This window comes from Cornus florida, unplaced genomic scaffold (genome assembly GCF_030987335.1).
Source record: "Cornus florida cultivar Cherokee Brave unplaced genomic scaffold, ASM3098733v1 CherokeeBrave_3.0.0_Hap2_Chr02, whole genome shotgun sequence".
Taxonomy (NCBI): domain Eukaryota; kingdom Viridiplantae; phylum Streptophyta; class Magnoliopsida; order Cornales; family Cornaceae; genus Cornus; species Cornus florida.
Window position 1 is genome coordinate 20,264,486 of NW_026775572.1, and position 72,089 is coordinate 20,336,574.

At 33.7% G+C, this 72,089-nt stretch overlaps 6 protein-coding genes across 10 annotated transcripts; 1 reads left to right on the forward strand and 5 right to left on the reverse strand.

Annotated features, from left to right (window-relative positions):
* Positions 1–1,418: 1,418 nt before the first annotated feature.
* Positions 1,419–8,662, reverse strand: LOC132294128 (TIP41-like protein). Its single transcript, XM_059791871.1, has 8 exons — positions 8,447–8,662; positions 7,284–7,469; positions 5,903–5,990; positions 3,045–3,158; positions 2,882–2,941; positions 2,736–2,777; positions 2,362–2,490; positions 1,419–1,771 (listed from the first exon to the last, which is right to left on the reverse strand). The coding sequence occupies exons 1-8, from the start codon at positions 8,584–8,586 to the stop codon at positions 1,664–1,666; spliced, it is 867 nt and encodes a 288-aa protein (XP_059647854.1). The 5' UTR covers positions 8,587–8,662; the 3' UTR covers positions 1,419–1,663.
* Positions 8,663–9,901: 1,239 nt separating this feature from the next.
* Positions 9,902–14,675, reverse strand: LOC132285997 (G2/mitotic-specific cyclin C13-1-like). Its single transcript, XM_059788252.1, has 8 exons — positions 14,203–14,675; positions 12,891–13,123; positions 12,705–12,780; positions 12,532–12,608; positions 12,322–12,355; positions 11,872–12,021; positions 10,861–10,995; positions 9,902–10,360 (listed from the first exon to the last, which is right to left on the reverse strand). The coding sequence occupies exons 1-8, from the start codon at positions 14,530–14,532 to the stop codon at positions 10,286–10,288; spliced, it is 1,110 nt and encodes a 369-aa protein (XP_059644235.1). The 5' UTR covers positions 14,533–14,675; the 3' UTR covers positions 9,902–10,285.
* Positions 14,676–15,794: 1,119 nt separating this feature from the next.
* On the reverse strand, positions 15,795–25,844 carry LOC132294129 (homeobox protein HAT3.1). Of its 5 annotated transcripts, none has more exons than XM_059791875.1 (11): positions 25,555–25,844; positions 25,389–25,464; positions 23,020–23,056; positions 21,769–22,890; positions 20,512–20,677; positions 20,252–20,375; positions 20,050–20,162; positions 19,428–19,961; positions 17,844–18,167; positions 17,093–17,182; positions 15,795–17,005 (listed from the first exon to the last, which is right to left on the reverse strand). In XM_059791875.1, the coding sequence occupies exons 4-11, from the start codon at positions 22,887–22,889 to the stop codon at positions 16,496–16,498; spliced, it is 2,982 nt and encodes a 993-aa protein (XP_059647858.1). In that variant the 5' UTR covers position 22,890; positions 23,020–23,056; positions 25,389–25,464; positions 25,555–25,844; the 3' UTR covers positions 15,795–16,495. The 5 variants fall into 5 exon arrangements, 4 of the variants coding, with proteins under 4 accessions (XP_059647858.1, XP_059647857.1, XP_059647856.1 ...); XM_059791874.1 differs by having other exon boundaries at positions 21,769–22,896; XR_009477985.1 differs by lacking the exon at positions 25,389–25,464 and having other exon boundaries at positions 15,795–16,116; positions 16,396–17,005; positions 21,769–23,056.
* A 1,897-nt stretch (positions 25,845–27,741) lies between these two features.
* LOC132294131 (thioredoxin domain-containing protein 9 homolog) lies at positions 27,742–31,595 on the reverse strand. Its single transcript, XM_059791876.1, has 4 exons — positions 31,461–31,595; positions 31,085–31,360; positions 28,338–28,496; positions 27,742–28,230 (listed from the first exon to the last, which is right to left on the reverse strand). The coding sequence occupies exons 1-4, from the start codon at positions 31,482–31,484 to the stop codon at positions 28,051–28,053; spliced, it is 639 nt and encodes a 212-aa protein (XP_059647859.1). The 5' UTR covers positions 31,485–31,595; the 3' UTR covers positions 27,742–28,050.
* A 2,277-nt stretch (positions 31,596–33,872) lies between these two features.
* LOC132286008 (snakin-1) lies at positions 33,873–34,691 on the reverse strand. Its single transcript, XM_059788264.1, has 2 exons — positions 34,545–34,691; positions 33,873–34,347 (listed from the first exon to the last, which is right to left on the reverse strand). The coding sequence occupies exons 1-2, from the start codon at positions 34,627–34,629 to the stop codon at positions 34,163–34,165; spliced, it is 270 nt and encodes an 89-aa protein (XP_059644247.1). The 5' UTR covers positions 34,630–34,691; the 3' UTR covers positions 33,873–34,162.
* An 8,319-nt stretch (positions 34,692–43,010) lies between these two features.
* On the forward strand, positions 43,011–46,515 carry LOC132294132 (uncharacterized). The gene is made up of 4 exons (XM_059791877.1): positions 43,011–43,800; positions 44,632–44,979; positions 45,075–45,677; positions 45,915–46,515. Exons 1-4 carry the CDS (start codon positions 43,354–43,356, stop codon positions 46,002–46,004), a joined length of 1,488 nt encoding a protein of 495 aa, XP_059647860.1. The 5' UTR covers positions 43,011–43,353; the 3' UTR covers positions 46,005–46,515.
* The last annotated feature ends 25,574 nt before the right edge of the window (positions 46,516–72,089 follow it).

Genomic DNA, 72,089 nt, shown 5'->3' on the forward strand with positions numbered 1-72,089 from the left:
AGGAGTGCCCTCGTAATAGTTTCCTGTGACTTTGTATTGATTTGAAGTATTGATGAGTTCCTGTGACTATATGGGAGTAATAGTTGATATGATCTTTTTAAAACCATATTAATGGAAGCCGATTGATTAAATAAAACCGAATGGAAACATATAAATCTCAGAAAGCCACACATAGAAATTTAGTCGAATAGACGCACAAGAAAGTTTTAACTATACTGGCATATATATTCGGCATCCGTTAACAAATGTTTTGGTTATGAGGTATATATATATATCTTTCATGGCAAGAATGTTAGATTAGAAGATAATGGGTGCGAAGGTTCGAAGCCGGGCTCCTAGGACAATGAGGAGCAATTTACAAAGGCTTCTTTGGACAATGGGGAGCAACCTACGAAGGCGTTCACTGGTTATGAGGTACCTCAATCTTTGTACGGTGGCTTTTTAGGGCCTGTTTAGCAACTGTTTTTGTTTGCGTTTCTGTCTTCATCTGATGAACAATGTTTTGGTTATGGGATGTGTTCAATAGTGTTTTGGTTATGGGTTGCGTTATCGGTCCAAAAACATTAGGAAACACCCAACACAGTACTATTCAAATTGCAACAAAAGTTACTAAACGTATTTCTGTGTTTTGCTTAGCTTCGCAACAGTACACTACTCACAACAAAAAAATACGAAATAGAAACAAAAACGATTGCCAAACAGACCCTTACCCTTTTGGTAATACGTACACCTACTCAATTTAGGCTCAACGCCTCCATCCCTCCGCTTTAGTTCCTCATATTGCCCCTTATCTTAACAATTGCCCATTTGTTATTTTAGCAATTAGGTTAATTAATCTAAAGCTTCGAAGAAGAGTCAAGATCCTTGATGGTAGTTCTCCCTAATAAAGTCACAAGCATAACCAACTCTTTATGCATGTCGTAGGACCCAAAAACCTGCAATGCAGCCCACATTTTAGTTGATTTCAGTTCCTTAATGGCTGATATAAATCTTGGTGCCCGATTAACCAAGTGTATAGAAGGTTCCATACCTTTAATACCGAGTTCTACAAGAGTTAAAATAACGAGGGGACACACTCTCCAAAATGGAAATTTTTTTAATACCCCGAATACCTACACAGGCTACACCGTAGTACCCCAACCCGATTGAAACGGAGAGTTTTAATTTGGTTGGGGTGGTATTTTCCCGGTACCCTCGGGGTACCCAATACCTGTTTCTCCAAATGCAGAAGTAAAATATATGCCAATCTTTTGATCTTTTTTTTTTTACCTGTTAGAAATTCATCATTATAAACGATGCCAATGCGCTAGCTCAATTTGCTTATTTTGCGCCCTAGTTGAATCACAACCGCTGTTTATGCTACCCACACTCCACACTTTATTCTTGTAACAATTATACAAATATGAACACGAGACAAATACACTAAAAAATGTGTCTTTTATGCTGCACCACCATTGTTCTGCAGTTCTCTCGAGCTAATTCAACATAATGAGTCACTCAAACGCAAACGAAGAAGAAACATGAGAGGTATGTGTGGATAGTCTACCAGAAAGGAGATTGTGACCACAATTTAGGATGATTTTTGCCTTTTGCAAGAAGAATTGAGTACAGTTTCTTCCATAATACAATGCTGTCGAGTTTTAAATTACAGCGTTAAAGGTTACTAGGCACTTGAAACTTGAAGCTTGTGAGTCTTACGCATGATGATGGGTAGCCTCTGGCTGATGATGCTTGGATCACTATATGCAGCAGAATCAGAAGGATATCCTTTCTGCACCATTTAATTAGGCCGATCAATTCATTTAAACACAAAGAACTTTCAAATTAGCACAATAAGAAAAGAAAAAAAATGCTAAATTTTCCATGGACAAACTTCGTGAAGTGTAAACAATTGGTTGAATGACACTTTTATACCAGTATCCAATTGAAATGTCATTAAACCAAACAAGTAGAAACTAATATGCCATACAAAGTATTTGGTAATTTTGATACAATATGCTGACATAGGTATGAGAAAATTCGTCAATGATTCATTGAGATTACTGTAATGCTACCCTAAAAGGATTTGCTAGAGAAGCTGCTCATAAAATGCTACTTTACAAAGAACAGATATTACTGTTCCTCCCCCACAAGATATAAATTAAGAAAGATTCTCTCTTTAAACTTTTTGACTATTCCAAAAATTGAAGGCCTGATAAACACCCCTTAACAAGCAGAAAGTGACACAAACACTCTTCAGCAAAGCATGAGAAGCATAAAATGTAAAACGATGACGGTAACTAGGGAATACTTAACTATCATGTAAAGACACACCGAACAAACAACTTCCACACATGCCCACACACACAGATTTGAACTTACAGCAGACAATGCTTGAAATGTGGCTTCTCTCCAACAGCTTTCTCGAAGGATAATGGGATTTGTACCATTCCCAAAAATGCAGTGCATACGCGTGTCCCTTAATCTCATAAGTACTCCATCAACTCTAAGCTATAAGAAGAAATGAATCAGTTGCACGGGTTATAAAGTTGCTAACGGAAGGTAAACTCAGAGAAGTGAGACGATGAATTTCAGTCTTTTTCCTGTTAATGTTCAGGTATATACTGATATTGGATAGCATCTTGAGCACAACAATCAGGTACTTAAACTTCCCAAAACTTGAAAAAGGAAAATTTATAAATGGTGTAGCCTATAAAGCTTATGTTAACAGTTGATAATAAAAAGGGATTACTCACCCAGAAACGCAAGAGAAGAAACCAACTACTGGGCATTACTCTCTACAAAGTCACAAGTTAATGCAATCAGTCCTCTTTAATCATAATATTGTCAAGGAAACTAATCATACCTATTCTATCTATAAACAGCCTGATTCAAGATTTACCACTTTTACAGTCAAAAGGGATACTCCATTATCAGCCAATTCATCTTCATACAAGATTATCTGTTGACATAGAATAACAACTTTTGATCACATTGCCAGACAGAGAAAACAGAAGATGAATATTGTAGATTATTTGCTCTAAGTTATTATCTGAGCTGCTAACCTCATCATAGAAGAGAATAGGCTCTTTTGATGCCAGCGCAACCACATCAATCTGCTCTTCACAGTCCTCCCAATGAAGACTACAACTGCCCTCCTCAGATGTCTCTCTTCCGCGCTGATCATTAAATAGCAGCAATAAAAGTATTATTGATATAATATAAGTAACAATTAGACCAATTCAAAAATCCTCTGCATTCAGAAGCGTAATTAGCATCAATTCAATTTTTCAATGAAGTTTCAGTTTATGATCTCTTTAAAGCCCTGTTTAGTCTATGGAAACAAAGGAAGAACGGAGATGTTCAGGGATTTATTTTCCTTGTTTCGTTGCAATGGAAAGTTGATGACAAAATAAACATAACAAAAATATCAAGGAATTTTACTTTCCTTGTTTACTTTATTATGCAGCTGCTAAGGTTTTTCATGTTGGGTTTGGTGTAACAAACAATTCTCGAATATATTTTATTATCTCTTCATCTTTCTCCTCTAAACAAAACAAAAGAAATTGCCTTCTCTAGTATATTTTGTTTTCCTTCATCTTTCTCTGAGAAACAAACAAAAGAAAAGGAAGGATATTATTGTCTCTCCCTTCACTTTCTTTTTGTTTCCTTTATCTTTCCATCTTCCGGACATAGGAATTCGAGACTGCTTGAAGGTACGGGGTTTTAGTCTCACATAGCTACTGGTCTCCAAAAAAAAAAAAAATTGCAAATAATAGTACCAAGGCAGAGAGGAAAAAGAAAAAGAAAAAAATTTAAACGGAAGATGTGATCTTAAGTGTCACTCTGAAATCTTGTTAAAAGGAAAACCACAAATTTCGTCCCAAAAGCCATGTTTGTGTGGGCTATAAAGAGACCAAAAAAATGACAGCAGGTAAAAATTTTAACATTATTGAGGAAAAAGAAAATTTTTGCACATTAAGAGTATGGGGTAGGAAATACTTTTGCATGAAAAATGCTATCCTGCTAATAGTGCATTTTTTATATATCATATTACGGGTAGGTTATAGATTTTTATTTCATCATCTAATTAGAAGCGGGTGTGAGAGGAACAAAGGTTATTCTCCAATTCTTACATTGAGTGAACTCGATTCAATCTAAGATTTGAGATTTGGTGAGTTGCAATTCCCCGTCCTATCTACCCCATTGAGACAGCATTGCAAACTTGCAAATTCTCGTCTCTCCCCTTCAACATATTGATACTTATAGTTTAAGTGATAGTGAAAAAGTGCGTAATAAATTCAAGTCTGTTAGTAAGATACTGGCTGCTAGAACAATAAAGTGAAGCAACGGAGCACAAACATGGTAACAGACACGAACATTCTCAGGCAACAATCATCAGACCTACAGTGGACAAAAATGACTTGTTTTCTTCTTTTCAAATCAAGAGGACAAATTCAAAAGCTACATAAGCAGCTCAGTAACTCCATTCTGACATGAATTATTCTGAACTTCTTCATTTTCTGAAAGAGATGAGAAAAATTATTTTCTGCACTACCTGAGCTAGGAACAAAGGTCTATTAAGGTCACGATTTCCCTAATGCATAAGGCTTCTTTAAGCTATCCAAGATAAGATTTGGATCCTATCTAATTGCTGAGAATATTTATTACCCCTAGCAAAATTCAAGCATAGATTGATAAAAACGGAACGGTGTTTCACCTTTTCAAATGAAATTATGCAAAGGACGCCTTAAATTTGAATGATCATTGCATTGCTTATTTTCAATACTTCTACTAGCTCAAATCAATTGAGACAGTGAAAAAATAAAGACAGCAATGAACAGAATTGTTAGCATAAAATGTTGGACAAAAAAAATAAATATCACTCATGCTTAAGAGGTCATTAGTCATTACCATCTGTGAACACATATAATTGAGTGTAATGGGAGGACACAGGACAGATGCAGTATGGACATAACCTTTGATGTTATCTACACAAAAACTTTTAGTATGCATTTGTGGACAAAAATAGATTGCCGTGAAACATACACATATAACTGAGTTTGTTTATTTAGGCTAAATTATGAGAGACAAATCCAATAACACATATACACACATACATATATATTGGTCCAAATTGAAAACTTATTTTATTAAAAAAAAAAATCTAAAATTCTAGGTTTGTTTATTAGGCAAAACCATGAGAAAAAAATTGAATAACATAATAGTGTCAAAAAATGTGATTCAGAGTAAATAGGGTTGATTTAAACAAAAGATTTATGTACAGCACTATCAATCTCGCCATGCTCGAACTAAAGCAATCAAGAGCTGGTTTTGTGCCCTGAAATTTGATTTATGCAGCTGTGTTACTTTACTGCTTGACAATACTTGAGCCAACCAGCTCGGCCAGCTGCAATAGATACACACATAAGTGTGTGTGTGTGTGTGTACTTCCATATGTTTAACTGAAAACAAAATGAAAAGAATTGATTTTGCAGAGAAATGTAACACTCAAGTTAGAAAAAAGAGACCCACCAAAAGATCATCCAAGAAGTGAAGGTATGCAAATCGTACCATTGAGGAAAACTGATTTTGCACAACGACAAAAAAGCACTCGATATCATCTACCCACTCGTGGTCAATGCATTTTCTTTCTAAGGTTTCAGATTTATAGGGTTTCTGTTTTCGGTTCTTGTGGTAGCTAAAAAAGATGAACGTTTATGAGAAATGTAAGACAACTAATATGAAATTGCACAAGCGAAAGTTACTCTTAATATGAAATTGCACAAAGAAAAGGGACTCTCATATGGTAATGTATATATGCAGCGACTCATAGTCATCATATTGCCATATTTATTATGAAATCCCAAACAATAACCCAGCCAACAAAGCGTCAAAACCTTAAACCAGAGCAAGCACACACCTGTGTATTTATCTCAACAGTTTCACTCCCACAATAAGGTGTTGTGAAGGTATAGTCATAATCTAGAATCACCTGCTGGAAGGGTTTGCTGCAAATATACAAATAGAATGTGAGTCAACATAATATGTCCTCCCTCTGTAGACCTTTAGCGGGGAGAAAATAACAGATTTTCCCTTGGCTGGTACAAATTGCCACATCAATTTGTTGATGATGGAAAATATATAATCTAAAGCTCATACCAAATACTCAAAGTACATGCATGTATATTGTCAAGATGGAATAGACAGATCAATACAATTCAAGTCAGAGATGTGGATTAATACAACACACTGAAGGTATCCAGGACGATAGGCACCCCTGTGTCCACCTAAGGTGATCTATTGAGTGGCATTTCAACACCAGCAAGCTACAAAGAAGACCATATATACACACACACACACACACACACATATATATATATATATAGAGAGAGAGAGAGATGGGGAAATGGAGGAGACGGAAGATTTCCTTGATGTTATAAAGGTGAGAGAGGGAAGGGTGAAGATCTCCTTGATTGAGTAATTTCTACTAGATATGGTTCAAAAGTGAAGTCATGAAGGTACTAAGGGCCCTTGGAACAATGGATAATTGGTTGGGGCCTATTTGAAAGAATTTTTTTTTTTTTTTTTTGGATCGAGTTAGAAAAATTAAAAGGGTTTCACTACTCCAGGTTGGCAGGGATACGCAGTGTATTCTGTAAGATTGAAACAATTTCATTCCATCCTTGCACTATAAGTTGGGCAGGTCTCAGTGACATGAGAATGAACACTGTGGATATCTTCAAGGGCAATTTGGAGAGTAAGACAACTGTATTAAATGAAGGTAAAATTCTCCTAATCTAAAGGCGAGGGAAGTTTGGAATGTTGATGTATGTTGCAAGTAATTCCTCTTCATTGTGCAAACCTTTTGCCTCAGATGCTTGGAGCTTCATCAGCCCCTAAAGGGGTAATCGATGCTTGTCCTATAGACTAATTATTTTCCAATGCCTTCTTACCTTTTGACATGCTTTAAATTAACTTATAGTAATTCAGTTACATTCCACATGCAAGTTCTAAAGTATCTGCATGAATAGAAGGAGCTTTAATTGTCGGGAAGCTAAATGCGGGCCCATGATGTACCTGTTTGAGAAATTTTGTCAAAGCATACATGTGCATAACAGTATCTCAGCAAGAATGTATGTTTACTGCCTTGGGAATTGGATAGAGTATCATTCAACCCCTCTCTTAATACTATAGCATTGCATGTCACTAACTTGAATGAGTTCAATGCTATACACCCATGCATGATATAGATAAATCCATATGTTAACTATAAAGAAGAAATATGCAATTGTCCAGCTTACCTTCTGAATTTCCATTTTGCAGCTGCAGGAACTTCAACTGGTGGCAATGCTTCCTTCTTCCAACCAGTTAGAGCATCAAATGCATTAAAATGAACTTTAGTGCCACTATTGATGTGCTTAAGAACCAAACAGCTGTTTCCGAAAACCATCTCTGGCAAGTGGGACGTCTGAAGCTTTTGTTCCCACCTGTAAACATATCTTTAACAGTCAAAGAGCCGAAGGGTATATGCACTTCACTTCCAGCACTGTGGACAGCATATGGGGTTTAAAGGATCAATATAGGAGTTCTGGATTAATATAGAATATAATATTAAAAATTACTCTGTAGAATTTAAGAAACAATATCAAGGACATAACCCAGGGACTCTAAATGCTTGGTCAAGAACAATATGGGTCATGTTGCTTGAAGAAATGGTCAGCCAAATGTTTTAAGGTAATTAAGGACATAATGATCAACGAATAAACTACACAGATTTTAAAATTATCACATTAATATTATTAGAAATTACAACTCATACCATAATTACAAGAAGCACATATCATAGTTTGCCTTAGTGATTATGGAAGCTACTAACAGGACATTGTCTAGCCTCTCCTTAGCAATATACACAACAAGAAGTTAAAAGTTCGACTTTTGATATAGAAAGATTCCAAAGATGTGTGACCTTTTACTGCATTGATCTGCAAAAAAATTGGAGAGAGTTGAGTACACTTAAATCTTTTCAAACCTATTCTCCACATCCATTTGCACCCAATTCAGTAACGTCGAAAATTATGGAAATTTCAAGTAACGTAGACAAGTTATTCTCATATTCTGATTTATAAGTTTAATTCAAAATAACCCACTACAAATAATCACAGAAATCCCCAAAATATAGCTGGAATGGCTACTTTTTCCCCAATATTTCATCAAACTAGTGAAACCAGAAATTTATCTCGCACACTTTAATTATCCTTGAACTACTCAAAAGAGAATTGTACCGAATAGTATTCCAAATTCCAAATGAAATACAAAATCAGTAGGTAATTCAGTGAAGATTTAACAATGAAATTGAGTGAGAAAGGCAATGCATGAAAAGAAAGAAGCTTATGTAATTACATAATTTGTATAAAATACATAAACCTATTTATTATTTATATATAGAGAGAGAAAGAGAGAATACTGTTGGACATCAAGTGAGTTGAGAATGGGGCGCTTCAAAGTTTCGATCTCCCAACCAAGTATGCGCAATCCACGCCGACCCTCCGGCAGAAGCTCAGCTCCAACAGATTTCAGCTCCTTCTCGTTCACCTCCACCTCCATCGATCACCGGACAAAAATATTCTGATTTGGTTGTTTTCTCACAACTTAGGGGAAAACCTAAACAGGGTTTAAAGACTTTTAATTGTGTTTCTATTTCAATTGGAAGTCAAATGTATTGACGGGCCTGGGCCTCATTTAGGGCTTTGCTCGACCGGCTCGAGCCCGCCATGCATGACGTCCGAAGGAGAGTCATACTAGACATATCAAGTACTTGTAACTTTGGGCCTTCCCTTGGCAACCTTTTTGTTTTGTTTTTTTTGTTTTTTTTTTCTTTTTCTTCTAAGAGTGCAATTAAACGTACACTATTAACAGAGCTCGACCTCTCAACTTCTTTTATGACAATAAGAGGTTTTCTTACAAGGCAATTTAGGGTTAGTGGTTAAAGGGGAGGGGCGGGGCGAGGGCGTAAGGTTAAAATATGGACTTCTAGACACAATGAATAACTTATTAGAGATTATTCCAAACACGAGGAGGAATTTAACTATTTGAGTAACACAGTACTTATTACTACAATAAGAGTTCATATCATTTCAATTAATTACCGGTATTGACAACTTTGAGTAGCGAAAACTTTTTTGACATTGTAATGCCAAAAATATAAAAAACACCTTTTTATTTTTATTTTCTATGTTTCCTCTTTTCTTCACCAAAATGAAAAAATAATTTTTATTATAGAAAAGCAAATATATATTATTAAACATGATTTCTGCTTTTGTTGTCTTTTAAGAGTTGACAATAGAAAAAGGGAACTTTCCATTATTTTTGATTTACTGATTTGTATTGGGAGTACATAAACCAACCGATAAAAGGAGAATATATACGAAGTGCTCGGTGCACCGAGCACATCATAACCATCCATGCTCACACATGCTTAACACGAACGGCTATGATGTGCCCGGTGCCGCACACCATACCTTCTCCGATCGAAGGGACCAATATCTCCATGAAGATATGAAATGCTTATATGAGATCAGTCCCTTTTAGTTGTTAGCCCATTATGAGTTGTTACTTTTGGGCTTTGATTATAAATTAATATTTCAAGGGCACCAACCCAAAATGGTCTTTAACAAACCTTGCAGTTAGACTGAGGTTAGCTCACTAATCTTCAATGAACTAACAAGCCCGATATGAAAAGTTAATCCAAGTGAATAGCAGCTGCACAATTCATCAATTTAAAAACTCCATACTAACAAATACATTCTTCAGCTGCATGACCTATAAAATAATATTGAAGGCATCTATGATATAAGGTGTAACAAGAATCAGGCTGGAAAGATAAAATCAATTGAAGTGGAAGAACACCAAATCTTGCAAAGTTAAAAATGCTTGATTTTCAATTAAGGAGATGTACAAGTATTTATGTCATGCATGTTCATTTGTTCTGTGGAACAAGAAGCACAATCTAATCAAGATGATCTACAGTCTTTGCCAGAATTATTGATAATTTGTTCCAGGAACAAGAGGCTAACATGTCAGATTATAAGTCATCAATGGCTGCTTACTAGAGGTGCTCCCCTGAAGTTCTTCGACGATCAACATAAATCCCAAATTCAAGCAAGCTGCTTCAACCATCAACTTGATTCACAACTCCCTCCAATTAAGCCAAGAATGAAACATTAAATGGGAAGAGATCTGTTGCAAGAACACTATTCAATAACATGACATCAAAAAGAAATTAAAACTGTTGAGGATCCCATCATCATTCATTCCTTAATGGATCGAAGTAACTCCAAGGAATCTCTTTGGGAGAAGGCAATGCTGCAACGCACTTAAACTGTTCCAGGGAAAAAAGAAAAACAGTCAGATCAGAACTGTTTAAAGACCTGTGACTCTCTTAGTGTTGCAAGTTAAGCCAAAAAACAGTCATATCAGAACTGTTTAAAGACCTGAGACTCTCGTTAGTGTTGCAAGTTAAGCCAATAGCGACTGTTCAACAAAGGATTGCAGCTAATTGCAACATCAACTGTTATTCAAAGTATAGTGTGAGATGTGCCTAGACGGGCATAGTGCAGGTGGTCACCAGGTTTACAGATGGCTGCACACATGCGCATCTGAGCATGTCAAAATATTCTTTATGAAAAATAGAGAAATGTCTGAAAATATAAAATGGGGTAATCAATTAAAAGGATATTGACTACAGTTTGGCACTCGTATATTAATTGTCCTGGAGATCACATGAGTGACAAGTTAGGTCAATCGCATGGAATCGCCTTAGTATTTTGACAATTTTGATCAGTACACTATGAAAAAATATTTTCTAAGACAATGAGATACCTTATGCTGCATGTATTTTTCTTTAACCGCACGCAAAGATACTCCTCTTATACCCTTTTGCAAATCATAAATGGTAAGGACACAATCCTTCAAATCAGATGGTTCGTAACCTGAATATTGTTGCAACGCCAAGTTCTGCAAAATGTGAAAAAGAATACACGGGTAAATTTTCCAGATCTACCAAAATCAGTTATAGGTAGCTCAATTCTATCATCTATGGACCAATAGTTCAAGAACCTGCACAAAGACCATTCCAAACCATTGGTGTTCTATAAATATACTAGTCTACTTCCCCTCTTTGTTCTCCTTGCAGGCATTTTGCTACTAAGTCATTACCCAGTGTAGTCTTTGTTAATAAGAGTGTAATGGAATATTAGATTTGATATAGACATCAACTTTGGCATTACTGCACAAAGTGACTGCTCTTTAGGATTCAAACCCGCGTTCTTACACTTTATAGCCATTTTAACAGTGCACCAAGCAATGATTCCTTAGGAAGCATTGCTACTGTCAAACTTAAATCTGCTTCTGAAATTGTTTCCCAAGCTAAATCGGCAATGGCCTTCAGTCCAGATGGTCCATTGCCCAGCCAGCAATGGTTCCTTTGCAAGCAGTGCTACTACCAAACTTGAAAAGTGTTTCTGAAATTATTTCCCAAACAAAATTTAATTAGTTATCATGGATTCCTAATCTCAACTTCCCAAGTGATCCTAAGCCCTCAACTCATACATTACATTGATTACCCTCCCCCCACCCCAAAAAAATATAAATAAAATCGTACATCACATTTTAAAGAGTGCAATTCATTCCAGCCTAAAATATCACATTTTCAGTATAAGAGCATATTATGTTTCATTTTCCTCCCCCTTCACCATTTAAAAGTACTTTCTCCCATAATCTCTGAAATCTCAAATTATTTTCAGCCCTGATTGTTCCCAAATTCCAGATTTAATTCTATGCTTGCCAACTCATATTTAGAACTGTCAAGGCTACTTGAAAACTATTTCTTACCCAAGGATGCATGTCTGGTTGGATTATAAATCTTGAAATAAACACGACTGAAGCAGCAACCACCGATGGCAAGAAGCACAAACAGTCGTAATCTAACAAACTGATCTCCGCAAGATAGCAACTCAAAAACTCAAATTGCAAATCAGAAACCTGGAGGATAGAAATTACTACATCAGTGACAAGGTGAGGATAAAGAAAACTGGAAGCATACAACAAGAATAAGAGCAGTTTTCTTGTCATATTGGAAAAATCATAAATAAGTGGAGAAAGCATGTTTGGTAACAGTTTTGCATACTACCACGTCTGATTCAGGAAAAGCTCCAAATTCAGAAGGTAGAAAAAACTGTTTTCATTTGTATTTGCTACTGTAGCTAAACAACTATAAAGTCAATTTAACGTAAATAACATTTTTTTTTTTTTTTTTTGGAAACAGGCCCTAAGGGGTCCTACCTTGCCATTATCTTGAGCAGCCCTGGTAAAAATCCTGCAAATCCACCAAGAAATTTGCTTCAGTCCTATGAACATTTAGACTGCAACTGTATATGTAACAGTAACACTAATACAATTGATTCTACAACTACTACAAAAAGGAAAGAAGAAAAAGAAAAAGATAACAATGATGAAAGATGGATAACCAATAACTCTTGACAATATTCTTGCCTGAGAAAAGACTTTGTTGTTGGAGTACCCATCTCGAAGTTCAAAAATTTTAGTACATTCCTCTCCATGTTCACCACCTGTATATTCACCACAGTAAGTGTTCACAAGCTTTAATAAATTAATAAATGCAAAATAAACAAACTAAAACCAAATTTAAAGACACGAGAACTTACTTCTTCCTTGGTGTAAGTATTATCTGTTATGTAGCAAAAATCTTCAACATGGGGAGGAGTGATCTCTTCGTATTTTCTGTGTCAATAACCATGATAGAATAACCATCAGGAGGGTTATCCAACAGAATGACAATAAAACAAAAACAAAAAAGAAGAAAAAAACAACAAAAGGGTTCACGAGCTTACGAGGCAACAAGCATGCAAGAAACACCAAGGAGCTGAAGCTTGTTCCTGCTTAAAGGATGCTCAGTGAGGAATCTGTCTATGTAGGATACAGTGAGATAAAGGGTCTCTGAGACAAGTTTGTATTCGTCGGCAACCTCCACCAACCAATCCAATAGAATTTCTCTCATAGACACTGTAACATCAGTCTGAACAGTTTCCATGTAATTGGGAAATGGCCTCCTTTCGTCCTGCACCTGAATTACAGATCAGCCTTAGCAATTAGATCAGTAACATCCCACATTCCCAACTTATCCTAAACCAAATAATGCTTTCTCTGGTAGCCAGTGGAATGTACAAGTATAAAATACCAGCAATTAAAAAACAAAATCTTACAAAATGACAGATACCAGTATTGGGCTAACTCAATGGGAGCTGTATCCAATTAAGCATACCATTCATGTTCTATTTCTATCATTCTCACCAAGTTTCTCATCAGAAACATGATTGGTGAGTTAAATATTGGCAAGAATTAAACTGAGCTTAAAATATAAAGTCGGGTGATACAGGTCAAAGATCCCATCATAGAAGGCTCTAATATAATACTAGAAACACAATCAAAAGTAAAATCAAAGTCTCAAACCAAATTCATAAATGAAATATCAAATCACACAGATATTATAATCCTACATTTCAAATTAAATCCATATCAAAACCAAAAGGCCATAGCAATAAAAACCCATTTGATATATCAATAAACGCCATGGACGATTAAGAGAATCTTTACTAAATTTCAGAGAACAAGTAGAAAATCATAATGAGCCCTACAAAATTGCCAAATACCCCAACAGGGCAGCACCAAGAACAAGTAGAAAATCAAACCCTACAAAATTAAGAACCATTATGAGATTATATACCATTTCTATATAGGAAAGGAATACGCACACATGTATGCATAATTTGCACAAATCCCCATACAAGTTTCTCGTTCAAGGAAACAGACAAACTATACTTAACCCAAGGATGGGCTAAGTTGTTCGTTTTTAAGGGAAAAAAATGATAGAAAACATAATTCAAAAATTTCCCATGATTTTCATTAATTTTCACACCAACCAAAAAAGGAACAATCAAATCAACAACCAAAAAACAATGCAAAATATCGTGTAGTTGCAAGTTGTATTGATACAATCCCTCTAAAGTGAATAGAAATGATAGAAAGCAAACCCTAAAATATTCTTCTACTGTATTTTCTTTAATTTTGTTTCATTTTATCAGAAAACAAACAGATCCTACCAATAAACCCATAAAAATAAAAATAAAACAAGCTTCTCCATACCTCCAAGGAGTGAAGATGCTGATATATAAGACGCGCATAACCACATTTCTGCGGAACATCAGAAACCCCAACGATATCTGACTTCACTGACTCGTCAATTTTCTCTTTCTTCTTCTTCGTTTTTCTCAATTTAGGTTCGGTTTGTTTGGCATCACCAAAACCCGAAGTCCGAATCGACCCAGCATTGAGCGAATTGGTGAGCTCGCCCAGAACGACTCGCTTCTTCGTTGGGGGAAGTTGTTGCAGAGACTGATTGGGCGTGGTTACGGAAGCAAAGGCTCGCTTCTTGGATGCGCCGGTGGTGCGCACGGAGTTCTCTTGCTTACCCATTTGAGGTCTTGAATGGTGAAATGTTTAGGGTTTATGAATTGAATTAGGGCACAGAAAGAGTACAGTATTTTGGGACGAAGATGGGCGGTGTGCGAGTGAAGGTTAGAGAGAGAAAGTGTCTCCTCTTTGTAGAGAGAGAAAGTTAAGAGATGCCGCCACTTCTACGATTTCAAAAGTTGCATTTACCGCGTTCTCAGTGACAGTTCTGATTCGTATATTTCCTATTTTCGGCCTCTGTCCCGCCTAAAGAGAGGATGAGTGACGTGACTAATATGGGCTTTTAGCCTCTTGTATTGGGCGCTGTTTGGGCTGAATAGGCCCAAAAATTTTGGACCAACAAGTATGGCTGATAAATAGAGTACTAGGCCCATTTTCTGTCAATAGTACAGGAATTTTGCATTTTTATTTAAAATTGAAGGAAAGTAAATTTTTAAAAATTGCGTTAATTCAGTATCATACTTCAATACTTCATATGTGAATCCTAAATTAGTTGACTTTTGCGTCTGGTCTTCAATATTGACAAACCATTTGGTGGAATTTTTATGCTATAATAATTGGTTGGCAAAAAATATTTAAATTTTATAAATTATTTTTTATGCTAGGGAAAAATAAGTTGTACCAATTAATTTGTCTCTGTATATTAGAGAGATTTTTTTACCAAACCTTGCCTACTTCTCTTTAGCCCATTAGAGAGTTAGCAGAGTACTCATTCAGAATTCTGTTGACCTTTTTTCACAGATGACTTATGCAGTCACTCACTTATTATGTTCCTATAATGATTTGAATCCTTTCGACTAGACTAATAATCTATTAGTGGTCACAATTAACAATTCAATTGACTCCACCGATTCAAATTATTGATAATAATCATTGGTAATTTAATTGGCTTGGAGCACTTAATTTTTACCGTTAAGGATGATCATAGGAGAGAGAGAGAGTGAGCTTACCATGGTCTCGGAGGCTCAAAAAGAAGAACGAACTTTCATTCACTAAAACATCATTCTCATTTATTTCAGAAAAAAAAAAAAATAAATAAATAAAGAAATCACTTGTAATCATCTTCTAAACGGGTCTTGACTTTTTCACGGGAAGAAGATATTTTTAGCCTCATACTTGATTGGGATGTACATACTACTACTACAACACACACACACACACACACATTCATGACACCCCGCATGCATCTGCTGAAGCTTGAACCTCCTACTTCGAAAGGTGAGGAGTTACCAATAGGCTGCAACCGTTAGTCTACATATACATAATTTAAACCATAAGAATTCATTCATTTATTTGAAAATGGAAAATGAGGGTCTAATACTTGATTTCTCATAGGATTTGAAAGCCTACTGCGTCTTTAGACAATTAGATTTTTTCTTACAACAGATTAGGTCATGATAAAAGTACAATTTCAACAAATTATCTCATCCTTTTTGCATCTTGACAACTTTAATGATCGTCCACCCAGTCGAGCAAACCGAAATAAAGCACTACAAAATTGGTTGGGGTGGAGGGCCAAGTTCTGCATTCTTTCGGCTTCTGGAGAACATTTCTCAAGCAAATGCATTGCCCACATAAGTAGGTTGCCTGCAGGTTCACAACAGAATGATGACAACAGTATCCAGGTTCATATAATGACAATGTCAATATATAGCGGCACACAACCATGCTGGTTGAAACCAAAAATCTTTGAGCCTGAGCAGTAAGTTCTTAGAAAGCATGGCAGGCTAGCTCGTGTGAACTGTGAACTACAAATATGAAGAATCGATACGAGGCACAGAGAAAGGAGACCAAAAGTAGTGAACCTGAAAGAAGAAAATAATTGCTAATTCATAGAACCGGAGTTGCAGGAGTTGTCAGGATTACCTATGATAGATGGAAAAACCTTTGCAAACAACTTGAATTGCTATTCCAAGTGGCAAATGGTCAAATTTGTTCCCGACCATGATTGTCCAAATTCGTATGGTCAAGAAACGGATTTCCTCTTCCTACCCTTAGTTCGGTTACTTTGCCCCACTCCCTGAGCTTTTGATGAACCTACTGGTACACTCTGCCCTGGTGTCTCCTCAATACTGGCCTGATCAATTACTTGATTATCTAATTTAGCTTTTCTACTTCTAGTTCTAGGGGTAGTAGATTTCTGAATGCTGCTTTCTTTAATCACCTCTCGGCTACTTTTCCCTGCTTCCCGAGCCTTTGCTTGCTCTGATGTCTCCTCGATACTCATATGATCAATTGCTTGATGATCTAGTTTTGCTTTTTTCTTTCTACCTCTAGGGGTAGTAGATTTCTGAATGCTGCTTTCTTTAATCACCTCCCTTGCGTCTCCATTACTGACCCTTATCGCACTAGGACTTTTAACTGTACCTTTTTTAGGTGAGGGAGAGCCCTTGTTTGGGGTACTTTTAACTGTACTTGAATCCATCTGTGATGGATGCCGGAAACTCCAACGAGCATTTTCAAACCATTTGCTGACCTGTATCATGGCCTATTTTAGGGGGGGAAATAAGAAAAACCAAACCAAACCAAATCACCTTTTTATGCAATGAAAAAAGCGATGAACCTGTTTCAATGTCAATCCTGATTCTTTTGCCAGATTTTCTTTCATTGCACGTTCAGGGTATTGATTTTCCTTAAAAGAATTGATGAGTATCTGCATGGTACAACAACGAACATAAAATTAGTCAATTGCAATGTCAAAGTTATAAGCTCAGATGCCATACATATTTAAAAAGCATGCTCAATATTGATAATATTATTATTTTCTAATAGATCAGACTTGAAGTTTTGGCCCCCAAGGTAATAGACAATATTCTGTACTTCTGTTTTTTGGGTACCGAGGAACTGCTCCAACAAGGAGTCCTTTTGGACTCGTGACTACAGTGCAAACACCGAATAACTGTAATCACCAGGAAACCATGGATATCACTTAAACAGGACTAAAACTTGAGACCTCGAGGGAATATCCATAAGACCCTACCATCTGAGTAACCCGACAGCTTCCATATTCAGTACTTGCTGCTGCATATTTACTTCTACATTTCTATAAAGAACAACGGTAATATATCCCAAGTTAAGCCCATCTAGATACCTATGCGGGCTTATGGGAAGTAGATTGAATACAACCCTAACCTTCAGTGCTATTTTACACGAAGTGGTTGCTCTTTGATGCAAACTCACATTCTCATGAGCTTTTACCATTGCACAAAGCAATCGCTCTGGTAGTTAAAATTTGTTAGAAGATTGATGCTAATTTTGCCTACAGTTTGTTGCCTTGATTAAGAAGCAAAAATTGAATGATAGTACTGTAATACCTGAGAGGCAGTGTCTCCAAGTTTCTTATATGATCTTGAAGAACTTTTACCACCAGAACCAGGTTGAGAAGAACCTCTATTTGATGTTGCTGGTGAATTATTACTGCCTTCAACACTTAACCTCTTAGAAGCTCTTCTCTTAGGAGTATGTTCACTCTCTTCCTGGTTGTACTTTGTACCTTCAGCGCTGTTCTTGACAAGCGGAGTCTTTCCATTGAGTGACACCAAAGCAACATCCCCAGAATTATTCTTCACTTTCTTTGGTGAAGCAGTATCCATCCAATCTTCATCACTTGAATCAGAAGAAACGTGTCCATATGTCTCCTTCACGTATCAGGGCATCATTAAAAGATAAGCCAAGGAAGGAGAAGGGAAAAATTAACTAACATAACAGAGCCAAGATTTGAGTTTACTTCAAAGATTACGTAAAAACATCATGAGTAACAAGAAAATAAAATAGGGAGAGGGAGAAAACTGCAGAATGCATAAGCATTTAAAGCACAGCAAAGATGCTCCTACAAACATTAGCACATTAAACTTAAGACTAGATTCAAGATGGATCAGACATTTAGACATCAAAAGTAATTCATGAAAGATCTATGACATATAAAAACCAAGAGTATCTCCAATTCTGTGCAGTGACAGCCCAAAGGAAACACTGAATACACCCATCTGCAAAGGAAACACATTTGAGAGGCAGACAAGACGTTGCAGCAATAAAAAAAAAATTAATAATTAGTGCCCACAGTGCTGCTTGGATTTTCCGAGGTAAAAAAATGTTAATGATCAATCAGTATGTCAAAATTACTGCATGAAGGCAACAAATATACTATCATGTAAACATGAGCCTCTACCCTCACACACAAGCTAGGAACAACAAATTGCATAAAAAACTAAAGATTAAAAAAGGTTTCAGGTCACAGTGCGGCATACGTTTCTAATAGAAAAGCAGCTATACAACACGCAGCCATGACAACAAGACAGCATGAAGCAAACACAATCACCAATATTCGACATTAGTCAAGATTTCAGCTTGAAGTGGTAGGCATGTGCATGTGTGTTTTATGCCAAGTAATTACATACTTTTACATTCATTTATATCATATCAAGGTTTTGGCATTGCTATGAATTATGATGGTAGAAGGAGCCAATGTTGGGAGTTAAAAACTTTCTGCAAATTATATATTTCTTCATCTGCAGCAAGGATTACAATAGGTAATGTCAGGTCAAAGATAGCTTATAGTAAACATCCATGCATACACCTCACATCAATTACCTACGATAACAGGTATACAGTTAAACCAAAATAGAAATGCATACTACATGGTAGCAAGATCAGAGGCCAGGGGAACATGTTTAAAATCTCCATTGAAAAGGCACATATTCACCAGCACGCTAATGATAGATTGGTGAAAAACCTATAGTAGATGCAGAAACCAAGTAAGAAAACAAGAACACAATTGAAGTCCATTAATTCAATGTTTAAGCACTGTGGATGAACCCCATATTACTTCAGATTCAGTGCGTGCATGTAATTAGAATGAAGATCATGTTATGAGATTTCTATTGTGTACGAAAACTCACATCATGCAGCTTTTTGTAGTCCAACCTTTCTACATGCCTCTTTCTTGATATAGTTGCCGAATCATTTTGGCCAGGATTCGATTCTAACAGCGAAAACAGCTCATCATTTAAAGGATGTTCTTTTGTCCCCTCCAGCTTAGATCTTTCTACATCCGAGCCTCCACTGGACCTAAGTTGGTCCAATGATGATCTGTTCTCCTCAACTGCATCACTAAAATCCTCAGTGTCAGATGTAAAATCAGAACTTGAACTTTCGTGCTTAACCTGCTCATCAAGATCTGGAGCACTAGGATCATAATCATCATCCTCTGAATCATCTGAAGGAAGTCCCAAATACTTCCCATTATCAGGTGAAGCCCTAAAATCATCAGATGCGGAATAGAATTCAGATCCTTCAGAACTTGATTCATCTCCTTGAACATTCTCATCCACTTCTGCACCATCAGGATCATAGTCATCATCCTGAGAATCATCTGATGGAAATCCAGAAGCATCGTCCAGCTTATTTCCAGCTGCTGCCTCGGGATAAACCTTCTGCACAAGGAAAAAATTGATGCACAATGTGGAAGTAATGAACTTGTAATAAACCCAAATAAACAAAGAGTGGTATTCTTTATCCGACCTCCGGGCCATCGGTAATTGAAAGATCCGTTCCTTGAGATTCATTCAGCAAGTCAATGCAGTCAACTTTGCAATCACATCCAGGGCAAAGCCAGCCCTCGTCATCAGGAGGAACTGTAAAATACACCAAGCAAAAAACAGAAAATGAACTCAAGAAACAAGAAATCCAGATATTACTATAAAATGAGTGGATTGGATTTTACTGTCTTCTTTTAACAACGGTGGTTCCAGACAAAACTGGTGAAACCCCCGTTCACAAGCACCATCACATAGTATGATATCATTGTCAACTGACGTCTCTTTAGACCCACATTTCGCACAGAATATCTGCCACAAGAAGACACATGTCTAAGCATTGCTAGTTCAGGTTGCTTATTATATGTGTCAGAAACAATAACATCTTATTAGAAGTAATAGTGTTGTAAAGAGTAAACACGGTTTATGGTCAAAAGGCATCTCCTACATCCTCACTGTCGATCTCTCCTTCAGAATCAAATAAAGATTTTGGAAGCCTTCCCTCAGCAAATGACTGATCAAGACGTTGAAATAGATCTCTTATCTTTAATTTGAGGCGGAAAATATCAGACTTGGCACGTTCAAGCTCCTTCTCAGGTTTAACCTTTTCTAGGCTGCAAAATTATCAAAATGGTAAGAAACAACAATTAGGCATAATAATTACCGAATAAAAATTGGGGATAAATTGGGAATCAGACAAGGTAAAAAGCTCAAATTAGCCAGAAACTCAGTGAAGACTTGGTTTAACATCAAAACTGAATCATTCTCCGCGAATTTTTTTACCTAGACATTAATTTAAGATGTCCCTAGTCATGTGGGGCTGTAATAGTCTGCTCATTTTTGTTAGGAATGCAATGCAGAACACACATCAGAAAAGCCAATAGAACAAGAGCAAAGAAAAATTCTGGTCAAAACTGGGACACAAATATGCCCCAACCTTTGAACCCTTGTTTTTAACCTAACAATCTAACTAAAGAAGCATATTAAATTATACATGCCTTGGAGTAACAGTAATCCCTGGTTTTTCATGGTCTTATTCAGCACCAATCAGTGATATCATACCAATATCTTCTGATGCATCTCATCCACTCAACCGGGTGTGGAAATGAATATCAACACTTCTGCAGTTCGACTATAAGTGGAGTCCAACAAAACTCCCAGAAATATGATACTATGCTTTTATAGCAAGCAATATCAATATGATATTCTACTGCTCACGCATGTTTACTCATTGGCAAAACAAGGGGAAAAGAAAGAAGAGGAGGCAGCGAACAATAAAAAAACACAAGTTTGGGAATATAAATATTTTTAAAAAATGTCATAGAAAATAATCCACTCAAATGCTGCAGATCTGTTATTAACATTCTCTAAATCGTAATAAGCATTTCAAAGTAAAACAAACAAAACAAAATCATGCCACCTTGTAAGCACCAAACTCAGGACCTTTAAACTTAGACTCATCAACAAGAAGATAGAAACTAGTGAGATATGAACAAAGTTACTAATCTAACTCCAAAGAATAATACTATTCCAAATTAGTTCTCACTCTTTCCAACATCCAAACAAAGCAATTAATAATGTGAAGACACAAGGGATCAGGTTAACTATCATGAAAAATATTGATCTGGGATTACAATGACACAGCAGTTCCACAACAGAAGTGTCACAAAAAGTATAATAGACCAATTTCCAGTGCAGCACAAACCTTTGTCCTTTCCAGCCTTCACCAGAATAAACAACAATCAAGTTTTGCTCATAGCTCATTCTACATAGCAAGTATCTTAGGTGATTCCGGATTCTTTTGAACTCATTTACTGTAGTTCTCTTTTCTTGTCTCTTCTTCTTCTTCTTCTTCTTCTTCTTTTTCGTTTCTTCATTAGCACCATGTTCTGCCAAAGTATTAACAGGCTCCTGAGCTTTGGGCTTCTCTTGTGACCTCGAGCGCAAAACCCTGTTACACCCTACTGAAGGACTGACTGCATATTTTCCTTTTCTTGATTTTGCAGAAGTTCGTTTATCCCTATGCTCCAACTCACAGGGATTCTTGTCTGCATCAGGCAGTGATGATCCTATTTGTTCAAGGCAAGGATTTTGGGACGCACTATCAGGTGGATGTCCCAATCGTTCCAGATTAGAATTCATTGCTGCATCTTCAGGGGACCCCAATTGCTCAAGACAAGACTTCATGGCCGCATCTTGTGGTGGTGATCTCAATTGTTCACAGCTGGAATTTCCAGTGGCATGTTCAGAAGGCATTCCCGATTGTTCAACATCTGGTTGCATGGAACTTCCGGTCACATGTTCGGGAGGCAGTCCTGATTGTTCAACATCCATACAGTCGGAGTCTGCCATCCTGGTTTCTGCTTGTCTATTTTGAAAATCTTCAGAGCCAATCACCTGTTTCTGTTCTACTGATTCACTTTGTAGACTTTCAGAACCAAATTCAGGAATTAGTTCTGATGTAGTTTGTTTAGGGGTTGGAATTCCCCCAATAGCATCTTTAGGTAGTAATTCAAACTGTCCAAGATTAGAATCCATGGTGGCATCTTCTGCTGCTGATTTTAATTGTTCACGGCTTGAATTTGTAGTCAGTTCTTCAGGAACTGGTCTCAATTGTTCAATACCAACACAATTGAATTCTGTAGTCGCAGTTTTTGCAGGTCCATTTGGCACATTTTCATTGGCAATATCAACTTTTTGTTCCAGCGGTTCACTGCATACACTTCTCCAACTAAATTCATTATTTAGTTCTGACATAGTTCGTTTAGGGCTTGAGATTTTTTCGGCCTCACTGCTTTCTCGTGTTGTAGATACTTCCATACTCATGCTAAGACTTACAGAGAGGAAAACCGATCAAAATAAATATTCAACTAAATACCAAATTTCCTAGAATGATTTCACCCAGATAATAGCAACAGAAAAAAATAAATAAATAAATAAATAAAAGAGATAATACACGTAGTTCTGGTGTTGTTGTAATGAACTCCATACACCTGCAGTGGACATGAAAAGAGCATGATGAATAAATAATTTACCTCACCTAATAAGGAACAAGCTCAGAGAGAGAGAGAGAGAGAGAGAGAGCATTTTAACAAGAAAAGGAGTAAATTGGAAGCTTCATATAAGGCACACTTGGAGTGATCCGTTTAGGGTCAAGTGTCAATTAATATTTATTCTAGGTTAATAAACTGCTATTGTATTAAGTAGAACATAAGTGGAGAGAATTTTCTAGCAGTCCTTGAAGCCAGATTTGCAATAGAAAATAAAACCTAAGTAACTCTACACGTAGACATTTGGACTTCTTTTTCTTTACACTCAAGCACAATTTATTGTTTTAATCACAAATTAACCACTATTTGCCTTCAGCTTCCATCCTTCAACTTCAATTCCCCAACCCCTATTTCCAACCCTGCCCTATAAACATCCCGAATATCCAACACATTTAAATTAGTTTCAGCAACACATGTTCTACATTTCAAGCAAATAGTTCCAGCAAGTTATTTTCTAAACCACCATGAAGTTTTCACCATCAATTCAAGCCTAATCAAATGTTCTCTTTTCCCTAAAAAAGGTGCAACCTTTTCTCTTTCATTTCAAATCCTAAACCAACAGATCTTCCGTGATCTTGGCACATTAGGAAACATTCACTCTTTTAGGGCTGTCACTAGTTTAGCAACAGAACTAGTGGAAGATTATTTTCATCAGTCAAAGATCTTTTTAGGATTGCATCTACAAATAATAAGAAAATGCTTCTTTGCACTTGTCTTTTCCTATGTTTACATGGACGCTTTGAAAGTAGGTGAAGCACCCATTTTTTATACAGATCACTCAGGCATGCGTATGGGATACGTTTTTGACACTTTTCGATGAACATGTACCTAAAAAAGAAAATTTCAATAATTCAATTTTTTAAAATTATTGCTTCAAAATGAGTGAAATACCTATATTAAATATTTACATAAATACATTATTTCATTTTAGAAAATAAAATGAATATTTAGCATTGTCTATGTGTCCTTCTGTGTGGAGATTTGACACATGGATGCATACTCATACCCGACACACGTACTCGAGTCCATGTAACATAGGCCTTGACAGAAACACAGGCATGGGTACACAAGTAACAACACAAACAAAGAGATTATATCACAATTTCCATAACAGGAGAGTTAGTTTATTAACATAATAGCTTTAAATAATGCTTTTTTTTTTCCTAATTGATCCTCACACACCCCCCCTCCAAGAAATTGTTTGCACCCAAGAGGAGTTGAACCTTAGACAACTTTAAATAATGCTTCATGAGAAGAGGGAACTTAGTAGACTTGCATTTTGTTGTCAACATGAAAAAAAAAAAATGAAATTAAATATAATGACATAATAAGTAAATGATATTTAACTAAAGATAGAAGCATAGCCACTTAAGAATAAGGGAAATCGATTGTTTCCTTGAGCTCTAACTTTACAAGAAATTCCGAATGCGCCCAGCAAGCCCGCAGCAACCAGAGTTGAAAGCCAGTTTAAAAGCATGAGACCTAGGGCAGGAATAATGTTTATTTTTTTACTCAACATCCATGGAAGTATGTTGAATTGTTCTAGACATTTATCACAATGTAAACTGTCACACATACCGATTGTAGTTTTCTCATTATGTACATGTGAGGGTACACTCATTACGTAATCACACGCAAATTTCTCTATTGTGATTTTGTAAATTATGGACTCAGCGCCACTAAAATCTTGTCACTGACTGGCAAAACTAACTCTTCATTTTATGGTTTATTTTACTCATCTCTACAACGTTCTAAACCTCAACATTTTTCCCTGCAAATTTTCAATATCACCATCTGCAAGTCCCTATAAAATAGGCAAGTACAAACTCAAGTTCAGTAGAACCTCATGTGAATAAACTTGGAACCTAGGTACCAATGGGCTCTAGCTAGATGGTATAAGCTCTCCTTCCCTTTAGGAAGATTGAGTGTTCGAGCCCCGTGCTGGCAAAAATATATAGTGGGTGTGGGTTTGCTTGAACTTTCGAGAAAAAAGAAAAAAAAAAACTCGGAACCGAGTGTTTTTTCTGTCAACTGTTCTTACCTAAATGACCAAATTACACCATCCAATACCGGATAACAACAATCTTGTAACCAGATTACACCACACAACACAAAAATACTGCTACTACTGTCCTGAAGAACATTTAAAAAAAAAAAAAAAAAAAAAAAAAAAAAAAAACCCTAACATTCATGTATTTAATTTCCAAGAAAATTAAAGGGGAAAAAAAAAAAAAAAAAAAACTAGACATCTATTCTGGAATTCAAAAAAACTGACCTAAAGTGTGCACGAGTCCCAGAAAAATATTATCCAAAAACACCCATTTCTCATTATTTCCTCATATGCTCTCTACCTACAACCGAGCAAATCATAAACAATATATACATATATATATGCACACACGCATTAAAAATACGAGTGAGAAATGATTTTAAAAGCTTACCTTATGTTTATCTTCAATGTGATATCCTCTGCAATTATCCCATAAATATGTATACAGACAGAGAACAGAGAGAGAGGTGCTAGGGTTGTTGAGCTCAGAAGCTTAGATTTCGAGGTGTTGAAAGTTGAATAAAGGGAGGGAGGTTGGTGGATATAGTCGCTCTGCTTTGGTGTTACCGAGACTTTCTCTCACCGCCGATGAGAGAGGGAGAGGTCTGAGTTGTTCGTCCTCTAAATCGGTCCCAATGTCGCGCAATAGCTAGCATAGGGCTTCATTTGCCGCTACTGTGCGCAAGCGGCGTAGATGGATCGTGATTCTTCCGGAGTTGCACGATTGGTGGGCCGGGCCGTGGTGGGTCGAAACCTTTCTCCAAAGCTCGGGCCTTATATGGGTCTTGGGCTTGACGTCAGCCCGCTCGGTCCTTTTGACAATTGGTATATAGATAGAAAACCAAAGGCTACTTCATGCTATTATTATTTTAAGAGTTAAAATCACAAAATCTCCAGTATTTTCAAAATTATGCATAAAATCTCTAATAAAATTTAAAAAAATTCTGAACTAAAAAAAGTTATCAAGTTTTTTTTTTCCAAAGGTAAAAAAAAAAAAGAAAAAAAGAAAAGTTATCAAGTTGCTCCCATATAATAAAGCACTGTATATGTTATTTTGGTTGTGCAATGACAAAAATGACCTTGCTATTTAATGTTAAATTAAAATATTGATAATAATTTTTTTAAAAATATTTTTTTGTAATTTTAAAATAGAAATTTTAATTTTATAATTTAACATTAAATAATAATTTTGTAATTTTAAGTACGTTTGTAATTTAGCATTATTTAATGGTCCTTTATTATTTTTGTAATTTAAAAATATGAATTTTCAATATTTTAATTTAAGATTAAATAACAAGGCCAATTTTGTCATTTCACAACCAAGTTAACAAGCCCCTCACAAATATGGGGGCAACTTGATAAGGATCCACAAGAAATTCTTTAGTAAAGCTTAAGATTTCTTGCACTTATTTCCAACATGTACATACTATGCGCACAAATATAAACGTATATTTGTATCTGGACATATAAATACCTATATCATATATCAAAGGACAAAATTTATGCATAATTCAATTTTGAAAGCACGGGGTTTTGTGATTTTAAGTTTTTAACACTTTAAAGAGATGATATTCACACTTCAAAACAAAAAAACTCCACTTATATTCTTTTAATAGATGAAATAACAAATATATAATGAATCTTAAACTTTCATCTTAATATAAAACTATGTGATTTTTAAATAAATTAAAAGAGTCCTATAGATATATTCTATAAAGTATGGACGCAGGATATGAGTGTGATATGATATGGACATTGTGATATGACAAATTTTTAAAAAATAAAATAGAATACGACGAAGATACAATAATAAAATAATAATAGTATAATTTAAATATCATTTGAAAATGAGTAGTTCAAATAAAATCCATCTTTTGCAATTTTTTTTAGCCTATCCTTTGTCATAAATGTTGAGGAGTAGAGAGATAGAAAGTTATAGAACAGAGGAAATAAAATAAAGGAAGATAAAATGTCTAGTTGAATGTTAGGTTTGTCGTTTTATTTATTAAAAATTACGAATGGAGCAATTGAGGTATTTTTTGGAGGACAAATAACTTTTTAATTTTATTTTTAATTTTATTTTAGGTAAAGCCCAAACATCTGCAACCACAAATATCCCTTAAGTTGGAATTCAAACTTTATTCACCCGAATCAAGGGTCTTGTGTCCTAGTTCTTCACCACACAAAGTGAATGGAGTTTTTAAAGGGGCAAAATGAGTGTATGATTAGTGTGTATTTTTTGCCAATAATAAATAAAATAAAATAAAAATAAAAATAAAAATAAAAATAAAAATAAAACTTTATTCACCCAATAAGCTATGATAAATTACTTCAAGTTGTGAAATGAGATTTTGAAAAGTTCAAGAAACTTTTGGCAGAAACAACATTTATTTTACCAATCAAGTTGAGCACCATGTCATTTGTTTCTGGTGGTTTTATATCATTGAAATCGAGAGCTGATTTAGAACTCTAACAACTTCTCACACTCCACTTTGTTATCATAAAATAAAAAAAAATAAAAAATGAAAGATATTGTGTGGACAGAAGAGAGAGAGGAGGAGAAGAAAAAATGAAAAAATGAAAAAGGAAAAGAACAAGTAAATTATCCAAGATATTGGAACACTAAAATTCATAAAGAGATGCTGTATTCTACACTAGAGCAGAAAATAACAGTAGAGCCATCGAATTGATAGTTTTAATGGTGATGGCATAAATATTACATAATGCTTCTGAAATCCGAACAAGCTCAATCTGCACAAGAAACTGCAACCCTGTGTGTAGCAGGTGAAACTCAACTTCTCCAAATATAAGATGGGATGTCGCCAGCAAACCTAATAGGCACTCTCTCCAAATCAGAAATAGGAATTACAACCGTAGCAATCTGTGTTCACTCCGAATCAGACGAGTCTGGATTTGTGCTTTGCCTGACGCTTCTCGTTTTGGTGTTGAACTTTGATGGTTTTAGAGATGATTCACCTTCAAAAATAATAACTTGAGCTTTAGCCAACCTCTCCTCCAGTTCCTCTGTGCTGAACTCATCTGTCGCACCAAGCTCGTCAAATCCCACCTAATATGCATAAAGTAGGATTTGAGATCCGAGAAAACATTAAAATTAAGTAAAAATTTAACCTAAAGAATCTTTTGGAACTTTGTATAATCTTCCTTAGAACATACCACATAATCATCCACTTTGGCATTCTTTATAAGGGCAAGGGTCGGAAGCACAATGATCTTAAGCTTCTCGGCCAAGAATGGACTTTTTTCAGCATTAATTTTCACAAATCGTGTCTCTATATGCTGCTTTGCCAATATACTCAAGTGCTTGTCCATCACCTGCAATTAAACATTGAACATTATTCTCTCAAGCAAGGGAAGTTATTAACTACTTTCAGGCCGCACTTAAACCGTTATTCTGATGCTATTATAGACAATGCATTAAGATAGAAAGTTATTTTAGAATATGTGCCACCAAGGACAATCTATTGATTAACCTGCTTCAACCCATGAAAACTGATCAACCAATCTTAGGGAAACAGCCTCTCCTACTCATGTTTACTTTCTCGCTATCTTGTGTACACAGGAAATGAAAACCAATCTTTGTACTGCAAATACATAATCCGCTATATCTCAATCAAAAACCTTATCTGATTTAGTTCACCAACCTGGATGATGAACCAAAAAAATGAAAATAATCTATTCAGTTCAGTTAACTTCTTACCCAGAAAGAATTGAAACAGGGAAAGATTGTCTCAATGCATCACATATAGAGATATTGATAACACACAGTTAAGGGTAATTCATAACCAAGTGATCAGGCAGTAGCTGTAGACCATCTAAACAGGAATGTCTGATATTTGATAAATATCCTGACATAAAAAAAGCAGTTGTCCATCACTGTAAAGAAACTGTACACACAACACTGTTTCTCCAACAACTTCGAATTTATTAGAAAACATATTTTCCTACGCCAGGAAATTAATAAAATTCTTAAGTGAATGCATAGATGTTACTTGCCCACTTAAATCCATATACACCTTTACACAGACAAGCAATTGAAGAGCATGTATTGGCTAACTTAAATGATGGGTGTGAGTATCTCACAACCCTCAAATATTAAAAGATATATCCATATATACCTTTATAGAAATGGCTTTAAAAGAAGTGGTCTTTCATCCTCCAGGAATTGGCTTTCAGGTATTACAAATACTTATTCATATATAAACTAACCTAACGACAGACGGGCGACGTCTAAGCCATCCCTAAACATAAACAGAGACGGCACCTTTCAGCTGTATTGTTTTCCAGCCAAAGGACCAAGAAAGAAAACTACCATATTTAATACTACAAGATTATCCTAAATCTATTCATAATAAAATTAAAAAACAAAGTTTTCTTGGGAGGCGTTCTGGATTATAAGATGAATGTTATAAATTAGAACACACAAAGAATACATTGCAATAAAGTATGAACACCCCACCCCAAGCCCAAAAATCAATCAAAATCAACGATGGGAACCCACAGGAAGGTTGTTGTGGAACACCAAAATAATCATAACACTTCGTATCTTAACTAATTTAAGAACATAACAATTTATAACATTCTGGGCCCCAAACTCTGCGGGTCCACAATACACACAACCCCAGCACAAATCTGTATGCTCCTCCCCTTTCAAATACATAAGAGATTTTTCACAACATTATTATTTATTATTTTAATAAATGAGAATACTCACTACATACCGCCAACTTCCAGCTACCAGCAATAAAAAAAAGTCATTAATTTGATAATTGAATAGGAACACAAATCTATAGGGTCCCCTGCTTCCTAACATTTGTAAGATAAAAATAAGACACATTCAATAAACAGCAACCAGTTCCGGTCTCCACAATACCAGTTTAATCCAGACATCCCATCAACCAAACAAGTAATAATCTACAATATCTAAATTTAAACTTGGCAACAATATTAAAATCAAGAAGTATGCAAAAATTAATTGGGTATGAAGTATGGAAAATAATTTTGAATTAATTTTCAAAGTACAACAAATTAGACTAGTTATTGTGGGAATGCCAATGGCATTCTTTCTCCAATTTTATTATAAATTCATCTAAAAAAATATTTACATGTTAGCTGAACTACTAACATATGAAGGAAATCTAATGCTTCGATAAGTAAAAATTATGGAAAGTTGTAGGAATGGAAGTATGACACAAAGAAGAGGAATTTAAGGCTAAGCAATACGGACACTTCTAAGGAGGTGTTGTGTCCATGTAGGATATCGTGTCGGAAACTGATACTTTTTTGAGTTATTTATAATTTAAGTTCTCTAGATTCATGCATTATTAATTTACAAAAATCATTAGTTGTGAGTATGTTGATATCTGTTTTTTTATTTCAAAGTCACCAAACAAAAGTCCATAATTTGACAATCTTTTCGCATTTCAATGCAAGTCCAACAGATTCCAGCCCACTCCATAAAATCACTTACATACTCAAAGCATGAGTTTCCTGATACAAATTTAAAACTTAACTAGTAGATCAACCCAAAATAATGTCAAGGTTGCTAGACACATAAACATGCATAAATGGCTACACATATCAGTGTGGTTACATAGTTATCCATGTATGTATGCATAAAAATTCTCATATCCCTCTCCCTTTCGCATACAACACACTCCATTGCATCTAACAACATTTTACTTCGTTGTTCTACCCTAAATCAGAGAGAATATTACTTTGCAAACAATCAACAATAATACTTTCCATTGAATTATAAGAATAAGGAAATATTCTAGGCTTAACTCTATACTCATTTTATTTTTTTCTAATTCTGCAAATTTCTCAGTATCCAAACAATGTATTTTGAGTGCAAAATACCCAACTTGAAACCCAGATTGACAAGAGATGAGGGAGAATTTTACCTTGCAAGGCCAATTCTCGCGATAGAAATGGCAGACGACACGCTCGCTGGCTTTGACGACGGAGAAAAATTCCTTTTCGGCGGGGATCTCGGAGTAGTCGCCGTGGCCGAGGGCGATCCAACGGCTTCGCTTCTCGGCCATTTTCTTCATCTGTTGAAGCCTTCGCTCTCTGAGAGCCTCGAGGTCGTCGTCGTCAAGCCGATCAAGGGCTGCGATCTCGTCGTCGATCTTGTCCTCCACGGCTTTGACCACTGACAGGACTTGCTTCTCTAGGATCTGCGAATTTAGGATCAGAGAAAATGCATGTATAAGTAAGATATACATGTATTTATACATATAGAGAGAGAGTCAAAAAAAGGAATCAGTAATCTCCTACCTCTTGAACTTTTGGATGCTCCATTGGATAAATCGCTGAAGATCTCCCTGCTGCTACTTCAGAATTTCAAAATGAACTAGAAATGAGATTCGGGGAGAGACGAAGAGGGCAATTGTTTTCTGTTAGGAATCACGACGCCGTTTATAGGTTTTACAACCTTTTTTGTTATTTATTTATTTATTTATTTGACGTGTGTCTATTTGGTGAACTCTAAAAGCTAGGAGTGACAAATTACGACACTACTTGTCAATATAACATGAGATAAACAGGTTTGGGTTGACTTTTAACGAGCTTGAGTTATAAACGGATTAACATGATTAATCCATTTATTTAATCATGTCGGGCTATAATTGAAGGATTTAACTGTGTAACCCGTTTAATACAACATGTTATAATCCTGAATGTAACTTATCTAATATGTTCCTTCCTTAAACTCAATCACTACGAATAGTTAATTATTTCAACATAAATTATATATATGCCTTATTATTTTTATTCTTATTTTAAAAATTTAGATTAATTAAAAAAAAAAAATTTATTATTTATTATTTAATTAAATATTAAATGTCTCATTTCGATTAAAAAAATCATTACACATGTTAACACGTTTTTCAGTTTAATAAACGGTTGGGTTAATATTGAGTGTAATTGACACGATTTTTAAATAGGCTGAGTTTAAATTTATCTAGTTAGTATAATACTCTTATATCAACACGACACAATTATAACTCAAACACGATTCACCGCCACTACCCAAAAGACATAATCATGCACAAATTTTTTTTTTTATACAAAAATAAGAAAAAGAAAAAAACTGTACAGAAAAGACAATCAAATGAAAAAACCTTTTTTTTCTTGACTTTGCGGGCCAACCTCTCTCAATCTATTTCAGATTTTACTACTCCTATGTTGCGAGTTATCCATCCTTTACAATTTGCTATTAATTATTATTTTATTATGAACTGAGTATTCTTAAATTTTTTCTTCCACCAAACCTCTTACAAACACATACTTTTCTTAAAAATTAACATATTTGTTTAGATTTTTTTCCCACCAAAATCGCATCACTATGAATTTTTCCGAAAAAATGAACACCATAGAAAAGTCTGTTTGGATTCCAAGCCTATAGCTTTTTTTAATCTAAACATCAATGCCGCACAATGCAATTTTTTATTTCGTCTTCGAAAAAAATAAACACTATATGAAAGTTTGCAAAATCTACTTCATATGAATGTCAACTTAGATTTCTTTCTCACCCATACAAACTTTGAAACATTTAATGGATTCACGAGAGATCAACATCAGTCTTTCTAATAAAAATCCGATATTATAGTGAATCTATTTTAATAAATTAGAAAAATTAGAAAAATATTATAGTGAATCTATTTTAATAAATTAGAAAAATATTGAGATGCAAAGTTAAACATCACAAAATTTTATTATTAATTTTGCTTAAAAACAAATGCACTGTTTTTAATCCTAATCTTTAGACCCACACGAGCTAATGCCAAAGCTAATACATAAATATTGAAGTTGTAGTTTTTGGACCGACCTTTTGCTAAATGTCGTGCTACCTCCACCGACAGTTCTTCATAATATATTTATGTCCACTCCACTGACTTGAAAACCAAAATAAAAAATAAAAAAAAAATTGCTGGACAGTTGACAAATAATTATTTTTTTTATTTGCCCGACAAATGAATGATGATTATTTAGTTAATTTTTAATATTGTTATAAACTCAATAGGATGATAATATATATATATGTAAATTGTGAACCTAAAGAGGGTGAAGATCTTTCAACTCGGCCTTCAACAAGATTAATTAAGTCATCATTTAACCCATCATTTTCGAATGATTCTTCTAAATTAATGAACTCTTATTTGCATGTTAGCTTATTATCAATTGCCATTTATAGTATCTAATAAAAAATTTAAGATTATGTTTTGTTGAGCAAACTATATATATATATATATATATATATATATATATATATTTTCACAATACAAAGTTTGAACTCTCAAATGCTGCTCCAACAATAAGATGAATGCAAGATTGATTTGACCGAGGTCCGAGGTCTATGTCCTGCAGGTGTCATTCAATTTCTTTACAGTTTGCAATGGGTGGATCATACTTGATTATTACGCTTAATTAAGTACGTTCTAGAGTGTTCCAAGGAGCTAAATGTAAAAAGGAAACCAAAACAGGAAATAAAAATTAAATTTTACAAATCTTTTTTTAGGAGTACTTCTCTTCCTTGGTAGCTAGAAGGAAAAACAAGAGAAAAGGAAATGTAATTGGTTTAACTTCCAAAAAAATAAAAAAATTGTAAAGAAGAAAGATGAAAAACCTCTTCTTGAGAGGAAAAAATAAAACATCTACTTATTTTATCATTTTCCCATTAAAAAAATGTTACTAAAATGGAGCAGTAAGTTATCATAGAAAACCAACTGCTAGTATTTATTTAGTATTTATTTGGCACATTAGTTGAATACACAGTTACACACACAATACACCATGAACACCACTGTACTACAAGAAAAACTAGAGGACCCCCATCTGGGTCACATATCATAGAAAATCAAATGATTTCTAAAACAACATCATTTTAAACTTCTAAAATAATAATGTCTTTTACATATATCTCTAGATCTAGGACATATATATATATATATATATGTGTGTGTGGTATTATTAATTAATCAAGGGCACTTGGGCTTGCCCTTGGAATTGCGCTTGTCCCTGTAGCAAGGGCACTGATGCTTGTTCCCATAAGTCCCAGAAGGAACACACTTGCACTCTGCACAGCAAATCCCACAGTACTTTAAGCACCTGTCCTTCACCCCAGCTCTTTTGCACCTGTCCTTGCACTTATTTCCACAAAACACTTCACAACCACCACCAAAACAAACACCATTATTCATCACATTAATAACATCCTTTTTTTAAATATAAAAAAAAAAGGAAAAAAAAAAAAAACCCACATGCATTAGTAATCTAATATATATACAGACACATATAGCAATGAAGGAGAAGCAATAATATACAGTGTAAATTGGTAGATGGGTTAAGAATGGGTCTTACATGGAGTGGCCATGGTGGATTGAAGGAAAGAGGAGCTAAGGAGGAGAGTGAAGAGTAGGAGAGTGACAAAGAAGAAGTTCTTCATCTTGATGGCTTAAGATTTAGAGAGAGAAAGTGAGAGAGTGACGATGAGATGGTGAGTGGATGGTGGTACTTATAGAGGAGAATGGGGGTGGGTGTAGGCTGTAGCTAGTAAACGTGACAAGGGAGAGGAGGTTACACTTGGAACATATTTTAGGGAGTGGCATGCATGTGACAGCTGTGTATTCGCTGGCTTGTCCGCACGGTTTCTGCAGGTGATCAGAAGGTTGCCAGCAGCTTCCATCACGTTGTTGTGACTTGTGAGCGAGGAGAGGGGTTTACGGGTTTGCATTGGCATCTACTATTACTTACTACCCTTGGCTGTATGTGACCTTGGGAAAGTTGCCTGCCCTACTTGCTCCTACATCTATATATATTTATTTACAGATACACGCATGCATATACACACACATATATATATATATATGTTCGAGTACAACTTGTCCCACATCATACTCCAAGGGAGAAGTAAATGGTTATATATGAATTACGTGTTAGTTTTCTTGATCAAATTGCAAAGCACCCAATTTGTTATCATTGATATTAAAGCCGAATCGATTCCTTAATCGTTGAACTGACAGCAACGCTAGATGGGATCTTTATTTGGGCTAAGTCAAACTTCATCTCACACCAGTGTTTTATTTAATCAAATGAGAGAGAGAATGTTATGGATCAGACTGGGGAAGAAGTGGTGGGAGTCCGTGGGTTAGCCTGTAGATCCAAATAGGCTGGGCTAGGTATTGGGCTTGCGGCCTTCACATAGAGCTATATGTTCATGCAAAACAATTGGGCTTCACCTGTGTATTATTTTAGCTGTACTAATTTTGTGGGCCATGACACAGAGGGCCCACTCCACTTCTTTGATAGTTCTTTACGCATCCAGAGAAGCTGTTATTGTGGCCCATCAACTGAGTGACATTGCAATGAAGAAAGAAAAAAAAAAAAAAAAGCAATGGTGTTTTGAAAGATCCCATTCCTTTTTGAAATGGATAGGTATTTTGCTTTAAGATTGTATTTTCTCAGCAATGGATCCAATATATAAAATCTTTATTTTTTATTTTTTAAAAAAGCGACTTCTTTTTTTTAAAAAAAAAAAATTAATTATAAAATGTGAACCATTTAGATGACAAGTGGTTTTTTTTTTATAGTGATGTTGAGTCTATACTTATTAAGCTTGCCATTTCGGGATATAGAAAGGGTTAGATGATAGAGAGACTATTTTCTTATTTCTAATGGGGTCACAATGGAACTATTTTACCGTCAAAGAATCGCCTAAAATAAAAAAATAAAAAAATAATAGTAATAATAATAAATTAAAGGAATAAATCGAATGCTTTCCAGATTGCCTTTTGGTGACTTTAATTTTAGGCTAATAATATGGGTCATGCTTCTTTAGTCACTTGTCATATTGGACAGACAGGCCCAACTTGATAAAAAAGATCATCTTCTACTCTTAAGCAGTCTATTTCTGCAGTTTCTTTAGCAAAAAGGAGGTACCAAGATTCTGACAAACCTTCCAAGGATATGTCTGTCTCTGTGTCTCTGACTCTCTCTCTCTCTATATATATATATATATATATGTATATGTATATATGATTTTGCAGTAACATTCGTATTGCACGTGCTATGCCGCGTAAAGAAGAAGGTGGTTGCTGGGTCAAGACTAAAGAGTCAAGATGGCATCATATTTGGGACCCATTGAAGCCAATGCTTTATGCCCTCTGTTGTACAGATTAGCAATAGATTACTGCTAAAGAACATAGGAGCATAAAGCTGTGTTGTTTCCATTCTTTAACCCACAAAAAAGTGAATAAAAACAAAGAGAGAGACACAAAATCAACAAATTGAGAAAAAAAGTATTATTTAATTTATCAGTTAAATGAATATAATAGCAATTAATCAAATTTATCTTATTCAATTCCAAGACTAAGAACCTTTATGAAAGGCAATTAGTTGGACCTCAACAAACAAAATCTCCCCATTTTATATGTTTTTTAAGTTTTATAGTGTATACATGTTTAACTGACTATCAGAAGAGAGGCAATCGAATCTGGATCCCACACAAGAACGGTTTTCAGTCAGCTTATCATTACTCTTTGAAATAAATCGAATTTCACACATATCAAATTCTTAAAATTTTTGATTCAATTTTAAGAATCGAGATTTAAGATTCAATTGAACGCTATAACACTAAATCGATTCCACGAACAGGAGATATTAATGTATTAAATACCCATTATATATGACATGAGTCATTGAGTTAATCAATTATATATAATATTGCCACTAGATTATGCAAGATCTATGTTTAGTATTTTTCATTTGAAGGCAAATTGTTAAAGCTTTTCAATGTGAAAATGAAAAAGATTTTGAAGAGGATTCTTGGTAGTGAAGCAAGGTCATGTTTGTCCTTTTTGCCTCTACTTTTGTACGAGTATAAGTCCCCCACTAATAAAACTATGGTTCAGTTGTTCAATCACTATGGCCCACTGTTTTTTAGATGGATTGATCATTTATCATAAAACATTAAATTGTGATACTGATTGGGTGGATTGTAACGATCTATTTGAGATATTATTCTTTGTTTGGACTATGCAGCTTACAGACACAACATTTTAGATCAGAACAAAATTGCTTCTATAAAACAAAACCACGTTGGTATATTTGCTGTATCATACAATTAGAAGCCAACACAAGTAAAAACATAATCTTGTATAAACAAAACCATGTTGATATATCTGCAATATCATGTATTAGAAGCCAACACAAGTAAAAACACAACACTTTCATGGAGTTGGTGTACAACATGTGTCAATGTGGATTTGAAAACAAAAAACATATAGAAAACAACTGTAAAAAAGGTAGTCTAAGCAGGGAAAATAATAAAATAACTGTACCGGAAAAATATTTTTCTTGAGAAAAAAAAAAGAAAAAGAAAAAGAAAATAATAACACAATAAAATTATAATATATTTTAGAGAGAGTACTAGTGATTTTTGTGATGGCAATGCAGCTCACAGTAACATATGACATGTATGTCTGTTAAGAGTGTTTGATATACCTATAAAATTAGTTGGGGTCAAGAGTGACAAGTTTTTTTTTTCAAAATTAAGATAAAATTAAATTTATACTTAGTCCCCAATCGCAGTCTTTTCATTCTTGAACCATTTCCTTGATTTGAAGAAAATAAAACAAATAATCTGAAGGTGAAAAAAAAAAAAAAAAAACTGTGTATTTTTCCAAATCAAAAGTTGAAGAAGACTTTAATATAATTTCCTCTTGCTTGACATTATTTCATTATATTTTAAGCTATGAAATATCAACTGAAGAAAAAAGAAGAAGGAAGATTTAATCATTTCAATTTCTTGTACTAAATAATTGATATTAAAGTTTGGGAATGCTCCTCCAACTACAAGATTTTAGATTTCTAGAAATTCTTCTCTTTTATTATTATTTTTTAATGAGATTTTAGTTATATTAGCATTTCAATGTCATTTTAATTTTTAGTTTTTAATAATAAAAAAAAAAAAATTAGTTGCTAAAATTAGTGTTTTGAATGAGAGAAGAGAAATGAGAAGAGAGAAATTCCATCAACTCCCTTTTATCATTCAATGAAAGGACAATAATAGGTTTTTATTCCTTTATTATTATTTTTAAAATTTTCTTTTATTTTCCCTTCTTTGTTATCTAAGGCTCTGTTTGGTTAGATCGAAATAAGCAAGAAAAAAAAAGAAAGAGAAAGTGAAATGAATGAAAAGAAAAGAGATTTTCCAGCATGCATTTGGTCAGTATGAAAATTTATCGAAAAAAAATATTAGTTTGTTAGTTTGGATAGCATGAAAGTGAAAAGAAAATGATTATGCATGCCAAAACTATCCTTATAAAGTAAAATGATGGATTATTAAATTCAAATTTATAATTGCTTATATTCATTTATATTATTTATATTTATAATAAGGTTTTATAAAATTTTCTTAAGTAAAACTAATTATTAGTTTAAGATAAACAAATAAAAAATAAAAAATTAGAGAATTTTTTTGAGGGAAAATACTCAATGAGGAAAGCTAAATTTTCCATTAGGCTCCATTTGGTTAGATGGAAATAGCAAGAAAGGAAAAGAAATGGAAAATGAAAAGAAAAGTAAATTGAATGAAAAGTAAATTGATTTTCTAGAATGTATTTGGTTAGGATGAAAATTTCTTCAATAAAATTGTAGGAAAATATCATATTATAGTTTGGATACCTAAATTACTCTTATTTTATAAAATAATAAAATAATAAAGAATTAGTAATAAAACATATTAAAAAAATAATAAAATTTTCAATTAATTTTGACCTTTTGAATTACTATTATTCATATATGATGAAAAACAACTAAGAATGGAAATCAAGTTAATTAAAAATTTATCAATGATAAAATTGTTAGTGGACTCCAATTCTTTGAAACATAATAAAAAATTGTTGTTGTTTCCCAATATAAAATGGAGTTGTTGGATAAAATAATATTAATGAAGTTGTTGAATAAAATAGGTATACTAAATAAAAAGACATGCTTTAATGGAAAAATAAAATTTCCCGGTGTTTTGTGAAGGAAACATTTTGAAGAAAATAAAGGATTACAAGAATCCTAATTTTCTAGAACTTTTCATTTTTTATCTAACCAAACTCTAAAAAAAATTTAAAATTTTCTATTTCCTTTCTTTTCCAGTTGACTCTATCTAACCAAACGAAATCGTAGGTTTTTCTTTCTATCTATTAAAACTCTAAAAAAGTTTAAAATTTTTATCTTTCTTTTATTTTCTACCTGTTTCCACCTAACCAAACAAAACCTAAAGAAATAAGTGCATGAGTTTTTTTTTTTTTTTTGGTAAATTCCACTCCCAGAGACCCCCCCTTACGATGTTCTGATTTATGTAACAAATTTTTTCTACTTAATCATTTTACTTTTATAATATCTGAAATGACAACAAACATTTAATACCACCTGAAGTTCTGATTGATGTAACAGATTTTTTTCTACCTAATCATTTTACCCTTCTAATCTATGAAACGACAACAAACATTTAATAGACAAAACGATAAAAAAATTATTTGCGAAGGAGGTAAGTGAAATTATGAAACGTAGAGAAACTTATATAAAATATTGATAAATTTTTTAAAAAATAGATAAGTGAAATTTACTCAAAAAAAGAAAAAAAAAAAAATCAATAATCATTCCAATTTTCCATCCATTTTCTTCTTAACAAAAAAAAAAAAAAAATTGTTTTCTCTTCCCTTCTTTTAAATTCCCTTTCCCTCGTTCCTTTCCTTTCTCCTATTCCAATTGCATGAACCACGTTATAAGGTTTGACATTTCAAATGGCCTGGGTCAGATGATGATAAATGATTAGGCCACCCATAAGATTCTTTACATAATTATATTCCCTTGTTGATTTTCCTATGAAATTTTTTTCGTCATCTTGTGTATTATAATATATGTTTTTTCCATTTAAAAATTTGTGATCTAATAATGATTGAGGCATTTTGTTTCTCTCGTAGGTATAGCTAGGCCACTAAAGGCGTTGAATGACACACGGTCTTCATCCCATTAGGCATGTGAAATTAAATCATAAATACTACCATTACATACCAACGAGTCTATCACATGTCTTATATCTTCAGAACAAAGATTTTGGTTCTGTTTATTAACGTATATTACATCTAATATTCGATCAGATCCAGCCTTCAGCATCATGTGTGCCAATAATATTCGATCAGATCCAGCCTTTAGCATCATGTGTGCCAATATATATATATATATATATATACACACAATAAAAATATTTATATCTAGATTTTTTTTGCACTGACAAACAATAATTTATTGATAAAAGAGTCACCTACAATCAGTTTTCACCACATGGGCACACACACAAGTAATTGCACCCTATTTCACCATTTTCAAGTGGTTTTGCAAAGATTTTAAAAATAATAAAAATAAAATCCTTTTGCAAGTATTATTACTATATATATATATTTTCATAGAGAAAAAACATACACTCATTTTGTTCTTTGGGAATAACATTATTACTATCAGTCTATCATTATGCCTAATTCGCATGAGCAACTCATAAACGGATCTAATGTTTCTTGATAGGACTAATTGAGGAGGTATGTTTAAGGGAAAAAAGACAAAAAATAACTTGTTTTCTTATATTGTTTCATAGAATTAGATGAAATTAAGAAAAAAAAGTATTACATAACTATTTGACTTATTTATAGGTGCATTACCAAATATTATAGTCAAGTGATACTTCCATATGAGGATTCAAATTCCGGTAAAAATAAGTAAGTGTTTCTAATCAATATTTCTTTTTTAATTATTTAAAAAAAAATTAAAAAAAAAAAAAAACCCTTACTTCAAGCAATGAATGGCAAAAGGTCACTAGAAACTCTTCAAAAGCCTCATAGAAAAAGTTCCTCTCTCTTTCCTTATTCCACTTCAATTATTTTCTCAATTAATGAAAGTTTATAAAATATAATTTTTTTTTGCAATTCAATTTTCATTGTTTATAGAGCCCAAATTTTAGATGATAGTTTGAAGAAAAAAAGTGTTATTCAATCCTAATGATCATTTTCTCCTTCACTCATCAAATCTAATCGAGGGATCAAATGAAATTGGATCACAAGTGGAGTCCAATTGAAATTTAAACTACAAACATTTTTAAAACTTAACTGAATTACTCGAATTATTGGAGAAGATTAGGAAATATGAAAACCATGGGAACATAAAATGAAACAAACGAAAAGATTTCGTTATTTAATTTAAGAAAGAAAAAAAAAAGAAAAAAAAAAGGTCCATTTATCATTTTCCTTTACATATAACGTGCAGAGAAAATTAGGAAGAATGAAAACTATGGGAACACGAAATGAAACAAATGAAAAGAGGGGTTGCCAACGTATAGAATTAGACGATGAACAACAACAAAACAAAGAGGGAATAACACGTGCATTGTATAATGGTGGACAACCCACGATTGTCTTGACCACACCAACTGTGGTCTACTCACTGGGACATCATAATAAAGCATTTTCATTGACATCAAACCTAGTGAAGATATCTGTGGAAGCTTATGTAATTCTATCTATATATATATATATATATCTATATATATATATATATATATATATTTGTTGGTTCAAGAGCTACAGGAAAAATCAAGAAGCATTGTAAAGTTATAGTTTACAAAAGATTTTAGATATATATGAAAATGTAAGTAAAAATTCGTCGTATCAGTCAATACACACACGATGTATCATCGGATTTGTAACTTTTTTTTACGAATCCAATACTATTATATACCCTCATGAACAGGCTGTTTCAATCAATTTATATCGATATTTGTCTGAATCTGTTGCAGCGCAATCACGACAGATACAACAAATACTGTTATACACTCTCATGAACTGACCGTTTGGATCGATTTACATGGATATTTGCCTGAATATATTACACCGCAATCACGATAGATACCGCAAATACAAACTATGACCTGAATATTGAACAAATAGCATAATACATCACCTTTCTTAAGGCTGGTATTTTTTTTTCCTATCCAATTGAAAATTTTAGGGTTCTCGAGTAATACCAGGTTACCAAAACTATTTTTAATTATAAAAAAAAATTGGTGTGCATTTAGTGATGGAACACTACATGATCGATAGCTTCAAAATACTCAATAATTTGAGTTCTCACGTTGTTACCATCAGGCTAAAATTATCCTGTTGTTATGTTGTTAAATTAACATTTTGTAAAAGAATCATCTCTTATATATATTCACTGACGTGACACAAAATCGTCGTCCATGACTAATTTGATTAAAAAAATACACAACATTTTAAATTAGCATTTTGTAGAAGACTTATCTCTCATTACTGAGAGAAATACTCAATAAAAAGTCACTCTCATTTTTTTTTCTCTATTTATTTATTTATCCCTATAGTAAGAGATTAGTATTATAATTTTCATTCTTATCCTTTCATTTTATCTTCTCTGTGCTTATCCAAGCTCTCGTTTTCAGGGGATTCATACTGATCCACCATTTCTACAAAAATATCACATTTCATTTTCTTCTTTTACAGCGACTCACATTAAAATTGTGACTGTGACTCGCACGTATTTTTCAGTTAAAAATTAGGCTTTGAATACGAAAGAGGTAAATAAAGGGTGCGACACGGAAGGACATTTTCACCGCAGTGTTTAACCTTTTATGGTTTGTAACTTATCGCAAGAGTACATGAGAGTCACGCTCTCCTTGTGCGCGTAACGACATCTCTCCTTTTACAGTTTTACTCCCCCAGTCCCACTTCTCACACTAGTTAGCACTCTCTCTCTCTCTCTCACACACACACACACACACACACACAAACACGCTCTTTATTCTCTTCTCTTCGCATACCGTTTTCCTCCCCACTGTTGCTTTCCAGTTAGCACTCTCCCTCAAAGCACCACTTCCTGTACTCTCTCTAATTTTCTCTCTCAAAAATAGCAACTTCTCTGTTGATTCTCTCTAATACACTCAACAAATTTCAGTTATCAGTTTGTCTGTTACTGCCATTTCTAGTTGATTCGTTTATGAAGAGAGCTTACTCACGCTCTATATTTGCTTTCTCTCTCTAAAACTATCGTTAGAGAGAGAAACACGCTGCTCGGTTTCGTCAAACTCACTTGTTAGAGTTAGGGTTTCACGATGGAGAGAAAGCAAGGATTCTTTTCGGCTCTGAGAGAAGAGGTCGTTCGAGGGCTGTCTCCGGCGAGGTCACGCGAGAATAGTCCGGCGAGGAGCGTGTCACCGTTGTCGGGTTTGCTTCGCCGGAGGAAGAGCCACCGCTACGTGGCGAGTCCTGAGCCGTTGATGGCGAGATCCGGCAGCTTTAGGCCGATGGGGGAGACATTGACGCCGTTGATGGAGGGTCCGGATCTCGATGGCGGAGACGTTGGGGATTCTAAGCGGGTCGGGTCAGGATTAGGACATTGGATGAAGGGGCAGCTGTGTAGAACGCCGCCGGTGGCTTCGAATGCTTACAAGCGGTCTGATCTGAGACTGCTGCTCGGTGTTATGGGCGCTCCACTCGCCCCAGTGTACGTTAGCACCAATGACCCTTTGCCTCACCTTAGCATCAAGGACACTCCTATTGTGAGCCCCTCTCTCTCTAAGCATATGTATATATGTATGCATACGTCTTTAACATCTTTTAAATGTTTTTGACAATTTTTTGTTCTCTTTCAAGTTGTAGTGATGTTATGGCCTAAAATGGAAACATTTTCTTGGTTTGGGTTGATTTATAGAATTAAAAAAATCCCGTTCTTTTCTTTTTACTAGTAATAGTATTTGGTTATTTCAGCTTATTCAATTTGATTGTTGACCGCTTAGATTTTGTTATAACTATTTGTGTTGGAATTTCACTTAATATTGACTGAATTTGTTAGGTCTATCATATACTACTTATTATAATTATCTCTCGTTTTTTTTCCTTAATCATAAATTTTTTTTTTTTGGGGTCTTTTTGGTAATGAAATAGACTGGTAAAATCAATGACCTTTCCTCTCTGGATCCAATCTTTTGTTTGGTTGTGACTTGTGAGAAAATTTGGGAGAAGGAAATAAAAGATTGTTTTACATTTTATGTTTTTTTGTTATTTTGGCTTCCAAAAAAGAATAACAAGTTGTAAACACACTTAAAAAGGATACTAAGCCTGTTGAATAATTGACTGGGGTTTTTGATGCTTCATGTCCCAACTAATGAAAAAAATTAGGAATGGAATTTATTGTATTTGCTTCTTTTTATAAATTTCAGCAATTAAACAGAGGCTATGGTGTTTTAAGATGAAAGAAGATGATGAATTGCAGTTTGTTTATCAATCTGGTTATGGAATGTAGATGGGTGGTGTAGATGATCTATAAGTGTTTTATCAGGCACAAACTCAAAATTGAGTCTAGTTCTTTTGTCCATTTGGTGTTGTTGCAGGAAACTTCGTCTGCTCAGTATATATTGCAGCAGTTCACTGCTGCATCTGGAGGGCAAAAGTTGCAGAACTCCATTCGCAACGCTTATGCCATGGGAAAGGTGAGGATGATAGCTTCTGAGATTGAAACTGCTACAAGGGTTGTGAAGAATAGGAATGCTGCAAGAGCCGCCGAGTCAGGTGGATTTGTGCTCTGGCAGATGAATCCAGACATGTGGTATGTGGAGCTTGCAGTGGGGGGAAGCAAGGTTCATGCAGGCTGTAATGGCAATATTGTCTGGAGACACACACCTTGGCTTGGTGCCCACACTGCTAAAGGACCTGTTAGACCTTTACGACGTGCTCTTCAGGTGAAATCATTTTCCTATTTGTGTATTCTGCTTCAACTATTTCCTTTCCTAGTAGTCCTCTAACCATTTCCAGATACGGGTTCTGTTCTTTATAGGGTCTTGATCCTAGAACCACTGCCAGTATGTTCGCTGATGCAAGGTGCATTGGGGAGAAGAAGGTCAATGACGAAGATTGTTTCATTCTCAAGCTTTGTGCTGATCCTGAGACCTTGAAGGCAAGGAGTGAAGGCCCGGCAGAGATCATAAGGCACGGTTTGTTTGGCTACTTCAGCCAGAAGACTGGACTTCTTGTTCACATGGAGGATTCCCATCTGACCCGCGTCCAATCGAACGGTGGTGATGCAGTTTATTGGGAAACAACTATCAATTCGTTCCTTGATGATTACAGGCCGGTTGAAGGCATCATGATTGCCCACTCTGGGCGATCTGTGGTGACCCTTTTTAGGTTTGGGGAGATGGCAATGAGCCATACCAAAACAAGGATGGAAGAAGCTTGGACAATCGAAGAGGTCGCCTTCAACATTCCAGGCCTGTCAGTAGACTGTTTCATCCCCCCAGCTGATCTGAGATCTGGCTCCATCAGCGAGGCCTGTGAACTCCATCAAGAAGAAAGGGGAAAGAGTGCGATTGCCCTTGCAGCCCATCGGGCAAAGGTTGCAGCACTGGAGAAAGCACATGACAGCAGCACTGATAACATGGTATGGAAGATGGAAGTCTAACAAGGTGTAGGATAAAATTAGCCCAATTGTTTATACAGTAGGTAGTGTTTAGTTGACTTAACACATCAGAAGCTACAATTTAGGAGTAATACAATTTAGGAGTCGAGTTACGAGCGATTTTAGAAGATAGAGTGTGCCTCTATTGATCTGTAAATAGAGCATAATCATTCACCGGTTCTACTCAAACCTGGATGATCTTTTATACTCTCAATGCAGAATCCAACTACGGAGTTGGAGCTCAGGTTTCCCAGTGACGGATGGAGCAGATGGAGGTTTGTTTTTGTTTTACCTTCCTTGGATGGATGAAGGTGCGTGGTGAAGCTTTGATATAGCAGAGCCATTAACCTTTTATGTGATTCAACTAATTTATATCACACGGCAATAGCAGCAACAAGAATACTGCTTCTACATGGGTTTGACACTAATGTCTTAGGTCTCTTTAATTCTACTTTATAGGAGTGTTTCAGATTTGTCGTGGTTGTTTATTGTTTATTGATGTTAAACTTGTTTCTGGATTTGAGAACAAGAAAGAAATTTCTCTGGATGTGAGAAAAGATGGCAGTGTAAGAAAAAAAGTTATATATTCTCTTTCAATTTTTTTCTTTTTTCCTTACCTGCTGTAATCAAATTGGCTGAGAAAATATGTAAACAGAAGATGGAGTTCATCAGATACAGAGATAAGCAGATTTGCTTCATCTTTTTCTTTTGGGTCTTAGTGAATTGTACATTTCAATCTAATTGAATGCTGAGATCCTCAATCTGATAAGATGTATAGCAGATTTGTGTGGAATTTATATCATTTTCCATTTACATGTTACACTTGAGTTTCCCTTTCGCCATGGATATATGTTCCTTATTTCATTGTGCTTGACAGCTGCTCCTAGGGCTTGTTCTTGGAAAGTTCAGTAGCAGTGTCTGTACCTTGGTATTCTTTTCCATCAACAGTCTATGCAACTTTTAGAATATGGTATCTTTTAACTTTTTCTTTTCAAACCATTGTCATGCCCAAGCTTAAATCCATTTTTATATGCAGCAAAATATAGTGTGGTGGTAAGGCTACAAGTGGGGTTTGCATCGTTTGAGGCAAAACTCGTGTGAGAAAATATCATTGCATCATGGCACGAGTTAAAAGCCTGCCATGTGCTTGGCCTCATCTCTTCCATTTTTCTGCTATCCTAACTCACTCAGGTGCTTTGTTCTCTCTTAATTACAAATTTACCTGGCTTTTTGGCAGACATTGCCATCCTCATCTTTTATTACCACACACCAAGACATTTTAATTTTCTTTTTCATAGGGTACTTGCAGTTATAATAGCTGTTGTCTTGAGAGGGAAGGTTGAACCTCATGATGATGTCCATGAATGGTCAAAACCCCCATTGATGAGGGGCTTGCATTATTGGCTTTTGGAGAGTAAGGGAGACAGACAGTACAATCATGCATTTGTATTAATTAGTTGTAGGGGCTTTAAATTTATGGGGGTATGGGACAGGGAAAAGTCCCATGACCATTTGGAGTGTCCAAACCAACCATTTAACACAAATATCACACAAGAATTGAAATTTTAAATCCTAAAATTTTAAGCAGTATTTGTAAATTGAGATTTATTTTTATTTTTTTTAATTTTAAGTGGTTTGTATTTAGTAATAAATATCACTTTTTCCTCCTTATTTTAAATGTCAACTTATTTTTTAAGTGATATTTTTTTATGTCATCAAATATACTTAATTGAATAAATACTTAATCCATCGAGAATTAAGTAGTAACATGATCTAAGACTCAAATTTAAAATACTAATCCTGAAGCAGGAATAGTAGTTACCAACTTGTGCACATCAACACATATATATTGTTGCTGGAAGGTAGAAGAAAAATATGTGGCATTTTGTAGAGACAATGGTAATTACACCTACTAAGTTAAAAAAAAAATGGTTTTTTTTTTTTAATTATTTATTTTGAATTTTAAATGTACTGTTTTTTTATAACTAAATTTTAATTTTACTTAACTTGTAATTTTATTTGATTAAATCAAATTCAGAGACTGAAGTCAAAGAAAGAATGAGAATTGAATTACACTATTTTATTACCAATGGTTTAGTGGTATCAGACCCTTACTTTCTCAAAAGCAGGTTAGGGGTTCAAGCTTCAGTTAAAAAAAAAAAAAATTTACATTATTATCTTCTTTTAACAACACAAAACAACAATTAGGTGTTTTTGGATATGCTTCTTTCTCTTAGATATTTTATCAAAAAATAATAATATAACGGGAAAAAAAAGAGCCGAAAAATAGGTACAAACCTAATTCAATTCTTCAACTAATTTCTCTTGGGTGAGGACCATAAAATGCCCTATGAATAAGGGTTGCTAGACCAAAATCACCAAACATTTGGCCATCCTCTTTAATTGCTTCCTTCCCTGATCACATCTTCACCTTAAAATGAAATCCAGAGCTCAGTCATTTCACTACCTTTCATATCATGGCCTCCTTTCATATTAAATACTTAAGGAATTTAATTAGCTGGGATTTGGAAAGGATCTCAACAACTGGACCTATACACTGTGTGTGTGTTTATACAATCACTGTGTGTTTGTTTGACTTGAAGGTTAATTGAGTACCTACTACCAACATTAAGGTGAAAACAAGGATGTGATCTTGCAAGTCATAAATTTATTCAGTTGGTGTAATCTTGGGGTTACTCAGCTCATTCAATGAGTGAGACCCACTAAGCAAGTAAGTCAAGGAAAATGAATTGAAGGTCTGGGAAGTTGGGTTTCATTTTAATCGATTGAATTAATAATTATTAATATTAATATTTTCTAAAGAATATTAAAATTAAACTCCTACATTCAACTTAGTACTTCGTTCATGGGGAACGAAGTTACATTCTTATTGTTTAACATTGATCTCATCTTCCTTCTCCTTTCCTAGGATGACACTGTTAGATTCTAATGTTGACTTTGGAACTATAATTTCAACTCCCTTCTCAATGAATACAATGAAAAAAATATATATTTATCAACTTGATTGTATCTTTAAAACCATAGACCTTCTGGCATTATATGCTATGAAAGGTGAGGGAACAATAAGTCACTGCTAAGTTAAGTCACACAATCTTTTTCAACAAATATTGCTCTCGCGTTTCTCGCTCTGTTTTATGTGACTTAGGTGATAAGTGCTCCCAAAAGGAAGGGGAAAACAAAAAAATTTATAACAGGCACGCTCACAACAAACAAGTCTATTTAGGCTCTTTAGAAATTAAGAAGTTACCTTTAACTGATCACCAAACTTTGTGACCTAGTATATCTTTCTCTTATTTCTTTCAGAGGAGTTCTTTTGTAGGAGGCTTGGAAAAAAAAGAAAAATGAAAAAGAAAAAAAGGGAAAATAAAGAAAAAAAAACAACTTTGACTGACATTTGAATTAATTAGATCACATTCCAAAAAACCAAGATCTTAGATCCCATTTGAGCACTAATTTATTAAGTTTGGGTATCTGTTTTGACTTTGTCACTTCCATTTTTACCTTATACTAATGAATCAGATTCTTAGGCAAGTGTTGTTAATTTGGTTGACATGTTGAGCATTTCAAAGTGTATACAAGATATATATTGAAAGGAGGTTGGAACCTACCTTACTATACAAGATATTTGTGTGTGTGTGTGTGCACACAATATATGTGTGTGTGTGTGCGCGCGCGTGTGGATAAACTGTCGGCAAAGGAATCTTCCCCTTTGTGGTGGTGCAGAAATAGTTCCACATTTAAGTGTGTGCAATCGTGCATCCCATTAATGACTTGGTAGTACCAGTAGACCATCCCAAGTTTAAAAGACGCTACCGCAAGTACCTGTTCAAATCAAGCATTTACCACCATTGCCCTCTAGCCCAAGAACCATAAACTTACATGTGTGTGTCATTGATTGGAGTGTGATCTGCCCCAACCCTATTTAGTTCGGTGTTTCATTTTGTGCATGTTTAACTTTTCTAAATGAATAGGTTTGGCCGATGTGAATGCCTATAGGTGGGAAGTTCATAGTGTTCGGAAAGTTGAAAGTATCATACTGTTTTTTTTTTTTACGTGAGTAAAGAATGATAGACTCACATATGATTATTCATCCGAAAGTCAGGCTTTACATTATTTTTCTATTTAATAACTTGATAAGAAATTCTCACATTCACTTAATCATTATAAAAATTTTGAACACTAAAACTTTCTATTGGTGATAAATAATTTTTCTTTTCATTATTAGTAAAAAGAGAATGTTGGCGTAGCGCCAATTTTTGACTCTTAAATGAGATGGTCCATACTATCCAATGATCGATAGTTGCCTCACTAGCTAGGATTCTTATCGGCAACAACCTAAGCTCATTCAATTCATGGGTACCATCTATTAAGTGAAATTAGGCACTATGCAAGTCCTTGTGCAACCCTGGCTTTCAAGTGTTGGCTAATCTAGGTCCTGGCCTCTTTGTTATTTTTTCCTTTTCTTGATCAATTCAAGGCTTCACTATTTTCATACCAATTTAAGTAAAATCCAATCTTAGCACCATTAAAAAAAAACATTAGTACGGTACATTAACTAATGCCATGTTTGGTTAGAGAGAAAAATTAGAAGGAATGAATAAGAGGGGGGATAAAATAAATTTTGTGTGTTTGGTTGAAAGGAAAGGAAAAAGAGAGAGGAAGGAAGGAGGGATGCTTTGTAATCTTCTATCCATTCAAAATGGGGAGAAAGAGGAGAGAGAAAGTAGGATCATAACTAACAATCTTTTAATTTTCATTTTTAACCTTGTTGCATAATTTGTCATAGATATATAATTCTTATAATTTTATATTATAAGGGTATATTAGTAAAAAAAATATAAAACTCTCTTTTCCTTATTTCCAACCAAAAAAAAAAAAAAAAATATCACCGCATTCATCATTTTTACTATTCATTTCATCCAACCAAACAAAAGATGAAGAATACACCTTCCCTTCCGCTCTTATTTCCATCCTTTTTTACATCCCTTCAATCAAATGAAGCATAAATGTCAAAATTATTTGAGTCATGCTCCTGGTTGATTGAGTATTAGTGCTCTAGCTCTGTCCATCAACCTGCCCTGCGTTTGAATTTCTGGTATGGAAGTTGCCCTTTGTCTCAATTGGGCTTGGTTTTGGTTTTTTGGGCCTGTTTCTTTGGCAAGCATGGTTTGATGGGCTTTGTGCCTTTCTTTTTTGGTTTCGGTGTCTTTTGAACCATGCTTGCCCAAGAAACTCTAAAATAGTAATAATAATAACAAATAGAACTTATGAATGGAAAGAATTCATTAATTTTCATTGGAAAGCATCATTTAAATTTTTTTTTTTTAAAACTAAAATGTTGGGGGGGGGGGGGGGGGGGGGAGGAACCGTTATATATGGAACTAAACCGGAACTCAATTGGTTCGGTTTCACGGTTCCCCACCTAGTTACTTTTTCCCTGTTGTTGCCTAGTGAATTACAAAAAATAAATTACAATAACAAAAATAAAAATATAAATAAACACAGAAAATAAATAGAGAGAAGATGAGAACAGAGAGGACTGAGGAGGGGGAGGTGTTGGGGCGAGGCGAACAGAGAGGATTGATGAGGGGAGGTGTCGAGGCGAGGTGAGGGTGAGGTGACTACTTCAAATATCAGGACAGAACTTGAGAGTTGAGATGAAAGCATTGAGAGTAGGGATGGTAAAATCCCTATACCCGGCGGGTCCCCGCCCCACTCCACCCCTGTTGTGGCGGGTTTGGGGACTCATTTATGTAAATGGGGAGGGGATGGGGATTGTATTTAAAATCTCGACGGGGGACGGGGTGGGGCCGGGGAGGGTAATCTCGCCCCGTTTATAGTGTATTTTTACAAAACTGCCCTTACATGTTATAAAATATTACTAAATTACATAATTATATATATAATATATTCACTTCTGAAATCCGAGATCTATTTCCTCGCAGCATAGTCGTTGTTGGAAGAATGTTATTTGTTTTAATTGATCATGTTGAAAATTTCCAAACTATTCCAAAAAATGTTATATATGGTTTTGCTATAAGTTTGATCGGGTTGAAATGATATGTTTTAAATTGTTAAAATTGTGTTGAAACTTTATTAAATTATTAGGTTGAAAATTATTATAGTTGTGTTGATTTTGTTGAAGGCGAATTGGAATTTAAAAAAAGTTATGCGGGGCGGGGCGGGGCGGGGTGGGGTGGGGGCGGGGGTTAATGTGGCGTGGCGAGGCGGGGCGGGAACGGGGGAGGGGGTTGAAATTTAAACTGGTATGGGGGCGGGGATGGGGGTAAAAAATTTGACCTGGGATGGGGAATGAGATCCCCGCTCCACCCCACCCCATTACCATCCTTAATTGAGAGGTTAGGTTTAGGTTTAGAGGAGAGACTTGCGAGTTGAGTTTTTGTAGACCGGTGGACCACGTGTTATGTAATAATTGTAATTGACTCAAGTCACTCAAGTGTCACCACATCGTGTATGTATTATGTAAGGTGGAATATATATATATAGACACACACATACACGGTTCCGGTTCCTATAGGTTTGGAACCGAAATTGTAACCCACAGTTCTAGATTTTTAGAACCGGGCCGAAACTCACGGTTTGGTTCGGATCAGTTCAATTCTCATGATTACACAAATTTTTTGTGCATCCCTAAGAAACCGGTAAGTAACAATAATAACATTCAAAAATAGTTCTACTCAAGACAAAAGCTCCTCTGAAAACCTACCCAATGTGTAGTCCAAGAACAGTTCTCTAATCCCACAATCATGTCTGGGACAATAGGACAGCATTAATAAAGCTAAAAGTCGTGAATGAGAGATAGATCTACAGTAAAAAACAGAGGAGAGCCCATCCAAAGATCAAACTCTCTAACATCTTCTGCATGCTACACATCTTCTCAACTCCACTCCGCAACGCAGTCCCCTAATCACAACAATTTATTTGCCACCAAAATTATATCAAAGAACAAGTTCACTCTTCTTAAAGAACACTTTGAAATTGAAAAGTGAGAGCATTAATTTTAACAATCACATTTGCTCTCATAATTGTATAAATATACTTCACCAATGGCAATGGGGCGGAGTTGGGATGGAGTTGGCTAAACCTTACTCCGCCCTATTAAAAAATTCGTCATACCAACTACGCTCCAACTCCGAGACGGGTTTATAATTGGTATACCATCCCTGCCCCTACTCCGGTAGACAAAATACCAACTCCGCCCCGCATATTTCGTTTAATTGCGGTAAAGTTAAAACTGTTGAATTAATTCCTGAACTTGGGATAGAATATTAAGATCTTGAATCTTTGAAGATTGAATCACGTGCACAATTGTAGAATTTTAGTAAGTAATAATTCTAGCGAATATTTAATCAAAATATATTAATGGACACTTAAATTAAATATATACTTTATATATATATATATATAATCGGGGTCGGGGCGGGGCTGGGGTGGGGGCATCACTAAATCCGCCCCCACCCTAAACCCGCTTCGGGTTTTTAATTCTTTTACCATATCCGTCCCAAACCTATTTATAGATTTACCAAATTTGCCCCATTAGGAGCGGAGCGGGACGGAAACCCAACGGGTTGGAGGAAATTGCCATCCCTATTCACCATCAGGGTTGTTCGGGAAAAATAAAAATAAAAAATTAAAGCTCATATTCCCAATTTCCCATGATTGTAACTAAATCATACTGTAGTTAGAATATTATTATTTAACATGTTCTTTTAAATGCAAATGAATGCAGAGACAACTTTTACAAGAACTACATGTTGAGGAGGTGAGGCTTTAAGTCTTTTCAAAATAACAATCCTACCATTAAGCAAATCAAATAAAATCTCACGGATTATCATCTCATTAGTACATAATAATGCCACAATATGTAATAAAATACATAATTATTTAAATGCAATGCACAATAATTCTACATTGTTTAGATCATGCATGTTTTCCAGTTACATAATAAACGCAGTATGATTCTTTAATGCATAGATAATATTGGTACATAGTTATTTTAACGCAAACGTGTAATGAATTTGAACTTTTTATGGAGTTGTGGTGGAATTTTGTTTTGAGTTGCAACCTAATTTTGACCCAAACTTTTTTATTTTCTTTCTTGGGCCAGTTGCGATAATGTTAATAATATTAAAAAGGTTCGAGGGCTAAAACTTGTAATGCCTTATTCTTATAGTGGCCTTGATGTAAATTTTAAGCCAAACTATTTACACAAATATTATTTGTGTGTTGTGTATTTACTCTTTTTGCCAATTTATTGATTTCTTCTTCATTCACGTCCTTTGTAAATAATTGTAATTCTTAGTTCCGCTGGATTGCACGTGGAGGACCTAAAGTAGTAGTGAACTAAACTAGTTTTGGATCTATGATTGTAAAACACAATTTGATTGTGCTCAATATCTTAGATCTGTGGAATCGTACACACACAGAGATAACAGATATATATATATATATATATATGTGTATATATATATATATATATGGTCTGATGCATCATAGAAGAGAGCAGGGCAATCGATCAAGGAACTGAAACATACTAACCTCATCGGATGCAGATGGTGCCGGCGAAGTATTCTCCATACTCGGCACCATTGGAGAGGCAGCAGTGGTAGGTGTAGAAGCTGAAGGTTCAGTCGTAGTAGATGGTATTGCTGGCGTTGGAGTGGCCGGAGTTAAAGTCGGAGATGTTGCAGGAGCTTGACCTCCGACGACTGCAGATAAAACAAATCACTAGAGCAGCTTTCCGGTCCATCATCTGCACTATTGATCAATTTCTTTTCCAATTGAGTGAGTGCACAAGTAAAGTGATGAAGAATGACTAGGAATCAACAATATTAGAATAAAAAATTAAAAAGAAAAAGTACTAATACCACCAATCTTATCACAATCCATTGAAAGGGAGTGTTAGAGAGGGTGGTGATCATACAAGATCACACAAGTTCGGAATTTTTTGTTATACAGTACTTGTTAAACAAAAGTATAATATATTATGAACATTGATAATATATATAAATGTAATTACAGAATGCATACAATGAGAATATGAATTGATGCATATTTCTTTACATATTAAATTGAATTTTATTTTGTTTTGTTTCGTAACATTTGAATTGGAACTTTGAATATATATATATATATATTTCTTTTTCCAAAGACAAAAAGTATCAGAAGTTAGATTAGTAAATGTAGAGGGTCACACTCTAAATTTCTGAGAAGGCACTGGACTATTATTTCAGATCGTTAATATTATTGAATATATATATATTTTTTTGGGGTTATATGGAGTACATGATTACAAACAATATTACGAAAAAAAATCTTTAAATGTTGGTAAAAGGCCTGCGAGTTTAGTCCAACAACAAATCCGGGCTTTAACTTTTAACCAAGCTCAGCTCAATCCATAAAACAAAATATGCAATTGAAGGTGAAGAACAACAACTTCTAATAGGGCACAAAAGCCAACCCACTCAACTATGTTGTTTAATGATGTCATTAACAAAAACAATTTGTAACTTAGGCTCGTTTGTTTGAACGTAAATTTTTTTTTTTTTAAAATATATATATTTTTAGGTAAAATATTCTTTTATTTTTACTTTGTTGGTGTTTGACAAAGATCTACATCGAGGTTGAGGTCGAATCTATCAGGGGAAACATGTAAAATAACTTGCCGAAAATTTATGAATAAATTATTTTTGTTAAATTTAAATTATTATTATTATTATTTTTTTTAGTAAATATTTTATGACAACTAAACACTAAAAAATAAAAAATTAAAAAAATATTTTACGTCCAAACAAACAAAGCTTAAGATTTAAAAGTAATCTCATCATGATTCATGCAGAGCCAAAAATTAAATCCATAATTGTAGAACCTTGAAAAAGTTTAGAGACAAGTCAGTAGTTTCATTATAATATATCATGGATATGAAAAGGGTGATGATATTGGCTTTGGCGCTCCACTTTCTTTTGTTTTTAATTAAAATGACAATTTTATCCTCATACATCTTCTTTCTTCAACCGAGAAAAAAAATCCTCCCTCTGGTTATATTATCCATTTTAGTGGCTTTGCGGTGGGAGGGAGAAGTCCTACGTTATGATAGTATCAATAGACAATACGGCAGATGGAGCGAAGGAAATACAGAGGACTCAATGGAGTAGACAGAGGAGAACTTGTGGACGAAGATGAATCTGTGAACTTAGATTGTTCGCTGTTGTGCTGCTGGAATTTGACTCACACACACACAACTCAAATAAAGCGATCACGAAAGGTCTACACATCTTGGGTTACAACAAAGAAAGCATTGTAGGGCATATTCTGTCAGTCGGAAAAGGACGGCCTTGAATGCTTGTGATTTTTTGGTGATTGATTTTTTACATTTTACTATTATAAAGATAACGGAGCTTGAGTTTAATAAAGATGGCAGTTCCAACTATTTGTAATCATGTAGTGCAAGAAAAGTATAGAATAAACCAGTGAAATCTAGAGTACTACCGGTGAGGATTCAACAATCACTATTGTAATTGTGCGGAGGGTGAGGTGAGGTTTTTTCAAGGTCAATCACAATGAACTTTAGAAAATTTTGCATTCTTATTGGAAATCTATGAAAAACATCCAATTTTGTATAACTAGGAATTGAAAGAAATTTTCTAACCTGCCATCACCATCGGAAAATATTCAGAATTTGCAGCAATCAACTGCCTTTCCTTTTGTTTATTTTTTTGTTTGTTAACCTTCAGTACTTTTTTAAAAAAAGGGGAAAAAAAAAATGATTATATCATCAAAACTGAGACTGACATTTTCATCTCCCCTTCTTATTTTGTTCATGATTATTACAGATAAAAATTACTTCATGTGGATTTGTCGGTTGTCAAAGCAAGCTGTGATACCCCCGGATTTCCGAATGCGGGTTGACCAGGCCCACGCCCGAATACCCGAGTCTATCAAAACAAATTGATAATAAACGAACACAGAGTACAAAAGAATAAAAAAAAATAAATAAAATGCTGACAAGAAACTAAAATGATAATCTAATAATAAACCTCATAATATATTTCCATTAATTAATACACTCTTCTGATACAACTGATCCTCCAAAATACAACTCGGGAATCCATACTGTGTGAACCCCTAGAAAATCCAAACTAAACAAATGACAGTAATTTAAAACAGGAAACTGAATCATAAAGGAACTCCTATGTAGCATCGGAAGAATGAAGTAGACTGATCCCCGCTCAGCACGAACAACCTCTACTCGTGACGAACACCTGAAAAATAATGGTGGGTCAGGCCCACAAACAAGTTCTACTCTACTACAGTCCAAGCAGAGATCTGATACACGTATACATCCTAGTCAATCCAACAGTAACTAGTAGTCCGTATATATATATATACACACTAAAGGAACCTCACTAGACTATAGGGTTGTCTCAACCTGAATAGTAGGCAACATGCAAAACGCACATATAGTGGGCATGAGTACCTAGACTTACCAGGGTACACAACTACACTATATCTAGCTACACATCCCTGACGATACACGCGCCCTAACCATTGATCCTGAGACTCAAGCTCATATCATGGCACCATACTTATATATATATAATCTAGTAACCATCCTATCCAGTATAAATTAATCCTCCATAAGTCATTCAACTTGTTCAGCTGACCTGACTTGAATATAAGTAGGACTTAACATTTTAGTTAATCCATTCCCTTATGTAATAAATTAATCCTCCATAAGTCATTCAACTTGTTCAGCTGACCTGACTTAAATATAAGTAGGACTTAACATTTTAGTTAATCCATTCCCTTATATAAAATAGGTAGGACTTAACTGATAAGTTAATCCATCCCTAGAATGCCACCGTCCCATACCGGTGCATTAAACCACACAATCCAACAATTGATGTAACAATTAAAGAAATACATCAAACATTTCAGAAATAACGATGATAATATGATATCAAGTTTTCACATAATATGAATGACTTATTATTTATTTAAGCTTCCTATATCATATGTCCTACACAAACTGAATCTTATACATGATGATATTTTATTATATCGTCAAATAAACATTCTCTATATCCAATTCATCCTACACATTTAATCTCAATTGCTAAAGCATTTTAAAAGATTAAATCCATTCGTTTGTTTAAAAGATTCAAATAGCAAGCATTGTTATGATTGAGTGTATTTAAATTTATTTAAACCCAAACCTAGTCCTTATTTAATGTTCAGGAATCCTAGACATGTTTCTACGTTCCATCATTCCACAGATATGAAAAATACATAATTCAAACATGTAAAAATTCACATTAAAAATCAAATCAAAATCATGCATTTATCAATTCATAACACAGGAACAGATGTGAACCAATTTCATAAAAACCTATATTTTAATCTAATTAAACATGTATAATTATTTAATTTTATGTGTTTAATAAATCCTGAAATTTCCTAGGCATGTACAGAAACACGAATCAAAGGGAAAGAGATAAAAGAAAAACTTGCCTTAAACTTTCGGATTGAAAGTTAAACTTCTTCTTCCTTGATCTTCTCTCTAAAGAGTTTTCTCCTCATTCCTTCCTCTTTCTCCTTCTCTCTCTAACTCTCTCTCTCTAGAATATATTACGTGATATATTTTCACTCCTTTTTCAACCTATAGTTGTGTATTTATAGGCTAAATAATAACCCTATTCCTTTTCCCAATCCAAGTCAACTTAATAAAGAAAAATAAAAATGAAAATATTAAAAAGGTAACTTAAAATATGTTACGTATATAATCTATGTATATCCTTATTAATTAAATAAAATATATACATTAGCTTATTTATTAATACTAAAGTTACCATAATATTAAAAGGTAACTTAAAATATGTTACGTTAAATAAATAAAATATATACATCAGATTATTTATTTATACTAAAGTTACCATAATATTAAAAAGGTAACTTAAAACATGTTACGTATCCTTATTATATAAATATATAAAATATATACATCAGATTATTTATTAATACTAAAGTTACTATAATATTAATAAATTACTTTCCTTTTTTTATATATGTATATACATATATATCTATATATATACATATAGAACTATCCTTGGGTAATTATCTATACCCATCCAACCTCCTATCCAAGTAGTCCATGGGACCCAATTAGTTAGCCCATTACCACTAACCATAACCATAAAATAAAATAAAATAAAACATTTAATCATTTAATTTACAATTAATTACAATTAATCAAATACATCATTTAAACACACAATCTAATTAAACAAATAATACAAATAACACCTAGAAAAAAATACAAATAACACATAAATAAGTAGCCAATTAATCAAGTAACACTTAATTCAATTAAACACATAAACAATTAGTCAAATAATCAATTAAACAATTAAAAAAATACAATAAAAATAAATAAATAAATACCGAGACTATCCTTTTAAAATTAGGGGTATTACATTCTTCCCCCCTAATAAAAGGAATTCTGTCCTCGAAATTCGCCCTCACTTCCTTCCATTATTCTTCCATTATGCTTGGAAACTGTGAGCGAAAAACATCCTCCTATTCCCAAGTAGACGCAACCTCACTATAAAGGCTCCACTTAACTTCAATATACCAAGTGGTAGACAGGGTTCCTATATTTTAAAAAATACAATAATCATATGATGCGTAGGTTGTATCAAATAATAACGTAATCCTCCCATGTCGACAAGGGAATGATTTACATACCTCCAAGTGCCATAGAATATGCGCACAAACTCCTATGCACCCAGCGCTAATAATTTGGTAACGCTAATTCAGAGGCGATTGCCTCAATTGCGAAATACAATCTTCTAAAAGTCAATGTAATAAGTAAAATTTACCTTTCTCCAAAAATCGCCTTCTTCCTACATAGAAAACAGAACGAGCAAACTACTCCCTGATAGAAAAACTCTAGTATACGAGTTTAACTATTTACAACATCCTACTGTTGCCTCCCAACCGCGCGTAGTTCAATACAAAGGGAAGTATCTCTTTCTGACATATTTTAAATGAAGTCAAGGTCTGATTGTACAACCCATACTTCCATTTCCAACCAACAAATGAGAGGTATGCATTGTGAAAGATACAAAACCTCCAAAGTTGTCACACTAACCTCCTTGTGCCAACAATATCACAGATAAAATTCCGACAAGTGAAGTAAACACTTCCAACTGTCCATGAAAATTTAGGATATACACCTCAAACATATCCTTTATGGTCTAATTTAATCTCTCGATTAATTCCTCCGTCTATAGATATGAAGTAGAGCTGCTGCTCCAAAATCTTCATAAAGCTCCTTCGAAATAGTACTTTGCATCCACTAAGATGGACATCCACATGCTATAACACCACTATCACTGAACTATTGAACTACTATGAAGTTCTAAAACAAGTATCACTCAAATTTATGTCTTCAAGCGATCTTGCTCAATCCACCACTTAGATTCCATATGGAAAATTGAAATTCCAAATCAATGTCGATCATTTCCATCGATCGTCACTCCTATTTAATTCAACTTCCATATTTGTTATAGGAAGTGGCTAAAGATTCCTACGATATCTGATGATCAACTTTCCATCATTGTAGCAGGTTTTACACTTAGGGCAATTATATATGCATCCTTATCCGTATCTGTTCACCAAAATCGACATTTGATGTCATGATGTACCTTCTAACCGTTTGATCACACCAAGAAAAATTATAAATTTTCTAGCTTAGTCGCCTGACCGTCATATCATTATTTACAAAAACTACGAAATCCTCCTTGAGTACCTTAAACTCCATCTGAGTAAGGTAACATCGTTTCCAAGGTCAGCTCCAATATTCAAAGTTGACCTTCTCAACTACCGTAGTAATAACAAGTGTTATTATTACACTTGCTATAAATGCATCTAATAACTCAACAACTAACTGAAAGATTTAAATATTCTATCATTTGTTGAGAGCATCCATTTACATCATTGCTTCCACCAGACGGAACTTAATATAAAGTGTGAATCACCAATGTAATCCATCTAAACCGTCTCGTGATCCATTCTATTCGTATGAACTAAAGTCCTACCAGTTCGAAATAGACAAGAATCAAGTTGACCTAATGTATCAGTCAACCAATATCCCATCCAAAATCCTGACCTTGTGTAAAATCAGAAATCCCGCAACTAAATCTGTAAAATGCTCTCTCATTTCCACTTTAGTATAGGAAATGGCTGCAAAGGATCTAGTGATCTTTGATGGTCCATCTCTACTATCTAATAAATATTAGAAGAACTAAAAGTTGTGAAACTCAGTTCGTGCATCCTCCATCCAATTTGTCTATAGAAAGTACTGTTAGTCCAGTACCACCAACTTTCATTTGTACCCAACGTTTAAATTGGAGCGTCTTCAAAAGCGAATTCTGTAACTAAATCTATCCACCACTGATCCGTGATAAATTTGCCGATATTGAAAATCAATCAGTAATTCCATTTATCAATAGTCAACTATGACTTTAATTCAACAAAAGTTAACAAATTACGACATTTCCATGCATACCATGCACCTCATCTTTATAAAGGTGTTTGGTCTCACCATCTTGTCTTTGACATACCCTGCTTCTTTAAAACAAGTTAATGACAATCCAACTTCTTTATCTAACTTCAAAAGAATATGAAATCCTTCCATCCTCTACATAAGTTATCAATTTCCTAGTAACAGCTAATTGTTGCAAATTGTGACCTAAAAAAAAAAAAAAAAAAAATTCCATATTATTTATGCAAGTGAATAAGACTTATTTTCCTCCTCTGTATGCAACACCGGCAACTCCTCCTAATGACACGCTCTCACGAATAAAATTCTTGATTAAGAATAGACTGATGAATATTTATTCAATCTACTATCCTCAATCGGTGTCATTCTAATAAGTACCTAAACCCGTACTAAATTCTCCTTTCGATTTAGTAACAACTTCCGAAATTTTGGAAGAAGATATTCAGCAAATCCGGCACCTCAGATAAATCATCGTGGCGTTACAGTGATCTTTATTTACCACCATCTCACGCATCCCAAAATATTAACAACCACCATTATCATGACGTTGTAATATGACACAAATCCATACCTAGAGTAAAGTAAATCAAACTAGATTATTTGACTCACAGTGATGGTTTAACTATCCCATCCCAAACAATATACTAGAATGACGCATGTCCAGGTCTAATAGATTGGCTAGAATTATGTGTATCTACCATATCCTACGACCGCATGCTCACAAATCTAGCGTAAATAGCGTTATTACTCCATATTATTAAAAACAATAGTTAGCTGATCACATACTTGTGTCCCCAACTAAACCATATACCATTAACCGAAATAATCAACGAAAATAAAACCCGTATGACAAACACACTAGCACAAAATATACTCCTACTTAGGACATCGTTCTTTCTAGAAAAGAAAGTCTCATTAGAAATCAACACTACCAAATTGTTTCACAATTTCCTTTTATAGTTTCGTAGGTAATCATCCAACCTCGAAATATATCCTTTAAATAGAGCATAAAAGCAACATATGTTTGCCTAAGCAAATACTAAGGGCTTAACCCTCATCCTCCCTACACGCTGAATGTAAACTATCTAACTTGGCTTTATAAAGCGAATTAGAACGTCACAACATAATACCAATACCTTCCTGAATGTGATACAAAATCATACGTTTCGTTCTGATAAGAACTCCATCAAATCCCCAATCTTCTGAAAAGTACTTCTTATATATCTCTTTTAGAGATGATAAGACAGTTTAATTATAGTAGATTAATCAATACCAATTCTACAAATAACATTAGCTATACTACTAGCAATTCAGATCACCTCGCGCGATCATCCATCTTCAAGATTTAGTACCCTCTGTATTGGATGCACATAAATCTCCTCCATTTGGATCCTCTTCAGCTCCTACTCCTTGCTTGTCTCCTTTTTGAGATCAACTGAAGTCGTGTTGGTCCCAATATGCGGTGACCTATCACGTACACCTAAATCCTTCATTGGTTTATACTTTTAAAGTAACGCCAAACGAACCTAAACCGTCAATCCTTAACTCTGCCTTCTGGCAACAAAATCGATAACATACACCTCTACTCCTTTGGGTCTTTATTGCTTTCGCCTTGAACCCATCCTTTTTCTAGTGCCAACCATTATATGACTACAGAATATAATTGACATCAGCTCCTCCTAACAAACCGTAAATAAAGTACAACGAATCCTAATATGGGCTCTAAGTTTTAAGAGACGCAACGTGGAAGTCACATAAAGAAAGACACTCCTAAGGACACTTGAACCTGGAGTGCTCTGATACCAACTGTGATACCCCCCGGATTTCCGAATGCGGGTTGGCCAGGCCCACGCCCGAATACCTGAGGATATCAAAACAAATTGATAATAAACGAACACAGAGTACAAAAGAATAAAAAAGAATAAATAAAATGCTGACAAGAAACTAAAATGATAATCTAATAATAAACCTCATAATATATTTTCATTAATTAATAAACTCTTCTGATACAACTGATCCTCCAAAATACAACTCGGGAATCCATACTGTGTGAACCCCTAGAAAATCCAAACTAAACAAATGACAGTAATTTAAAACAGGAAACTGAATCATAAAGGAACTCCTATGTAGCATCGGAAGAATGAAGTAGACTGATCCCCGCTCAGCACGAACAACCTCTACTCGTGACGAACACCTGAAAAATAATGGTGGGTCAGGCCCACAAACAAGTTCTACTCTACTACAGTCCAAGCAGAGATCCGATACACGTATACATCCTAGTCAATCCAACAGTAACTAGTAGTCCGTATATATATATATACACACTAAAGGAACCTCACTAGACTATAGGGTTGTCTCAACCTGAATAGTAGGCAACATGCAAAACGCACATATAGTGGGCATGAGTACCTAGACTTACCAGGGTACACAACTACACTATATCTAGCTACACATCCCTGGCGATACACGCGCCCTAACCATTGATCCTGAGACTCAAGCTCATATCATGGCACCATACTTATATATATATAATCTAGTAACCATCCTATCCAGTATAAATTAATCCTCCATAAGTCATTCAACTTGTTCAGCTGACCTGACTTGAATATAAGTAGGACTTAACATTTTAGTTAATCCATTCCCTTATGTAATAAATTAATCCTCCATAAGTCATTCAACTTGTTCAGCTGACCTGACTTAAATATAAGTAGGACTTAACATTTTAGTTAATCCATTCCCTTATACAAAATAGGTAGGACTTAACTGATAAGTTAATCCATCCCTAGAATGCCACCGTCCCATACCGGTGCATTAAACCACACAATCCAACAATTGATGTAACAATTAAAGAAATATATTAAACATTTCAGAAATAACTATGATAATATGATATCAAATTTTCACATAATATGAATGACTTATTATTTATTTAAGCTTCCTATATCATATGTCCTACACAAACTGAATCTTATACATAATGATATTTTATTATATCGTCAAATAAACATTCTCTATATCTAATTCATCCTACACATTTAATCTCAATTGCTAAAGCATTTTAAAAGATTAAATCAATTCGTTTGTTTAAAAGATTCAAATAGCAAGCATCGTTATGATTGAGTGTATTTAAATTTATTTAAACCCAAACCTAGTCCCTATTTAATGTTCAGGAATCCTAGGCATGTTTCTACGTTCCATCATTCCACAGATATGAAAAATACATAATTCAAACATGTAAAAATTCACACTAAAAATCAAATCAAAATCATGCATTTATCAATTCATAACACAGGAACAGATGTGAACCAATTTCATAAAAACCTATGTTTTAATCCAATTAAACATACATAATTATTTAATTTTATGTGTTTAATAAATCCTGAAATTTCCTAGGCATGTACAGAAACACGAATCAAAGGGAAAGAGATAGAAGAAAAACTTGCCTTAAACTTTCGGATTGAAAGTTAAACTTCTTCTTCCTTGATCTTTTCTCTAAAGAGTTTTCTCCTCCTTCCTTCCTCTTTCTCCTTCTCTCTCTAACTCTCTCTCTCTAGAATATATTACGTGATATATTTTCACTCCTTTTTCAACCTATAGTTGTGTATTTATAGGCTAAATAATAACCCTATTCCTTTTCCCAATCCAAGTCAACTTAATAAAGAAAAATAAAAATGAAAATATTAAAAAGGTAACTTAAAATATGTTACGTATATAATCTATGTATATCCTTATTAATTAAATAAAATATATACATTAGATTATTTATTAATATTAAAGTTACCATAATATTAAAAGGTAACTTAAAACATGTTACGTATATAATCTATCTATATCCTCATTAAATAAATAAAATATATACATCAGATTATTTATTTATACTAAAGTTACCATAATATTAAAAAGGTAACTTAAAACATGTTACGTATCCTTATTATATAAATATATGAAATATATACATCAGATTATTTATTAATACTAAAGTTACTATAATATTAATAAATTACTTTCCTTTTTATATATATGTATATACATATATATCTATATATATACATATAGAACTATCCTTGGGTAATTATCCATGCCCATCCAACCTCTTATCCAAGTAGTCCATGGGACCCAATTAGTTAGCCCATTACCACTAACCATAACCATAAAATAAAATAAAATAAAACATTTAATCATTTAATTTACAATTAATTACAATTAATCAAATATATCATTTAAGCACACAATCTAATTAAACAAATAATACAAATAACACCTAGACAAAATACAAATAACACATAAATAAGTAGCCAATTAATCAAGTAACACTTAATTCAATTAAACACATAAACAATTAGTCAAATAATCAATTAAACAATTAAAAAAATACAATAAAAATAAATAAATAAATACCGAGACTATCCTTTTAAAATTAGGGGTATTACACTAGCATTGGTTAATATGTTATTTAGGAGTTTTTGGCTGAAAAAGGGAAGACAGATGAGTGGGCAAATTTGTCAATTTATTTAGCAAAAGAAAAGGGTGGAGAAAATCTGAGGCCAAATTTGAAGCCTAATAATAACACCTCATGAAAAAAACATAATAATAATATTAATAACATTATTCATTTTGTTTAGTTTTCCAAATAAATAATAAAGAAAATAAAGAGTCACAATTTCTAAATAAAGTCATACAGAGTAATGCTATTAATGTGAGTTTGAACAAATTAATTGGGGAGAGTCAAACTTTTTATTTCATACATACGCTTAAGTGAATCTCAACTCACTCGTAGTTCAATGTATCTCATGCATATGGAGTTTTCGAATTTCTATTTCAATATATGTAAAAATACAGAGAGGGGAAGGAACAAACTTAAGAGAAAAAGATTAATGAAGCTAATATATACAAAAATGTATAGTTTGAATGAAAAGGAGAAGTCAAAGGCTTTTCATTCGATGGTTACACTTCCTAAATTTCATGTCACTTGAAGTTGAGTGTATCTAACAAATATAGAATTTTTTTAGGTTTTAGTTTTGTTTAAACTTTTCCACTTTAAAATTATTATCAATATATATATAAAGGGAGAGGGAAAAAAAAAAAAAAAAAACTTATAAAAAGATAAATTAAGCTATAACCAAGCTCCATGGAGATTGAAAGAAGATGGGGGGGTGTTTGATGAGAAAGAAGCCCAATACATCTTCATAAAATCTCACAGAAGCCCAAACTGATCTCACCAACAATGACACAAGGGTATAGCACCAATGGGTCAAGCCCGCCGTGGAAGCTTCATCTGGCGTCGGGCGATAATTATTGATAGTGTCAAGTGTGTATGACAGGAATATTTTAGAATTCTATACTTAAAAGTGTGGAGTTATATAGATGTACAAAACTCTCTAGATTACTCATGGTATAGAATACCCACCAACGTTGCATGATAGACATTTGTACATATCATAGCTATCCATTGTAATACATTATCCTATAAATAATTGGGATCTCATTTGATCCATACTAAGCAACCAAATCATAAGCATTCGCTCAGAGCAATACAAAATCTTATATACTTCCCTTCCCTTCTCTCGTCTTGTTCTTTTCTAAGCTATCAACTTAATTATCCAAATCGCATAGCAATAGAATTTGTGTGAAGTGTGGCAATAGAAGATGTGAATATCTGTTCAGAAATAGGAGTACGATGATTTACTATGCTATTTTGAAGAGAAGAGTAACTCATCCAACTCATTTATAACCAACTGAAACAAATACTACCATAAAGATACAGACTTTTATTTGAATCAGATCATAAATTGAATTTTTTTTTTGAGTATCTCCTTCCAATTGTTTTTCTTCTTCCAGATTTATTTATTTATTTTTTACATGTCCATTTGTTTCTGCAAGTAAGTGAGGGTTCTAGAGAATTGGTTTATCCCCCAATTCTCCAATTCTATCATATCTTATTGTTTGCATGTAATATAATAAAGGAAAGAGAGAAAAAAATAAAAAAAAATAAAAAAATAGGAGAGAGGTAACTGGTGTAACAAACAATAATAACATTCAAAATAGTTATACTCATTACAAAAGCTCCTCGGAAAAATCACTCATAGAAACCAACCCAATGTGTAGTCCTAGAACAGTTCTCTAGTCCCACAATCATGTTTGGACAGAATTAATAAAGTTAAAAAAATAATTAGAGATAGATATACAGTAACAAACAGAGGAGAGCCCATCCAAAGATCAAACTGAAAGATTATTTATTTAATTGTGACCTACATGATTTGGATATGTGACATATTACTTGGTGGTTAAGTAAATAAATATCAATCAATATTATTTATTTTTTAGTCAACTTATAATTACCTTTTTGGTAATTACTTACTGAAAAAATGTTTTCCTTTCTTATTCCTTACTTTGATGGAAAGTAGAATTATGTTACTAAAAGGAAAATTGGTCCTCAATCTGCCTTTATAAGAGTACATATACTCTATCAATTATGTACGATTAATGATACAACACGTAAAAGTTTTATGTGTGCAAAAGGCCAAGAGAAAGAAACCAGTTTCCACCTTTGCCTGTTGATCAGAGTTGCAGATTAGTTCGTAATTAAATGATCTAGACGTTAGATTTAATCTCAACAAGATTTGATATCATGAATCGAGGTATTTTTATCTAACCATTTATTTATGCATTATAGATATGTGAAAATTATGAAATTCTAAGATATGAGATTTATGTAAATTTGTGATTAATGGCTTAACACGAATTATTAAAGTTTACATGTAGTATCAAAACTTATGGTTTAGGAACTCGTTATTTTCCTTTAAAGTTGCATAAATAATATGTATAAATTTAAAATATAATTTGTATAATTTATTTGTTTGGAATCGCCTCCACATGTATGTATGCTTTAATTGTTGTTATAGATATGTCCCTGATGCATGTGACGACGCGGAAAGAATTAGTAATGTGTTTTGGCAGCAAAGAATTTTGACTTTTTATCTCGATTTTCGAGCGTAATGAATTTTGTGGAAGTTAACTTACTTTCACACGAGTTACTATAGATGAGTACATATGTATATATAATTGATATATATATATATATTTTCATTATCCATGAACCGGTGACAATTATTATATGAATGTCCATTAAAGATTTGCTTGATTAATGGACTTTGTCATACATGTAATTAAATATGAATATTCTAATATAATTATTATTTTAAAAAATAATAATATTAATAAAATATTAAATACATCAAGTATGTGTATTTATTTAAAATTTCTAGAATGATATGTGAGTTTAGAAATTTAATTAAATTTTTGTTAGACATAATGAATTATTGTTTTATACCCAAACATACATACATGATGGAGAATTAATTTTAGATTGATTCAATTATGATCTTTAAGTCCGAAAATTAAATAATATGTTTTATTATGTATATAAAATAAAAAAGATATTTTCCATGAAATTTCGGACTATTAAGTTTTTGAGATCGAAGTGGCTTAAATTTCAATCGACAATTATGAGTATGTGTGTATAATGTTAAATGAGTAAATTAATGATTAATTAGTTACTAGTTAATTTAATATTCATATTATGTGAGGGTTAGTAGCTACCAAAGTGGTCTAACCATAATGGTCGATGAATATTAAATTTAGTAGTAAATATAACTTAATAATGAATTAATCTCTGTCTAATTTAATATTCATATTATGTGAAGATTGGTAATTACCAAAGTGGCCCAATCATAATGATTGATGAATATTAATTTTTATAGTAGACATATTTAATCATAAATTAGTTACTATCTAATTTAATATTCATATTATGTAAAGGTTGGTAGCTAACCATAATGGTTGATGAATATTAATTTTAGTAGTAAACATAATTACAATATTTCATCAATTATGATGCTTATTATTTTTTTTTTGTGATATTCATGAATATTGAGTTTATTTAATTATGAGAAATAATTCTTTAAAGGGAAATGATTTTCAAGTGATTAAATGAAAATTAAGGGATTGCATGTATTTTTTAATTAGGTAGATATAGGATATCCAAATGTAACTTATCTGTTTAATTAAATAATACATCACCAATGAAGGTATATATATAAATACAAATAAGCATCATAATTAGTATTTTATAGTTGCCACCCAAAGGGGTACTATAGTTATACATTGTATTTATATTTTTAAGTTATATAAATGTGTTGTTAACTCAAAGCATTATTGTTGTGAGTATTTTATCTCATTATATTTGTTTTATTATATCTCTTAATGCGCATGCTAAATCTGTTCTGATTTTCAATAGGACTAACTTCTCATAATGGAATGAGTAAGTTGAGTTCAAAATTTAGATGTGTTAAATCTTGATTTAGCATTTTAAATTGAGAAACTTACAGTTATTACTGATAAAGACAGTGAGAGAGAAAAGATTCTCCATAAAGTTTGGGAGAGATCGAATAGATTGAGCATTATAGTTATGTGAATAATTGTTTCCCATAGCGATAGTGCTAAGGAATATTTTAACTGGAAGAATGTTTTCGTATTGTAGATAAATATCTAAAACGAAAATTATTAATTTATATCACTACTATGCAATTTTGTTGATACTCTTACCATGTATGGGTATGTTTTTTTTTTTTTTAGATGACTAATATTGCTGTAAAATTGAGAACCTTATGGATGATTGTGAATGAGAATTTTCTTATTTAATTTATTCTCAATTTTTTGTCTATTCAGTATGGGTCATTTAGAGAATTAACATTATTAAGACAAGTGGAAAGTGATTTAATTGACCATTATGTTAATTTAGGAGGAGACAAGACTTAAGTAATAAGGTAATCATTATGTTCATCTGATGACTCAAGAAGTTATAAATAAAATTTGAGAATAAGTCAGAAAAAGGCATTAAGTAAGCAACACCCAAAATTAAAAGATTTAGGTCAATCTACTAAAAGAAATGAATGTAATAATGAAAAAATGTCATTAATATATTGAACACTTTTAGAAAGATTACATGAAATATAATGAATAATTCGAAAAACAATGGTAAGCTTTTGGTTTTTTGTATATTTTGAATTACTTATTGAAATTCTTTCTAATACATGATAGATTGATTTAAGTACTAATGTTTATGTTTCTAATAGATGCAAAAATTTATTATGACCTAAACCACAAATTCAAATAAGAATTTCTTATTTATGATAATTGGGAAAAAGTTTAGTTGAAACCATTGTGACATTATGTTTAATGTTAGACAGTGAATTTTATTTAAATTATTTTAAACTTTTTATGTTTATTCAATTTCTTATAATTTGATTTTATTTCAAAACTTTTTGTTAATGGTTTTTCATTTAAATTTGCTAATGATGTTTATTCAAGAAATTCTAATTTGTGAGTTATGGTATTATTGTTGATGATTTCTGTAAATTCAAACTTGATAGTTTATTTATTAAAAAACCTTTTGATCTTGCATCATAATGTTAGAATTAAGCATAGCTTAATTAATAGAAAATTTATCTTTCTTGTGGCATAAAAGACTAGGTCAATATCTAGTGAAATGTTAAGAAAATTAGTAAAGGATGTGATTCTTCTGAATCTAAACTTTATTAATTTTGGTGTGTGTGTGGATTGTATTAAGGGTAAACAAACTAAACACATAAAGAAATGAGCCAGAATAAGTAAATAGCTTTTTCAAATTATTCATACAGACATTTGTAGACCTTTTGATGTTCCATCTTTTGGAGGAGAAAAGTATTTTATCGCCTTTATAGTTGATTTTTCACATTATGGATATATCTATTTGTTGTATGAAAAATCTCAAGCAGTGGGTACTCTTGAAGTATACATAAATGAGGTTAAAAAATAATTAGATAGAAAAGTGAAAATCATAAGGTCATATAGAGGTGGTGAATATTATGAAAAGTATGATGAAACGGGTTAATACTCTAACCGTTTGTTAAACTACTTGAAATATATTGCATTTGTGCTCAATACACTTTGCTATACATACCACAGCAGAAGCGTGTAGCTGTAAGGCGTAATCGTACTCTTATGGAATTGGTTAGGAGTATGTTAAGTAATTCCTCGTTACCCATAATGTTGTGGATATTAAGTAATCTAAAGGGTACAAGTTTTACTATCCTAAACATAGTACGATAATTATTGAAACCGGTAATGACAGATTCATTAAGAATGGTGAAATCAGTGGGAGTGATAAAAATAAGAATTTGATCATTCCAGAAGTTAGGGTACAAATCTCTTTACCCATAACTTATAAGGAAATAATTGTTCCTTCAGTTGTTGAACCGTATAACAACGAAGAACAATCGAATGATCCACAACTCTATAATGAGATTGTCACCAATGAATAGATTGTAGAAGAATCATACGGAATAACATTAAGACGATCTCAAAGGAAGGAGATCTGCTATTCCGGATGACTATGTGATATATATGCAATAATTTGATTTTGATATATAATGAGATATATACGGATCCGGTTACATATTCACAAGCCATTAACATTAATGATTTTACTAAATGGATTAGTGCAATGAATGAAGATATTATAAAGAAACATTCTCTCCAATATCTAAGAACGAATCTTTTAAAATATCATGGCATTAGTAACTTATTATGATTTAGAGTTACATTAAATGAATGTGAATACAACTTTTATGAATGTGAGTTTATATGAGAAAGTCCATATGGAACAACCTGAAGGTTAAATACATTAGAGGGTAAAGAATTCATGGTCTGTAAACTTAAGATGCCAATATATGGATTTAAACAAGCTT

What these genes read in the sequence shown, in the direction of transcription:
- LOC132294129 (XM_059791873.1), bottom strand. Translation starts at nt 22,889, where the DNA reads ATGAGTATGGAAGTATCTACAACACGAGAAAGCAGTGAGGCCGAAAAA. An exon ending in GAAGGCTGGAAAGGACAAAG is followed by an intron (nt 20,678 to 21,768) that starts GTTTGTGCTGCA and finishes ATAATTTTGCAG; the next exon opens with CCTAGAAAAGGTTAAACCTG. An exon ending in GAGAGATCGACAGTGAGGAT is followed by an intron (nt 20,376 to 20,511) that starts GTAGGAGATGCC and finishes TTCTTGTGGCAG; the next exon opens with ATATTCTGTGCGAAATGTGG.
- LOC132294128 (XM_059791871.1), bottom strand. Translation starts at nt 8,586, where the DNA reads ATGGAGGTGGAGGTGAACGAGAAGGAGCTGAAATCTGTTGGAGCTGAG. An exon ending in AACTCACTTGATGTCCAACA is followed by an intron (nt 7,470 to 8,446) that starts GTATTCTCTCTT and finishes ATATGTTTACAG; the next exon opens with GTGGGAACAAAAGCTTCAGA. An exon ending in CCCTTTTGACTGTAAAAGTG is followed by an intron (nt 2,778 to 2,881) that starts GTAAATCTTGAA and finishes GTGACTTTGTAG; the next exon opens with AGAGTAATGCCCAGTAGTTG.
- LOC132294131 (XM_059791876.1), bottom strand. Translation starts at nt 31,484, where the DNA reads ATGGAGCATCCAAAAGTTCAAGAG. An exon ending in AGCATCCAAAAGTTCAAGAG is followed by an intron (nt 31,361 to 31,460) that starts GTAGGAGATTAC and finishes CTAAATTCGCAG; the next exon opens with ATCCTAGAGAAGCAAGTCCT. An exon ending in CCAAAGTGGATGATTATGTG is followed by an intron (nt 28,231 to 28,337) that starts GTATGTTCTAAG and finishes TATGCATATTAG; the next exon opens with GTGGGATTTGACGAGCTTGG.
- LOC132285997 (XM_059788252.1), bottom strand. Translation starts at nt 14,532, where the DNA reads ATGGGTAAGCAAGAGAACTCCGTGCGCACCACCGGCGCATCCAAGAAG. An exon ending in TCTTGCATGCTTGTTGCCTC is followed by an intron (nt 12,781 to 12,890) that starts GTAAGCTCGTGA and finishes TTATTGACACAG; the next exon opens with AAAATACGAAGAGATCACTC. An exon ending in AACCAGACATGCATCCTTGG is followed by an intron (nt 10,996 to 11,871) that starts GTAAGAAATAGT and finishes CACATTTTGCAG; the next exon opens with AACTTGGCGTTGCAACAATA.
- LOC132286008 (XM_059788264.1), bottom strand. Translation starts at nt 34,629, where the DNA reads ATGAAGAACTTCTTCTTTGTCACTCTCCTACTCTTCACTCTCCTCCTT. An exon ending in ATCCACCATGGCCACTCCAT is followed by an intron (nt 34,348 to 34,544) that starts GTAAGACCCATT and finishes GTGGTTGTGAAG; the next exon opens with TGTTTTGTGGAAATAAGTGC.
- LOC132294132 (XM_059791877.1), top strand. Translation starts at nt 43,354, where the DNA reads ATGGAGAGAAAGCAAGGATTCTTTTCGGCTCTGAGAGAAGAGGTCGTT. An exon ending in GCATCAAGGACACTCCTATT is followed by an intron (nt 43,801 to 44,631) that starts GTGAGCCCCTCT and finishes GTGTTGTTGCAG; the next exon opens with GAAACTTCGTCTGCTCAGTA. An exon ending in ACAGCAGCACTGATAACATG is followed by an intron (nt 45,678 to 45,914) that starts GTATGGAAGATG and finishes CTCTCAATGCAG; the next exon opens with AATCCAACTACGGAGTTGGA.